Source organism: Panthera pardus, unplaced genomic scaffold (assembly GCF_024362965.1).
Source record: "Panthera pardus isolate Hobbes unplaced genomic scaffold, ASM2436296v1 HiC_scaffold_15, whole genome shotgun sequence".
NCBI classification, from domain to species: domain Eukaryota; kingdom Metazoa; phylum Chordata; class Mammalia; order Carnivora; family Felidae; genus Panthera; species Panthera pardus.
This window is the reverse complement of record NW_026526710.1, coordinates 36,238,215-36,310,303: the sequence shown is the minus strand read 5'-3', so window position 1 is coordinate 36,310,303 and position 72,089 is coordinate 36,238,215.

The window sequence follows — 72,089 nt, the reverse complement described above, 5'->3', positions numbered from 1 at the left end:
TTTTCCTCTATAGTCAAGAACAAAACAGGGATGTCCACCCTCATCACTGTTATTTAACATAGTACTGGATGTCCCAGCCTCAGCAGACAACCAAAAGAAATATAAGGCATCCAAATCAGCAATAAAGAAGTCAAACTTTCACTATTTGCAGATGACATGATATTTACGTAGAAAACCCAAAAGACTCCACCCAAAAACTGCTAGAACTGATACACAAATTCAGTAAATTCACAGGCTGCAAATCAATGTACAGAAATCTGCTGCATTTCTATGCACTAATGATGAAGCAGCAGAAAAAGAAATCAAGGAATCCATTCCATTTACAATTAAATCAAAAACCATAAGATACCTAGGAATAAACCTAACCAAAGAGGTAAAAGACCTGTACTCTGAAAACTATAAAACACTTATGAAAGAAACTGAAGATGACAGAAAGAAATGGAAAAACATTCCACGCTTCTGGATTGGAAGAACAACTGTTAAAGTATCTATACTACCCAAAGCAATCTACACATTTAATGCAATCCCTATCAAAATACCACCAGCATTTTTCACAGAGTTAGAAAAAACAATCTAAAATTTTATGGAACCACGAAAGACCCAAATAGCCAAAGCAATCTTGAAAAAGAAAACAAAGCTGGAGGCATCACAATTCCAGACTTCAAGTGATAGTACAAAGCTGTAGTCATCAAGACAGTATGGTACTTGCAAAAAAACCCAGACATATAGATCAATGGAACAGAATAGAAAACCCAGAAATGGACCCACAACTATATGGTCAACTAATCTTCAAAAAAGCAGGAAAGAAAATCCAACGGAAAAAAAAATAGTCTTCAACTATTGGTGTTTAGAAAACTGGACAGCAACATGCAAAAGAATGAAACTTACACCATACACAAAAGTAAATTCAAAATTAATGAAAGACCTAAATATGGTATAGGAAACCATCAAAATACAGGAGAATACAGGCAGCAACCTCTTTAACATCAGCTGGAGCAACTTCTTACTGGATACATACATCTCCTGAGGTAAGGGAAACAAAAGCAAAAATAAACTGTTGGGACTTCAGCAAAATAAAAGTCTTCTACACAGTGAAGGAGACAATCAACAAAACTAAAAGGTGACCTTCAGAATGGGAGAAGATATTTGTAAATGACAGATATGATAAATGATTAGTCTCCAAAATCTATAAAAGACTATCAAACGCAACACCCCAAAAACAAAAACAAAACAAATAATCCAACAAAGAAATGGGCAGAAGACATGAATGGCTATTTTTTGAGAGAAGACATCCAGATGGTTAACAGATACATGAAAAGATGGTCAACATCACTCATCATCAGAGTAACACAAAGCAAAACTATAATGAGATACTACCTCACACCTGTCAGAATAGCTAATAACACAGGAAACAATAGATGTTGGTGAGAATGCAGAGAAGGGAGAACCCTCTTACACTATCAATGGAAATGCAAACTGATGCAGCCACTCTGGAAAATAGTATGGACATTACTCAAAAAGTTAAAAATAGAATTACCCTATGACCCAGCAATTATACTACTACGCGTTTACCCAAAGGAGACAAAACTACTGATTCAATGGGATACATGTACCCTGATGTTTACACCAGCATTATTAACAACAGCCAAAATATGGAAGTATGTTTGGACATCCATTGACTGACAAATTGATGAAAAAGATGGGATATATAATATGTCATATAATATATATACATCTCAAATTGAATATTAGCCACACAAAAGAATGAAATCTTGCCATTTGCAATATTTGGATAGAGTATAGAGTATTGTGCTAAGCAAAGTAAGTCTGTCAGAGAAAGACAAATAAAATGATTTCACTCATATGCGGAATTTGAGAAACAAAACAGAAAACATATGGGAAGGGAAGGAAAAATAAAATGAGATAAAAACAGAGAGGGAGACAAACCATAAGAGACTATTAACTATAGAGAACAAGCTGAGGGTTTGTAAATGGGAGGTGAGCAGGGGGATGGCTTAAATGTGATGATGGTTATTAAGGAAGACACTTGTGATGAGCACTGGGCATTGTATGTAAGTGATGAATCACTAAATTCTATACCTGAAACTAATATTGTACTGTATGTTAACAAATTGGAATTTAAACAAAAACTTGGAATTAAAAAAGAAGAAGACAGCAGATTTTTCATCAGAAGTAACACAAGTAGGGCACCGGGGTGGCTCAGTCAGTTAAGTGTCTGACTTCAGCAGAGGTAATAATCTTGCGGTTTGTGAGTTTGACCCCTGCGTCAGGCTCTGTGCAAGCTCTAGCTCAAAACCTGCAGCCTGCTTCGGATTCTGTATCTCCCTCTCTCTCTGCCCCTCCCCCACACTCTCTCTCTCTCTCTCTCTCTCTCTCTCTCTCTCTCTCAAAAATAAGCACAAATTTAAAAAAACACACAAGCAAAAAGACAGTGAAATAACATCTTTAAAATACTGAAAAGAAAACCTGTCACTCTAGAAATCTATATCCAATGAATGTACCTCTTAAAAACAAAGGCAAATAACTGAAATAATTCATAACTAGTAGACTCACTGCAAAAAAAAATGGTGATGAAAATTCTTCAATAGAAGAAAAATTACACCAGATGCAAATATGGATGTACACAATGGAATGAAGATACTGAAAATCTTTACTCTTTGGGTTAATATATGTTTTTCCTTACAGTTTAAATCTCTTTAACAAACAAATAGCAGTGTAGTATTTGGTTTACAGTATATGTAAAAGTAAAATGTATGATAACAATATCATAAAGGCTAGGAGAGCAGAAATGGGAATATAGTATTGTATTGTTCATATATTATATGTGAAGAGGCACAACATCACTTGAAGATAGACCATTACAAATTAAACATGTTTAGTAAAAATTCTAAAGAAACCACTCAAATAATGAAACATAGCTAATAAGTCAGTAAAGGGAGAGTTATAGCTAATAAGTCAGTAAAGGGAAAAAAAATGAATTATAAAAAGAAACCAAGTAACCCAAAAGAAGGCAGAAAAAGATGAAAAGGAGAACAAAAATAACAGCCAGGACAAATAGAAAGAAATACAAAGTCTTAAACCTAAAAATATAAATAAATCCATCACATATACATGGTATCACAACCCCAATTAAAAGGCAGAATTGGTTAGATTAGATAAAAAAGCAAGACCCAACTACTTTCTGCTAATAAGAATCTTATGTATGTATGTATGTATGTATGTATGTATGTATGTATAGCTAGCACACCAACAGGGAGGGGAAGAGGGAGAGAGAGAATCCCAAGCAGGCTCTGCATTCAGCATGAAGTCTGACTTGGAGCTTAATCCCACAACCATGACATCACGAACTGAGCCAAAATCAAGAGTCAGATACTCAACCAACTGAGCCATCCAGGTGTCCTAGGATCACTTTTAAATAAACATAAATTGGAGGGGTGCCTGGGTGGCTCAGTCGGTTAAGCAGCCAACTTCGGTTCAGTTCACGATCTCGTGGTTCGTGGGTTCAAGACCCACATTGGGCTCTGTGCTGACAGCTCAGAGCCTGGAGCCAGCTTCAGATTCTGTGTCTCCTTCTATTTCTTCCCATCCCCCACTCTCTTTCTGTCTCTCAAAAATAAACATTAAAAAAATTAAAAACAGAAAAAGATAAAAAGAAATGAACATAAATAGGATACAATTAAAAAATGGAAAATGATATATTATGCCAACCTTAATGACAATAAAGCTAAATGGCCATATGAGTAGTATAGGTAAGCATTTCAATGAAAAGGTAAGAACAGATAAAATACAAGATGATACGAGGTTGCATAAATTAATTTTGATGGTTCATATCTCTTTTTTTAAAGTTTATTTAATTCATTTTGAAAGAGACTGAGAGAGAGCAGGGGAGGGGCAGAGAGAGAGAAGGAGAGGGAGAATCCCAAGCAGGCTCCACACTGTCCACACAGAGCCCGAGGCAGGGCTAGATCTCAGAAACTGCAAGATTATGACCTGAGCCTAGATTAGGTGTCAGATGCTTAACCAAATGAGCCACCCAGGTGCCACCCCTTCCTATCTCCTTTAATACAACAGATATACAATCAGAAATTTCTACAACCCTCAATACTCTAGATACTCAGTACATGTTTTAAGCTTGAATTTAATAAGACTATTTTCTATTCTTGGTTTTGAATATTTCCTAATTCAGCCCATCTCTTCTGCATAAACAAATTTTATCAAGTCCTGTTCATTGCTACTAATAAGAGAGATGTGGTAGAAATGGTAAACTGAAGCCTTCTTCATCACCTTAATGTGGAAAATTACAACTCTAAATCTTCACCTTGGATTCATTTTCTGAGGGAGTACAAGATCCCTAGCTACAAGCCTCCACCACCTTGTCATACTGACATTCCCTACTAAAAATAGAGCACTGGAAAGGAAGAACAGAAGGAAAACAAGACTGAAATCAGTTCATCAGTTAACTGCCTTATTTATCAGCTAGAGAGTGAAATAAGTATGTGCATCAATATGTGTTGTTTATTCAAAAGCAAAAGTAGTCAATTGTAGCTAAAATAAGTGAAAAGAACATTTTCATTGGAAAGACAAGGAATAGTTTACAGAATCAGAAAAATAAATAGGTTGCAAAAACCAGTCCTCAGAAAGGACAAGAACCAGGGCAGCAGATCTGGGAAGAAGGAGCTAGTAACAGAATCTCCAGGGCAACAGGGTGATGTCGTAGGCAGGAACAATGCTCCTGTGAAAGATGCCCATGTTCTATGCCTTTGAACCTCTGAACACGTCACTTTTAATAGCAGAGAAGAATTAAGGCTGCAAATGGAATGATGATTGTTAATCGGCTTAACTTGAGTGATGATACTAGATTATCCAGGTGAGTTTAAGGTAATCACAAGAGTCCTGAAAAGTGGAAGAGAGGCAGAAGAGCACAGTCAGAGAAAGAGATGTGATGGAAGCAGAGACAGAGAGATGCAATATGAGAAGGACTTGTCCTGCCCTTCACTTTCAAGATGGAGGAAGAAGGCCATGAGCCAAGGAATGCAGGCAGCTTCTAAAAGATGGAAAAATCAAAGAAGTAGGTTTTCCCTTAGAGTCACCAGAAAGAAGCACAGCACTACCAATATCTTAATTTTAGTTCAGTGAAACCTTTGTCAAACTTCTGACCTCCAGAACTTCGAAGATAATTTATTTGTGTTGTTTTAATCCACTAAGTTTGGGTAACTTGTTGTAGTTGCAATAGAAAACTAATACAGTCAAGATGAATCATCTTCAGTCAAATCTTTTGAGTTAATCAGTACAAAATCTAAATTCCACGGAGAGCAACTCATTGACCTAGCTTGAGTCACATGAACATTTTTTAGCCACCAAGAGTATTTACAATAAATAAGTGATTCCTCAAAGTAAAGCAAAATCAGAGTTTGTTACTAGGAAAGGGAATGGATACTATAGAGGCAAAAACAACAGACTTTTTACAGGGGGAGAGAATTCCATCTTCTCTAAAGCACACCAGAGTAGCCAACACAGAGACAACCAAAGTTTCTCCTAACTCATCTAATGATTTTTCTCATTAGGAACAAATAAAGCTACAGTTATCACTAAAATATCAAGTATGCATGGCTTATGAAGGACTTAATTTAATTACAAAATATTTATTGAGTGCCTAGTATGTCAGTCTATGCTAAGTAATGTAGGTAAAATGGAGAACAAGAAGGCTTAGTCTCTTCCCAAGAGAAGACAGTAAGTTTTGAGTGTGTAACTAAATTGTGTGTGTGAGTGACAAGTGCTATGGAGAGGGCTGAGTGTGTCAAGTACTGTGAAAGGAAAAGTTGAGACATAATGGGAGAATACTTCAAGGATATTTAACTATATCCTACAAGTTAATGATTAGACACTGTCCTTTCTGTTCACTTAAATAAACAATTGCTCCTCTATTTGATAGCATGCTACTTAAAATCAGAGAGCAGCCTCCTACTTTGTATCCACCATGAGGCACTTTGCACAGTAGGTACTAAGTGCATGTTTTAGAAATGGATTTAATTTCTAACTGGAGCCATTAGGGAGGAAAAGGGGGAAAAAAACCTATACAAAGTGAAAATCTTTTCATAGCACTTAACTCTAGATAGAACACTTCGTTTTCACTGAGTTTCCAACCTAGGTATGTACCAAATGCCTTTATATGCTTTACCCTCCAGCCTGTGACCGTTTATTTCATAAAAATATGTACATCTTCATTCCATTTGGCAGCCCACTGCCTAACTGTTCCTCAAGCATGGCTCATGAGCAGCAGAACTTTTCTGCCCCTGGCAAAATGTCCCTCTGGGTACTTGAGCAAACAGATCCCCAGTCAACTTTAAAAGGAACATGAAGAGACAATTAGATTCCAGAGAACCTGTCCCAGGGCTTACCAAGCAGTTAGGAAAACATATTAGACTGACAGAAAAATATATGAGACAAGTTTTTATGATGCTCCTCTCCAGAGTCCAGCTGGCTGGTTTGCAGTAATTTCCAAACAACTGTTTTAGTCTGGGTTTTCTGATTGGTTAGATTGAACTGGATGGAATAAACTAAATGAGTGGCAGAGATACATCATTTTCTCTAGGCACCCTGTCTTTATTACTGTTCAATAATTTAATTTGTAGATTGTTAAATGATTTAAATTCCAGGAAGTGTAGAAGGCTCTGAAACTTTTGCTTCCACTGGGCTTTTTAACCCAAAAAATCAAATCAGAGTTTTGTGAGACAAATGGTACTGACTTTGTGAGTTTTCCTGACGATTCAGCAAGGTACTAAGAGACCAGGCATTTCCACAGTTTGCAGTGATCAAATATTAATAATAACAAGAAAGCTCACACTTCCTGATGTAGAAATGGAAAGTCTATAAGTCTTCCTATCTGTATCCTTTCTTTTTCTTGACAAGCTGACTGGTTGGAGGGCAATCCCACTAGAACAGCTATACTGACAAAATGAAAAAAAAAAAAAAGTTGCTTTCATTTATTTATTCATTTTAACCATAGGAGTCCCCTAAAAGCATGTACAATAATAATTTGATAAGTAAGTTATTTTCTACATCTTATTTCAACTTCTTCAAAAGAAATTCCACAGAGGAGCTTTTCCTGTTATTCTACCTCCTAAAATTATAAAATAGTAAGACATCCATTTCTAGTGGACTCCTTGTTTCCTTTTATTTTTTATAAGACAAAGGCACTTTGTTCTGACATATGTGATTTTAACATTGTGGCACAATCACAAATCAGACCCAGACCAACTAGTTGTAAGGAAAATAGCCAGACGATAAACGTGTTATTAAGTATTTATGAAGTAATCTGGGAGAATATGCAGCTGGTCTCCTGTTCCTTAATAAATGCAAGAGTTCCCTGTATATTTCACTGATTGATTACATGAATCTCCTTATTATAGTAGTATATTAGAAAACAAGTCTTTCATCATCTGATGCCTTTTCTCTGTAAACCTATCTTTCTGGAATAAAAGGGGCATCTGTTTTTATAATAGCAGAAATAGCATTTGTTCCAGAGATATTATGGGCAGAAATATATTCAAATATAGATTGTATTCTAGAATTACTTAATTGGAATTGTCTAATTGAGCTCCTTGTTTGAAATCAGTCATGTGATCAGTAAGTCACTATATGTAAGGAAAATATCCAGCTATTTCTCAATATGTGGGGAAGATATGTTGGGGATTTTCCCCTAAAATATCAGCTTGTTTTCCCTGAATACTGAATAAGCCCAAATGAATAAATAGAATTACATAATGTTTTTCAAAAAAATTCACTTTGAAGTTGAGAATATGTCCAAAACATGTAGGTCCAAAACTGAAGAGTCTTGGAAAGTTCCAGTGACTATAAATAGAATTTCTAAATTGGAAATGTCATTTCAACCTCTTCCTTTACTTCACTGCTGTGACTCCAATAATTGCTCTTGTTGCCTCAATTTCCTTTAGTACAGTATGACCATATCCTAGGATAACTGAGTATTGTGTGATCTTTTTCAGTTACATTCAGTAACATCATATGAAGATTATCCGATAGGGAAAGAAGCATATTCATAATATAAGTAACTTTCCATAGCTGACCTCTAAAACCACTGGTTGCCTTTATAAGATACCAATATTCCCCATAGCAACGTATTCTTGAGGTCACCTCAGGGTTCACTTCAGTGATCATTTTCAATTACAACCCACTGACTTAATCTACACAGCAGTATCATGGTAGTCAAATAACACAATTACTAATTATTCTGATGTACTACTAGGCAAATTTAAATACAGAATATACATATGAAATTCAGGACCTTGAATGAGGCTAAAAAACAATCAAGTTAAATAATTTCACTTAGCAAAGCAGCAAGTGAACATAAATAACTTTCTCAAAACCACATGGCTATTTGGTGGCAGAATTGAGAACATAACTAGGGTCTCCTATTTCCAATATAAGTGGTCAATGGGCCATAGCTGATGGTTTTGGCTGACATTTAAAGAATAAATTGTACTGGAAACATTCTGCTGCCATGGTTATAGAATCAGTGTGATTATAAAACAAACACAAATTTTTAAATCACAGAGAAACAAGAGTGGAAAATACTCATTTCTTATCAGACCATTTTTTATTACATAAATGCAGAAATGTTTCATTATTAACTCCTATCCACCAGCCAAACTGAAAAAAATAAAAAGATTAAACAGCTGGTATTTAAATTGGCTGCTATGTAGCTCTGAGTAAGAAATTAAAACTTTTGAATAAAATAACATAATTTCTTTGAAAAGTCTGAGACTTATGACTCTACCTAGAGATAAGAGGGCAGAATATCACACATCTATAGAGAATATAAGAATTTAAAATTACACAAGAATAAAATACATTTACCTCTCTTTCCTCACAACCATGCCAGTCAATAAAGAATTTCTTCTTTAGGTAAATTTTTAGAGTATTTTAGGAATCTGCAGTGTGAGAAAAGAAGGACCAAGCCATTTCAAATAACGTATTTAAATAAAATCTGTGTGGCCACTAATACTCGGCAACATCTATGGAAACATTTTTATTTTCAAGTGCTCTAAGTTCATGTGAAATAATACAATATCATGATGACTTCATCTCCTTTTTAATTCTTTAGTCATCTACCAATGGGAACAATGCCGACTTTCAATTATCATTTGAAATTAACTTCACTTTTTCCTTCTGTTAAAAGATGACTTCACCCTCAGTATATTGCAGCCAGAAATCTCTTGAGCATCTCTCCAGCTATGCAACTGAAAGTTTATCTGTTTCCATATGAAACTATGCCTGCTGCCTTCCAAAGTTAAATCCCACTGTCATATAACCTAGCTCTTTCTGTCTTCTTTTCCCATCTCTACCTTTTCTATTCATTCATTCAATAGATGTTTTTCTTCAATCACCCTATGTGCTCTTTCTCCTCTGCCCATAAACATGACCCAGTTACTCCTAAATTGAACAAAATCTTTATTTGACCCTAATGCCTTTTTAGGTTCTTTTCCTATATTTTTCAGGAAATCTGTGAAAAAGCATTTTATAACAGGGGAAAAAAGCATATTATAATAGAATATTTAATGTCGTTGAAGAAATGTTCAAAACATATTTTAAGAGTAAACACAAAACATCTAGACAGCATAATTCCAACTTGGTGAAAAAATATGTACATCTGCATGGGAAAGTATAGAAGACTGTACACAGAGAGAGAGAGATGAAGACAGACACAGAGAAACAGATTTCCCTGGTTAATAAAATTATAATTCTTATTTTCTTCTTCATGCTTTTCTACATTTTCAAATTTTAAAAAATTTTTAACTAAGTAAACTTATTTTTGAGCTGTTTTACGTTCACAGCAAAATTGAACAGAAAGTACAGGGAATTTCCACAAACCTCTTTTTTCCCTCCCATACAACCTCCCCTACATTCAACATCCCACACCTGAGTGGTATATTTGTTACAATCAGTGAACATACACTGACACATCATTACCACCCAAAGCTTCCAGTGTATATTATGGTTCACTCTTGGTGTTGTACATTCTATGGGTTTGGACAAATGTACATTGACATATACCATAATTCAATATCATGTACAGTCTATTCGCTCTACCCTAAAATCCTGTGTTCTGCCTATTTATCACCCTTAGCTTCTAAACTCTTGGAAACACTGATCTTTTCACTTTCTCCAGAGTTTTGCCTTTTCCAGAATGTCATATACATAGAATCATACACTATGCAGCCTTTTCAGATTGGCTTGTTTCACTTAAATATGTACTTAATGTTCTTCTGTGTCATTCCATGTTTTGATATATCATTTTCTTTTTAGCACTGAATAATGTTCCATTGTCTAAATGTACCACAGTTTACCTAACCATGTACCCACTGAAAGACATCTTGGTTGCTTCCAAGTTTTTGGCAATTATGAATAACAATGCTGTGCAGATTTTTATGTGATCATAAGATTTTGACTCCCATGGGTCAATAAAAAGGAGTGTAATTGTTGAATTTTTTGTTAAGAGTATGTTTAGTTTCATACGAAACTGCCAAATTGCTTTTCTTTTTTTTTTTAATATGAAATTTATTGTCAAATTGGTTTCCATACAACACCCAGTGCTCCTCCCAACAGGTGCCCTCCTCAATGCCCATAACCCACCCTCCCTCCCTCCCACTCCCCATCAACCAGTTTATTCTGTTTTTTCTCAGTTTTTAAGAGTCTCTTATGGTTTGGCTCCCTCCCTCTCTAACTTTTTTTTCCTTCCCCTCCCCCATGGTCTTCTGTTAAGTTTCTCAGGATCCACATAAGAGTGAAAACATACGGTATCTGTCTTTCTCTGTATGACTTATTTCACTTAGCATAACATTCTCCAGTTCCATCCACGTTGCTACAAAAGGCCAGATTTGATTCTTTCTCATTGCCATGTAGTATTCCATTGTGTATATAAACCACAATTTCTTTATCCATTCATCAGTTGATGGACATTTAGGTTCTTTCCATAATTTGGCTATTGTTGAAAGTGCTGCTATAAACATTGGGGTACAAGTGCCCCTATGCATCAGCACTCCTGTATCCCTTGGGTAAATTCCTAGTAGTGCTATTGCTGGGTCATAAGGTAGATCTATTTTTAATTTTTTGAGGAACCTCCACACTGTTTTCCAGAGCAGCTGCACCAGTTTTCATTCCCACCAATAGTGCAAGAGGGTTCCCGTTTCTCCACATCCTCTCCAGCATCTATAAAGGACCTGAATGTGAGACAGGAAACCATCAAAACTCTAGAGGAGAAAGCAGGAAAAAACCTCTCTGACCTCAGCTGCAGCAATTTCTTACTTGACACATCTCCAAAGGCAAGGGAATTAAAAGGAAAAATGAACTATTGGAACCTCATGAAGATAAAAAGCTTCTGCACTGCAATGGAAACAATCAACAAAACTAAAAGGCAACCAGCAGAATGGAAAAGATATCTGTAAGTGACATATCAGACAAAGGGCTAGTATCCAAAATCTATAAAGAACTCACCAAACTCCACACCCGAAAAACAAATAATCTAGTGAAGAAATGGGCAGAAAACATGAATAGACACTTCTCTAAAGAAGACATCCAGATGGCCAACAGGCACATGAAAAGATGATCAACGTCACTCCTCATCAGGGAAACACAAATCAAAACCACATTGAGATACCACCTCACACCAGTCAGAGTGGCCAAATTGCTTTTCAAAGTCACTGTATTGCATTCCCACCAACAACAAATCAGTTTCTGTTGCTTCATATCTCACCAGCATTTGGTGTTGTCAGTGTTGTAGATTTTGAGCATTTTAATAGACATGTAGTAGTATTTCATTGTTGTTTTAATTTTTATTTCCCTGATGACATGTGACAAAGAGCTTCTTTTCAAATTATTACTTGCCATCTGCATGTCTTCTTTGGTGAGGGGTGTGTTCAGAACTTCAGCCCATTTTGCAATGAAGTTGTTTGTTTTCTTAGTGTTGAGTTTTAAAAGGTCTGTGTATATTTTTGGATAACAGTCTTTATCAATATGTCCTTTGTAAATATTGTCTCCCGGCCTGTGACTTGTCTTCTCATTCTCTTGACATTGTCTTTCTCAGAGCATTAGTTTTGAATTTTAATATAGTCCAACTCATCTATTATTTCTTTCATAGATCATGCCTTTGTTATTGCATCTAAAATGTCATCATCCTGCCCAGAGTCATCTAGGTTGTTTCCTATGTTATCTTCCAGAAACCTCAGTTTTACATTTAAGTCTATGATCTATTTTGAGTTAATTTTGTGAAGGGTGTAGGATTTATATCTAGATTCCTTCCTTCCTTTTTTTCCCCCTCCATTGTACCGCTCCTTTGTCAACGCTTAGTTGATTCTATTTATGTGGGTCTATTTATGAGATGTCTATTCTGTTCCATTGATCTCTTTGTCTCTTTCAAAGCCAATACCTCACTGCCTTGATTACTGTAGCTTTATAGTAAGTCTTGAAATTGAATAGTGTCAGTCCTCCAACTTTGTTCTTTAACACTGAATTGGCTATTCTGGGTCTTCTGCCTCTCCATATAACTAGAATTAGTTTTTTTATATCTACAAAATAACTTTATGGGATTTAGATTGGAATTTTTTTGAATCTACAGATCAAATTGGGAAGAACTGACATCTCAACAATATTAAGTATTCCTATCCATGAACATGGGACATTTCTCCCACTTATTTAGTCATTCTTTGCTTTAGTTTATCAGAATTTTATAGTCCTCTTCCTATAGACCTTATGTATTTTGTTATATTTATACCTAAGTATCTCATTTGGGGGCGCTAATGTAAAAAGAATAGTATACACTATACTTTTTAATTTAAAATTTTAATTTTAAGCTCCACTGGTTCATTGCTGCTATATAGCAAAGAGATTGGTTTTTGTATATTAAACTCGTATCCTGCCACCTTTCCATAATCACTTATTAGTTCCAAGAGGACTTGGTCTTTCTATATAGATAATCGTGCCCCCTGTGAACATGACAGTTATATTTTTCCTTCTGAATCTGTATACCTTTTATTTCCTTTGCTAGTCTTACTGAATTAGCTAGAACTTCCAGTATGTTGTTGAAAGGAGTGGTGAGAAGAGACATCCTTGTCTTGTACCTGTTAGGTGGAAAGCTGCACATATGCCACTATTAAGTGTGATATTAGCTGTAGGTTTTTCATAGATATTCTTTATCAAGTTGAGGAAGTTCTCCTCTATTCCTAGTTTACTGAGAGTTTTTAATCATGCATGGGTATTTGATGTTCAATGTTTTTACTGAATCTATTGATATGAACCTGCAATTTTTCTTTTTTAGTCTGTTAATGTGATAGAATACATTAATTGATTTTGGAATGTTTAATAAATCTTGTATACCTGGGATAATTAGTGGTGATATATAATTATTTGTGATATATAATTCTTTTATATGTTGTCGGATTCAATCTGTTAATACTGTGTTGAAGATATTTGTGTCTATGTTCATGAAATATTGGTAATTTTCTTTTCCTGTGATATTTTTGTTGTTTTGGTATTAGGGTAATGCTGAACTCACAGAATTACTTAGGAAGTTTCCCTTCACTCCTATCCTATGAAACAGATTGTACAGGATTGGTATAATTTCTTCCTTAAGTGTTTGGTAGAATTCACCAGTGTACCCACCTGGGCCTTGTATTTTCTATTTTGGGTTATTAAATATTCATTCAATTTCTTTAATAGATATAGGCCTATTTAGATTGCATATTTCTGAGTTTTGGCAGATTGTGTCTTTCTAGGAATTGGCCCATTTCATCCAGATTTTCAAAGTTGTAGGTATACAGTTCTCCATAGTATTCTTTTATTATCTTTTAATGGCCATGAGATCTGTAGTGGTGGCCCTTATTTCATTTTCCATATTAGTAAACTGTGTCTTCTATTTTCTTAGCCTGACTAGAGTATTATTGCTTTATTAATCTTTTCAAATAATTACCTTTTGGTTTTGTTGATTTTCTTTACTGATTTCCTATTTTCAATTTTATGGATTTCTGCTCCAATTGTTATTATTTATTTCCTTCCATTTGGACTTAACTTGCTCTTCCTAGTCCTAAGGTGGAAACTGGATTATTAATTTTAGATTTTTCCTCTTTTCTATTATATGCATTTAATGCTATTCATCTCCTTATAAGCACTGCTTTGGGTATATCACACAAATTTTAGTAAGTTGTATGCTCATTTTCAATTTTTTCAAAATATTTTTTCATTTGAGATCTCTTCTTTGACTCATATGTTATTTAGAATTGTGCTGTTTAATATTCATGTATAGAATTTTTCTGAGGTGTTAAATGTTAAATGTCCGAATTTCATTCAGGTCATGGCCTCGTGGTTCATGGGTTCGAGCCCCATGTCAGTCTCTGTGCTGACAGCTCAGAACCTGGAGACTGCTTCAGATTCTGTGTCTCCCTCTCTCTGCCCCTCCCTTGCTTGCTCATTCACTCTCTCAAAAATAAAAATAAACATTAAATAAAGAAAAGAATTCTCCTGTTATCTTTCTATTATTGAATTCTAGTTTAATCCCATTGTGGTCCAGGGGCAGACATTGTATGGTTTCTCTTCTTTTAAATTTGTTAAGGCATGTCATATGGTCCAGAATACGATCTATGTTAGTTAATGTTCTAAGTGAGCTTAAGAAGAATGTGTAATCTGATGTTGTTGGATGAAGTAGCCAGAGATGTGTATTGTATTCAGCTGATTGATGGTGCTGTTTAGTTCAACCATTTTCTTACTGATTTTCTGACTGTTGGACCTGTCCATTTATGATAGAAGATGGTACTAAAGTCTCCAACTTTATAATCAACTATAATAGTTGATTTTTTTTTCTTACAATTCTATGAGCTTCTGTTTCACATATTTTATACTCTGTTGTTAGGAGCATACACATTAAGGATTGTTATGTCTTAAAACATAATGCCTCTCTTTATCCCGATAACATTTTTTGCTCTTATGTCTGTTATGTCTAAAATTAATATAGCTACTCCTTTCTTTTGATTATTGTTAGCAAGGTATATCTTTGTTTATTCTTTTACTTTTAATTTATGTGTGTCTTTATATTTAAATATATTTAAAGTGTTTCTTGTAGATAATATACAGTTGAGTCTTGTTTTTTGATCCACTCTGACAACCTCCATCATTTAATTGGAGTTTAAACCATTAACATTTAAAGTAATAATTGATGTTTTTGGATTAATATCTACCATATTTGTTACTATTTTTCTATTTGTTGTCCTTACTCTTTATTCCTATGTCTTCCACACTTTTTCTGCCTTTTGTGGTGTTTGTTTTTCTATATTTTCAAATTTTTCTCCTATGAATATAAAATACTTTTTTACTTTAAAAATTCAAAAAGAATATTATTGATTTAATACAATAAAAATCTGTCTTCCAATTTCTTTCTCTTAGTTTCCCATCTTTGGACACAACATATGGTGATGGGAATCTTTTTTTTTTTTTTTAAGTTTATTTATTTATTTTGAGAAGGAGAGAGAGAGAATCCCAAGCCAGCTCCATGCCGGCAGCACAGAGTCCAATACAGGGCTCCACCTCGCAAACCCTGAGATCATGATCTGAGCAGAAGGTGATGGGAATCTTGACAGCACTTTTCCTATCTTCAGATACTCTGAAATCCCAAGTCCATTCCTACTCTTCTTTGTTCATCTCTCCCTCTTCCTTTCACTAAATGGGGACATCTCCAAAAAAGCAGTCTTCAATTCTTCTTCCCATATCATTATTCACTAAAATTCTCTCTTTAAAACACCAGCTATCACCTCTGCACAGATGAATTGCAGCCCTTCCTATTCTCCTTATAAATGCCACACCATCACTCAAAATTCAACATCTCAAAACCATGTGAATCACTTCCTCCCTGGAAGTGATTTCACTGGATGAAAGCCAGTTCTCTTCTTAGCTTCACTGTTCTGTGTCAATTCAGCTCCCAGAGTATGTCATTAAAACCTCTCCCTTTCCCCTATTTGTTTAGCCAATTACTTATTTTCCATTTTTCTTTTGTATGATCTTTTATGACAGTCTCTTTCTTCTTATTACCGTTGCCTCCATCTCAATTTAGTCCCTTATCATTTTGTGATTAGACTGTTGAAATAGTCTCCTCATTATTCTCACCACTGTAATCCCTTCTCACTCTACTTCAAATGTGTTATTTCCCTGCTGCTGCTCAACATCACATGAAATCTGGTTGAGAATGCAAAATTTGAGGGTCTATCCCGAACTGTGGCATCAGACTACATTTTAACAAGTCTACCATGTGATTCATATGTTCACAGATGTTTGTAAATCTCTTTTTGCTTATTTGCACCACCATGGCCCCTCATATACAGAATCTTTTCTTCTCTAGTCAAACTGCCCAAGTCATAACTGTCTTTCCCCATGAGGCTATCCCATGTTAACTCCAGCTCGCCATACTCTCTGTTTCACAGAATGCCTATTGCAAGTTTCCACTCATTTTCGCACTTAATATTCTACTTACCTTTTCTCAGAACATGTTGGCCATTTCCAACTAGATTGTAATTATCTGAGCAGAGGCTTGATTTGCTTTCCCCACACATTTAGATAGATGATAAATATTTACAGATCAAATATATTGGTTCAATACTTTCTAGGCTGAAAATCATTAAGTGTTTTCACATTTTAGAAATATTTTTATATTATGCCATATCCTACTGACTTTTTATTCTGTGCTCCAGAAGAATTCAAATATATATTTGTATTCCTAAGTAAATTTGAAATATTTCTACTTGTACCAAATTTTCCTAAAATATAATAGTTAAGATTCATTGATTTATCTCTATGTTACAAACTCTTTCACCTTAACACATTAAACTTTGAAACTCAGAAACGGAAAAAAAAAAACAAAAAACAAAGAAAGAAAGAAACTCAGAAATGAAATGTGTTCTATTATTTTCCAAACCCATTCTACAGATGGAGAAAAATGAAGCACAGAAAAGTTATGAACTTGTCAAAGGTTACACAGTGGTAAGTGGTGAAGCCAGGCTAGGAACTCATAATGATTCTTAACCATTGGTATACAGCCTACTTCATTTGCCTATGTAACTACCATGCACTGTTGATTCCAGTTAATCAGAATTACAGGGAAAAGCCAAGAGATGTGAATATTAATTACTAGATGGCTGTATGACATTTGATTCCTTGAGAGAGAAATTAAATAGGTATGGAAAAGACTCTACTTTTGCACTGTTAGGTAATTCTCCATTACTATTTATGCATACATGTGAATCTATAAAAGCATCTCCAGTTGCTTTTAATGTAAAGTTAGGAGAGTTAAATGGTAATCATTAAATCCTTCTAAAATTTGCTTTAATTTGAATAAGTTTATTTATAAGGTTATTACCTTCAGATAGCATTATGGCAAAATGGAAAGTCACAAACTTCATTCCTCCACAGTGACACCAACTTAACAAGAATATATGATCTGAACATTTAAGAGAATTTCAGAAATCAGTTAAGAAGTCACAGTATCACCTGGTGCCTGAGTGGCTCACTCCGTAAAGCATCCGACTTTGGCTCAGGTCATGATCTCACAGTTCGTGAGTTTGAGCCCTGCGATGGGCTCTGTGCTGACAGCTCAGAGCCTGGACCCTGCTTCAAATTCTCTCTCTCTCTCTCTCTCTCTCTCTCTCTCTCTCTCTCTCTCTCAATCTGTCCTGCCCCCACTCAAATTCTATCTCTCTCAAAAAAAAAAAAAAAAAAGTCACAGTACCCCAGGTAAGTGCCCTGGGAAGCAGCATACCTAAACCAACTTTATCCAGGAAGCCAGAAGGAACACATATTAAACACCCACGGAAAGGAAAGTAACAGATATATCCAGCAAGGTTTTGAGTCTTTTAATGTTCAAGATGGGGAACAGAGAAAAAATATCCATTTCTTCCAATATGCTTCCAACCATAAAAATACAGATTTAAAATGTTTGATCTCATCTATCATTGCCTCTTTCAGAGGATGCCAACCCTGTCCAATTTGTTCCTTGGAGTACAGCAGTGGGTGAATTTGTGAACAAAACATGCAACGAGTTGAAGCAAAGCTTGGTGATGTTTACTTTCACTTCCAGAACCCTGAAATAGACTCGCTTTCTTTTTAGTGTTACTTTACTTGTTAACCAGGGTTTGTGAAGACTCCCATTCACCAATGATATTGGGGTTTGGGAAATTGATGTTGAATTAAGGACATTGCAACCTTTTTATCCACCAAACAGAAAGTTGGTGTGGTATCAATCAGCCTCATCTAGTTCCTGACACTTAACCTGACATTTGGTAAGACTACATTTAAAAATGTTGAAGAAGCATTTAAAGCTTGGTCAGGTTTTTCTATTCACAGGAAAAAAGCAAATAAAAAGCATTGTGAGAGAAGATGGTAGAACAGCATGGAAGTTTTTGTGTGTCTCATATCCATGAAACAGAGCCAGACCAACACTAAACCATCCTACTCACCTAGAAAACTGATTGGAGGATTAACACAACAATTCTGCACACAGAATTAAGCAGGTACGCAGCGCAGAGAGGTGAACTTGGGGAGAGAGAAGCCAGCAGCAGGCAGGGAGCTACCTTTGCAGGTGGAGAGAGGACAAAGACTGGGGCGGGATAGAATACGGGAAAAGCACCCCTCCCCAAAAGCAGCTGGAGAAAAAGTGGAAAATTAGAAACAGCTGTAGGGACTAAACTAAAAAGGGAGAATGGAGAAAGGAGAGGGCTTAAATTCCATTAAGACTGTAAACAAGGGGAACGCAAAGGCTGCAACTCTGCAGCTTGATACCTGGCAGTGCTCTGGTGGGAAGGCCGAATCCCCAGGAACAGAGTGAGGTCCGGGAAGTTCTTGGGCCACACGGGGAAAAGCGGTTCCACTGCTGGAAGAACATTTGGTGGAGACTGTTGAAGCCACCTGGTCCCAGCAGACCCCAGAAAACGGCCACATCGCTGGTGCTGGAACAAGGTCATTAAGGGTGAAGCCTGGTGCCAGACATGTGTTGTGATTTTCCATAATCCCTGAAAAGCTGCTGCTACACTATCTCATGAAACTTTTCTGGGGCGGGCTGGCACCTGGCCGCAGTCTCAGGGTACCGGCAGCTGCAGGATCCAGCAGGCGTTCCTGGGTGCAGCCAGCATTCGGCCATTGCTCAGTGAGACCCTCCCACAGAGGGGCGGAACGGGTCAAAGCTGCAGTTCTTCAGAAGTAAGGGGTCGGGAAAAACAGCCACATCTGAGACAGAACTCAGGAGGGAGGTGCTGCCTGGGGCTTGGTCACGAACAGTGAAGAAGCAGGGAGTGGATGAAAGCTGAAGACAGAGGACGGGTGACCGATTGCTGATCAGAGAAAGCAGTTCCCATGGTAGATAGCTGGGTGGATAGCTGGATAATGGATAGCTGGGTGATGCCATTTTGACCGATTCCGTGCATGCGCATATGAACCTAGGAGCTCTGCAACAATCCACCCCAGTAGGCTAGCAGCGCCATCTAGTGGAAAACGGAGCTGTTACACTGAGCCCCACCCAACTGGGCCAACCTCGCTATTCAAGAACACAAGTCTCACCACTGGCTTAGTTTATGGACTATAAAGCACTACATAGTCTGACTTCTAGAGGAAAAGGAAGTAATTTCAGTCCTATTTCAATCTGTTAGCAGGTCCATCTATTCAATTTTCTTTCTTTTTTTTCTTTTTTTTATTTTTCTCTTACACTATTCTTTTTCTTGAATACAGAAAAAAAAATTCATTTTTATTTTCAATTTTTATTAAAAATATTTTTATTTAATTTTTTTACTATATTTTTTATTTTTGTGTAAATTTTTTCAAATTCTTATTTCCATCATTCTATTTTAGTCTACTTCAGTGTATTCACCTTTTCAAACTTTCAAACAATTTCCTTGTTTCTTTTTTTCTTTTTTCTTTTTCATTTCTTTTCTTTTTCTTGAATGCATAAAGTGAAAAAATTCATTTTTACTTTCAATTTCTATTAAAAATATTTTTCTTTAATATTTTTTCTATATTTTTGGCTTTTATGTAGATTTTTTCAAATTCTATTTTACTTCAATCATTTTATTTTAGTCTACTACAGTGTATTCACTTTTTCAAATTTTCAAATGATTTTTTTTAATCTTTTTTCTCCTTTTCGTTTCTTTTCTATTTCTTGAATTCAGAAAGAGAACAAGATTGGTTTTTATTTTTAGTTTTTATTAAAAATATTTTCTTTAAATTTTTTCCTACCATATTCTTTATATTTTGTGTAAATTTTTTCAAATTCTATTTTACTCACATCATCTCATTTTAGTCTACTTCAGTGTATTCATTTTTTCAAATTCTCAAACGATTTCCTCCCTCCCCTTTTTTTTCCTCTAATCTACCAAACCACTTTCAACACCCAGACCAAAACACACCTAGGATCTAGCATCATTTATTAGATTTGAGTGTTTGTGTGTGTGTTTAATTTTTAAATTTTAATATTTTTTTAATTTTAATTGTTTTTAATTTTAATATTTCTACCTCATTAATTCCTTTTCTCCCTTCAAAATGACAAAATGAAGGAATTCACCCCAAAATAAAGAGCACGAAGAAACGATAGCCAGGGATTTAACCAACACAGATACAAGCAAGATGTCTGAACCAGAATTTAGAATCACGATAACAATACTAGCTGGAGTTGAAAATAGATTAGAATCCCTTTCTGCAGAGATAAAAGAAGTAAAAAACACCCAGAATGAAATTAAAAATGCTGTAACTGAGCTGCAATCATGGATGGATGCAGTGGCAGCAAGGTTGGATGAGGCAGAACAGAGAATCAGCAATATAGAGGACAAACTTATGGAGAAAAATGAAGCAGAAAAAAAGAGGGAGATGAAGGCAAGAGAGCATGATTTAAGAATTAGAAAAATCAGTGACTCATTAAAAAAGAACATCAGAATCATAGGGGTCCCACAAGATGAAGAGAGAGAAATAGGGGTAGAAAGGTTATATGAGCAAATCATAGTGGAAAATATTCCTAATCTGAGGAAAGACACAGACATCAAAATCCAGGTAACACAGAGAACACCTATAAGATTCAACAAAAACCGATCATCAACAAGGCATATCATAGTCAAATTCACAAAATACTCAGGCAAGAAAAGAATCATGAAAACAGCAAGGGAAAAAAATCCTTAACCTACAAGGGAAGACAGATCAGGTTTGCAGCAGACCTATCCACAGAAACTTGGCAGGCCAGAAAGGAATGGCAGGATATATTGAATGTGCTGAATTGGAAAAATATGCAGCCTAGAATTCTTTATCCATCACGGCTGTCATTCAAAGTAGAAGGAGAGATTAAAAGTTTCTCAGACAAACAAAAATTAAAGGAGTTCATGACCACTAAACCAGTTGTGAAATATTTTAAATTTTTTTTTTAACGTTTATTTATTTTTGAGACAGAGACAGAGCATGAACGGGGGAGGGGCAGAGAGAGAGGGAGACACAGAATCAGAAGCAGGCCCCAGGCTCTGAGCCATCAGCCCAGAGCCCGACGCGGGGCTCGAACTCATGGACCGCGAGATCATGACCTGAGCTGAAGTCGGACGCTTAACCGACTGCGCCACCCAGGCACCCCAGTTGTGAAATATTTTAAGGCACTCTCTGAGGGGAAGATGGAAAAAAAAAAAAAATATATATATATATATATATATATATATATATATATATATATATATAAAACAAAAGCAACAAAGACTATAAAGGACCAGAGAACACCACCAGAAACTCCAACTCGACAAGAAACATAATGGCAATGAATTCATATCTTTCAGTACTCTAAATATCAACGGACTAAATGCTCTAATCAAAAGACAGAGGGTAACAGAATGGATAACAAGATCCATCTACATACTGTTTACAAGAGACCCACTTTAGACCTAAAGACACCTTCAGATTGAAAGTAGGAGGATGGAAAACCATCAGTCATGCTAATGATCAACAAAAGAAAGCCAGAGTAGCCATACTTACATCAGACAGTCTAGACTTTAAAATAAAGACTGTATCAAGAGATGCAGGGAGAGGGAGGGAAGATGGCGGCGTAGGAGGATGCTGGGCTCACCGCGCGTCCTACCGATCACTTAGATTCCACCTACACCTGCCTAAATAACCCAGCAAACCGCCAGAGGATTAACAGAACGGAGTCTCCGGAGCCAAGCGCAGACAAGAGGCCCACGGAAGAGGGTAGGAAGTGTGGTGAGGCGGTGCGCACTCCACGAACTGGCGGGAGGGAGCCGGGGTGGAGGGGCAGCTCGCCGACCAAGCAGAGTCCCCGAGTCTGGAAGGCAAAAGCGGAGGGGCCGGACGGACTGTGTTCCGACAGCAAGCGCGACTTAGCGTCTGGGAGGTCATAAGTTAACAGCTCTGCTCAGAAAGTGGGAAGGCTGGAGGACAAAGGGAGGGAGAGCTGCTGAGCCCCCGGACGACAGAGCTCAGTTTGGCGGGGAACAAAGGCGCTCGCCAGCGCCATCTCCCCCGCCCATCCCCCAGCCAAAATCCCAAAGATAACCAGTTCCTGCCAGGGAACTTGCTCACTCTGCACAAACACCCAACTCTGTGCTTCTGCGGAGCCAAACCTCCAGCAGCAGATCTGACTCCCTCCCGCTGCCACAGGGCCCCTCCTGAAGTGGATCACCTAAGGAGAAGCGAGCTAAGCCTGCCCCTCCTGCCCCTGTGCACCTTGCCTACCCACCCCAGCTAATACACCAGATCCCCATCACCACAAGCCTGGCAGTGTGCAGGTAGCCCAGACAGGCCACGCCACCCCACAGTGAATCCCGCCCCTAGGAGAGGGGAAGAGAAGGCACACACCAGTCTGACTGTGGCCCCAGCGGTGGGCTGGGGGCAGACATCAGGTCGGACTGCAGTCCCGCCCACCAACTCCAGTTATACATCACAGCACAGGGGAAGTGCCCTGCAGGTCCTCACCACTCCAGGGACTATCCAAAATGACCAAACGGAAGAATTCCCCTCAGAAGAATCTCCAGGAAATAACAACAGCTAATGAACTGATCAAAAAGGATTTAAATAATATAACAGAAAGTGAATTTAGAATAATAGTCATAAAAGTAATCGCTGGGCTTGAAAACAGTATAGAGGACAGCAGAGAATCTCTTGCTACAGAGATCAAGGGACTAAGGAACAGTCATGAGGAGCTGAAAAGCGCTTTAAACTAAATGCAAAACAAAATGGAAACGACGACAGCTCGGATTGAAGAGGCAGAGGAGAGAATAGGTGAACTAGAAGATAAAGTTATGGAAAAAGAGGAAGCTGAGAGAAAGAGAGATAAAAAAATCCAGGAGTATGAGGGAAAAATTAGAGAACTAAGTGATACACTGAAAAGAAATAATATACGCATAATTGGTATCCCAGAGGAGGAAGAGAGAGGGAAAGGTGCTGAAGGGGTACTTGAAGAAATTATAGCTGAGAACTTCCCGAACTGGGGAAGGAAAAAGGCATTGAAATCCAAGAGGCACAGAGAACTCCCTTCAGACGTAACTTGAATCGATCTTCTGCACGACATATCGTAGTGAAACTGGCAAAATACAAGGATAAAGAGAAAATTCTGAAAGCAGCAAGGGATAAACGTGCCCTCACATATAAAGGGAGATCTATAAGACTCGTGACTGATCTCTCCTTTGAAACTTGGCAGGCCAGGGGCGCCTGGGTGGCGCAGTCGGTTAAGCGTCCGACTTCAGCCAGGTCACGATCTCGCGGTCCGTGAGTTCGAGCCCTGCATCGGGCTCCGGGCTGATGGCTCGGAGCCTGGAGCCTGTTTCCAATTCTGTGTCTCCCTCTCTCTCTGCCCCTCCCCCATTCATGCTCTGTCTCTCTCTGTCCCAAAAATAAATAAAAAAACATTGAAAAAAAAAATTTAAAAAAAAAAAAAAAAAAAGAAACTTGGCAGGCCAGAAAGGCTTGGCAGGATATCTTCAGTGTGCTAAACAGAAAAAATATGCAGCCGAGAATCCTTTATCCAGCAAGTCTGTCATTTAGAATAGAAGGAGAGATAAAGGTCTTCCCAAACAAACAAAAACTGAAGGAATTTGTCACCACTAAACCAGCCCTACAAGAGACCCTAAGGGGGATCCTGTGAGACAAAGTACCAGAGATATCACTACAAGCATAAAACATACAGACATCACAATGACTCTAAACCCGTATCTTTCTATAATAACACTGAATGTAAATGGATTAAATGCGCCAACCAAAAGACATAGGGTATCAGAATGGATAAAAAAACAAGACCCATCTATTTGCTGTCTACAAGAGACTCATTTTAGATCTGAGGACACCTTTAGATTGAGAGTGAGGGGATGGAGAACTATTTATCATGCTACTGGAAACCAAAAGAAAGCTGGAGTACCCATACTTATATCAGACAAACTAGACTTTAAATTAAAGGCTGTAACAAGAGATGAAGAAGGGCATTATATAATTACAGGGTCTATCCATCAGGAAGAGCTAACAATTATAAGTGTCTATGCGCCGAATACCGGAGCCCCCATATATATAAAACAATTACTCATAAACATAAGCAACCTTATTGATAAGAATGTGGTCATTGCAGGGGACTTTAACACCCCCACTTACAGAAATGGATAGATCATCTAGACACACGGTCAATAAAGAAACAAGGGTCCTGAATGATACACTGGATCAGATGGACTTGACAGTTATATTTAGAACTCTGCATCCCAAAGCAACAGAATATACTTTCTTCTCGAGTGCACATGGAACATTCTCCAAGATAGATCACATACTGGGTCACAAAACAGCCCTTCATAAGTATACAAGAATTGAAATCATACCATGCATCCTTTCAGACCACAATGCTATGAAGCTTGAAATCAACCACAGGAAAAAGTCTGGAAAACCTCCAAAAGCATGGAGGTTAAAGAACACCCTACTAACGAATGAGTGGGTCAACCAGGCAATTATAGAAGAAATTAAAACATATATGGAAACAAACGAAAATGAAAATACAACAAACCAAACGCTTTGGGATGCAGCGAAGGCAGTCCTGAGAGGAAAATACATTGCAATCCAGGCCTATCTCAAGAAACAAGAAAAATCCCAAATACAAAATCTAACAGCACACCTAAAGGAAATAGAAGCAGAACAGCAAAGACAGCCTAAACCCAGCAGAAGAAGAGAAATAATAAAGATCAGAGCAGAAATAAACAATATAGAATCTAAAAAAACGGTAGAGCAGATTAACGAAACCAAGAGTTGGTTTTTTGAAAAAATAAACAAAATTGACAAACCTCTACCTATCCTTCTCAAGCTATTCCAAAAAATAGAAAGGGAAGGAAACCTTCCAGACTCATTCTATGAAGCCAGTATTACTTTGATTCCTAAACCAGACAGAAACCCAGTAAAAAAAGAGAACTACAGGCCAATATCCCTGATGAATATGGATGCAAAAATTCTCAGTAAGATACTAGCAAATCGAATTCAACAGCATATAAAAAGAATTATTCACCATGATCAAGTGGGATTCATTCCTGGATGCAGGGCTGGTTCAACATTCGCAAATCAATCAACGTGATACATCACATTAACAAAAAAAAAGAGAAGAACCATATGATCCTGTCAATCGATGCAGAAAAGGCCTTTGACAAAATCCAGCACCCTTTCTTAATAAAAACCCTTGAGAAAGTCGGGATAGAAGGAACATACTTAAACATCATAAAAGCCATTTATGAAAAGCCCACAGCTAACATCATCCTCAATGGGGAAAAACTGAGAGCTTTTTCCCTGAGATCAGGAACACGACAGGGATGCCCACTCTCACCGCTGTTGTTTAACATAGTGCTGGAAGTTCTAGCTTCAGCAATCAGACAACAAAAGGAAATCAAAGGCATCAAAATTGGCAAAGATGAAGTCAAGCTTTCGCTTTTTGCAGATGACATGATATTATACATGGAAAATCCGATAGACTCCACCAGAAGTCTGCTAGAACTGATACATGAATTCAGCAAAGTTGCAGGATACAAAATCAATGTACAGAAATCAGTTGCATTCTTATACACTAACAATGAAGCAACAGAAAGACAAATAAAGAAACTGATCCCATTCACAATTGCACCAAGAAGCATAAAATACCTAGGAATAAATCTAACCAAAGATGTAAAAGATCTGTATGCTGAAAACTATAGAAAGCTTATGAAGGTAATTGAAGAAGATATAAAGAAATGGAAAGACATTCCCTGCTCATGGATTGGAAGAATAAATATTGTCAAAATGTCAATACTACCCAAAGCTATCTACACATTCAATGCAATCCCAATCAAAATTGCACCAGCATTCTTCTCGAAACTAGAACAAGCAATCCTAAAATTCATATGGAACCACAAAAGGCCCCGAATAGCCAAAGTAATTTTGAAGAAGAAGACCAAAGCAGGAGGCATCACAATCCCAGACTTTAGCCTCTACTACAAAGCTGTCATCATCAAGACAGCATGGTATTGGCATAAAAACAGACACATAGACCAATGGAATAGAATAGAAACCCCAGAACTAGACCCACAAACGTATGGCCAACTCATCTTTGACAAAGCAGGAAAGAACATCCAATGGAAAAAAGACAGTCTCTTTAACAAATGGTGCTGGGAGAACTGGACAGCAACATGCAGAAGGTTGAAACTAGACCACTTTCTCACACCATTCACAAAAATAAACTCAAAATGGATAAAGGACCTGAATGTGAGACAGGAAACCATCAAAACCTTAGAGGAGAAAGCAGGAAAAGACCTCTCTGACCTCAGCCGTAGCAATCTCTTACTCGACACATCCCCAAAGGCAAGGGAATTAAAAGCAAAAGTGAATTACTGGGATTATGAAGATAAAAAGCTTCTGCACAGCAAAGGAAACAGCCAACAAAACTAAAAGGCAACCAACGGAATGGGAAAAGATATTTGCAAATGACACATCGGACAAAGGGCTAGTATCCAAAATCTATAAAGAACTCACCAAACTCCACACCCGAAAAACAAATAACCCAGTGAAGAAATGGGCAGAAAACATGAATAGGCACTTCTCTAAAGAAGACATCCGGATGGCCAACAGGCACATGAAAAGATGTTCAACGTCGCTCTTTATCAGGGAAATACAAATCAAAACCACACTCAGATATCATCTCATGCCAGTCAGAGTGGCCAAAATGAACAAATCAGGAGACTATAGATGCTGGAGAGGATGTGGAGAAACGGGAACCCTCTTGCACTGTTGGTGGGAATGCAAATTGGTGCAGCCGCTCTGGAAAGCAGTGTGGGGGTTCCTCAGAAAATTAAAAATAGACCTACCCTATGACCCAGCAATAGCACTGCTAGGAATTTACCCAAGGGATACAGGAGTACTGATGCATAGGGGCACTTGACCCCAATGTTTATAGCAGCACTCTCAACAATAGCCAAATTATGGAAAGAGCGTAAATGTCCATCAACTGATGAATGGATAAAGAAATTGTGGTTTATATACACAATGGAATACTATGTGGCAATGAGAAAAAATGAAATATGGCCTTTTGTAGCAACGTGGATGGAACTGGAGAGTGTGATGCTAAGTGAAATAAGCCATACAGAGAAAGACAGATACCATATGGTTTCACTCTTATGTGGATCCTGAGAAATGTAACAGAAACCCATGGAGGAGGGGAAGAAAAAAAAAAAAAAAAAAGAGGTTAGAGTGGGAGAGAGCCAAAGCATAAGAGACTCTTAAAAACTGAGAACAAACTGAGGGTTGATGGGGGGTGGGAGGGAGGGCAGGGTGGGTGATGGGTATTGAGGAGGGCACCTTTTGGGATGAGCACTGGGTGTTGTATGGAAACCAATTTGACAGTAAATTTCATATATTAAATAAATAAATAAATAAATAAATAAATAAATAAACATTAAAAAAAAAAAAGAACCAGAAGAAAAAGAAGAGAAAAAAAAAAAAAGAGAGATGCAGAAGGGCATTATATCATAATCAAAGGATCTATCCACCAAGAAGACCTAACAATTGTAAATATTTATGCGCCAAATGTGAAAGCACCCAAATATATAAATCAATGAATCACAAACATAAACTCATTGATAGTCATACCATAATAGTAGGAGACTTCAACACCCCACTCACAGCAATGAACAGATCATCTAATCAAAAAATCAACAAGGAAACAATGGCTTTGAATGACACACTGGACCAGATGGACTTAAAAGATATATTCAGAACATTTCATCCTAAAGCAGCAGAATATACATTCTTCTCCAGTGCACATGGAACATTCTCCAGAATAGACCATATACTGGGACTCAAATCAGCCCTAAGTAAGTACAAAAAGATCAAGATCATACCGTGCATGTTTTCAGACCACAATGTTATGAAACTCAAAATCAACCACAAGAAAAAAATTCTAAAGGTAACAAATACTTGGAGACTGAAGAACACCCTACTAAAGAACTTCTTTAACCAAGAAGTTAAAGAGGAAATTAAAAAGTATATGGAAGTCAATGAAAATAACACCACAACCCAAAACCTCTGGGACGCAGCAATGGCGGTCATAAGAGGAAAGTATATAGCAATCCAGGCCTTCCTAAAGAAGGAAGAAAGATCTCAGATAGACAACCTAACCTTACTCCTTAAGGAGCTGGAAAAAGAACAGCAAATAAAACCCTAACCCAGCAGAAGATAGGAAATAATAAAGCTTAGAGCAGAAATTAATGCTATTGAAACCAAAAAGAAAAAAGAAAAAAAAAACAACAACAGTAGAATAGATCAATGAAACCAGAAGCTGGTTCCTTGAAAGAATTAACAAAATAGATAAACCCCTAGCCAGTTTTATCAAAAGGAAAAAGCAAAGGACACAAATAAATAAAATCAAGAATGAAAGAGGAGAGATCACAACCAACACAGCAGAAATAAAAACAATAGTAAGAGAATATTATGAGCAATTATATGCCAATAAAATGGGCAGTCTGGAAGAAATGAACAAATTCCTAGAAACATATACACTACCAAAACTGAAATAGGAAGAAATAGAAAATTTGAACAGACCTATATCCAGTAAGGAAATCAAATTTGTAATCAAAAATCTCCCCAAAACAAGAGCCCAGGACCAGATGGCTTTACAGGGGAAGTCTACCAAACATTTAAAACAGAGTTAACACTTATTCTTTTGAAGCTGTTCCAAAAAATAGAAATGGAAGGAAAACTTCCAAACTCTTTCTATGAAGCCAGAATTACCTTGATTCTAAAACCAGAAAGGATCCCACTAAAAAGAAGAACTATAGACAATTTTCCCTCATGAACATGGATGCAAAAATCCTCAACAAGATATTAGCCAACTGGATCCAACAATACATTAAAAAAAATTATTCACCATGACCAAGTGGGATTTATACCTGGGATGCAGGGCTGGTTCAATATCTGCAAAACAATTAACGTGATTCATCACATCAATAAAAGAAAGGACAAGAAACATATTGTCCTCTCAATAGATGCAGAGAAAGCATTTGACAAAATACAGCATCCTTTCTTGATAAAAACCCTCAAGTAACTAGGGATAGAAGGAGCATACCTTGAGATCATAAAAGCCATATATGAATACCCAAGGTTAATATCATCCTCAATGCGGAAAAACTGAGAGCTTTCTCACTAAGCCCAGGAACAAGACAGGGGTGTCCACTTTCACCATGGTTATCCAACATAATATTGGAAGTCTTATCCTCAGCAAACAACACAAAGAAATAAAAGGCATCCAAATCAGCCAGTAGGAGGTCAAACGTTCACTCTTTGCAGATGACATGACACTCTATATGGAAAACCCAAAAGATTCCACAAAAAGACTGCTAAAACTGATCCATGAATTCAGCAAAGTGGCAGGATATAAAATCAATGCACAGAAATCTGTTGCATTCCTATACAACAACAATGAAGCAACAGAAAGAGAAATCAAGGAATCGATACCATTTAAAATTGCACCAAAAACCATAAAATACCTAGGAATAAATCCAACCAAAGAGGTGAAAAATCTATACACTGAAAACTATAGAAAGCTTATGGAAGAAATTGAAGAAGACACAAAAAAATGGAAAAAGATTCCATGTTCCTGGATAGGAAGAACAAATATTGTTAAAATGTTGATACTACCCAAAGCAATGTACATATTCAAAGCAATCCCTATCAAAGTAACACCAGCCTTCTTCTCAGAGCCAGAACAAATAATCCTAAAATTTGTATGGAACCAGAAAAGACCCTGAATAGCCAAAGCAATCTTGAAAAAGAAAACCAAAGCAGGAGGCATCACAATCCCAGACTTCAAGCTATACTACAAAGCTGTAATCATCAAGACAGTATGGTACTGGCACAAGAACAGACACTCAGATCAATGGAACAGAATAGAGAGCCCAGAAATGGACCCACAAACGTAGGGCCAACTAATCTTTGACAAAGCAGGAAAGAATATCCAACGGAAAAAAGACAGTCTCTTCAGCAAGTGGTGCTGGGAAAACTGGACAGCGACATGCAGAAAAGTGAACCTGGACCACTTTCTTACACAATACACAAAAATAAACTCAAAATGGATGAAAGACCCCAATGTAAGACAGGAAGCCATCAAAATCCTCGAGGAGAAAGCAGGCAAAAACCTTTTTGACCTTGGCCACAGCAACTTCTTACTCAAAACATCTCTGGAGGCAAGGGAAACAAAAGCAAAAATGAACTATTGGGACCTCATCAAGATAAAAAGTTTCTGCACAGCAAAGGAAACAATCAGCAAAACTAAAAGACAACTGACAGAATGGGAGAAGATATTTGCAAATGACATATCAGATAAAGGTTATTTTCCAAAATCTATAAAGAATTTATCAAACTCAACACCCAAAAAACAAATAATCTAATGAAGAAATGGGCAAAAGACATGAATAGACACTTCTCCAAAGAAGACATCCAGATGGCCAACTGACACATGAAAAAAATGCTCAACATCACTCATCATCAGGGAAATACAAATCAAACCATAATGAGATACCACCTCACACCTGTCAGAATGGCTAACATTAACAACTCAGGCAACAACAGATGTTGGCGAGGATGTGGAGAAAGAGGGTCTCTTTTACATTGTTGGTGGTGATGCAAGCTGGTGCAGCCACTCTGGAAAACAGTAAAAGGTTCCTCAAAAAACTGAAAATAGAACTAGCCTATGACTCGGCAATTGCACTACTAGGCATTATCCACGGGATACAGGTGTGCTGTTTCAAAGGGACACATGCACCCCCATGTTTATAGCAGCACTATCAACAATAGCCAAAGTATGAAAAGAGCCCAATGTCCATCGATGGATGAGTGGATAAAGAAGATGTGGTATATATATACAATGGAGTATTACTCAGCGACCAAAAAGAATGAAATCTTGCCATTTGCAACTACGTGGATGGAACTGGAGGGTATTATGCTAACTGAAATTAGTCAGAGAAAGACAAAAATCATTATGACTTCACTCATATGAGGACAGTAAGAGACAAAACAGATGAACATAATGGAAGGAAAACAAAAATAATATAAAAACAGGGAGGGGACAAAACAGAAGAGACTCATAAATATGGAGAACAAACTGAGGGTTACGGGAGGGGTTGTGGGAGGGGGGATGGGCTAAATGGGTAAGGGGCACTAAGGAATCTACTCCTGAAATCATTGTTGCACTATATGCTAACTAATTTGGATGTAAATTTTAAAAAATAAAAAATAAAAATAGTTAAAAAAAATTTTTTTAAAGCATTGTTAGAAAATGAGCCAGTATAAAAGCATATAAAAAGTATTGTGAGAAAATGAGCTGACTAGTCAGCTTAATTGTTATTAATGATAACCTTTAAACCTGAACTTAATTCCTACTGTTTATAGCGTGATCAAAGCTCTAAGGAATCTTCATTTCTACAAGCTTATTTTTAAATATCTATGTTTGGAACTGGGAAACTACTACTGGCACCACCAAATTTAGCCTGTCAACCTGATTTTGTCAACAAATTTTATTAGAATATAGCCACTCCCATTTATTGTTGATGGTGGCTTTTGTACTACAACAGAATTGTAAGAGACTATAAGATCCACAGAGCCTAAAATATTTATTTTCTTTCTTGTCCAGAAAAAGTTTGCCAACCCCTAATTCTAAGTGATGCTACATGGCACAATTTTCTTGGCTTATATACTGTTTTTATTTATCATTTGTTCTTGGATAATGATGTAACAAGTTATGTTACACATTAAACCTTTACAACATACATTAAAGAGACAAAAATGCAAGTAAAAATTTTAACTGTGCATTGAATAAAAAAGGTTAAATTTTTTTAAAGAAATAGATAACCTGAGCAAATCTATAATTTGTAAAGTGATTGAATCAGCAATCTAAAATCTCCCCTCAAAGAAAAGCTTAACTGGAGAATTCTATCAAATATTTAAAGAACAATTAACACCAATCTTCATTAAACTCTCTCAAATCTTATTAGGATGGAATACCTCTAAACTCATTTTATGAGGTCAGCATTACCCCCAATACAAAAATACTACAAGAAAAGATAACTACACAAAGATATTCCTGATGAGCGTTAATGCAAAAAATCCTCAACAAAATTGTAGCAAATTGAATTCAACAGCACAATCAAAGGATTATGCACCATGATCAAGTGGGAATTTATTCTCCTAATGCAAGTCTGGTTCAACATATGAATATCACTCAATCTGATATACTATATTAACAAATGAAGGACAAAAATGACATGATCATCCCAAATGACACAAAAAAATCATTTAACAAAATTCAACACACTTTCATGATAAAAAAAAAAACGCTGGGGCACCTGAGTGGCTCAGTCAGTTAAGCGTCCAACTTTGGCTCAGGTCATGACCTCATGGTTTGTGAGTTTGAGCCCCATGACAAGCTCTGTGATGACAGCTCAGAACTCGGATCCTGCTTTGAATTCTGTGTGTGTGTCTCTCTCTGCCCCTCCCCCACTCATGCTCTGTCTGTCTCTTTCTCTCTCAAAAAATAAACATTAAAAAAATTTTTTTAATGTAACATTCTAGAAACAGAAGGAAACTAACTCAACATAATAAAGACTATATATGAAAAACCCATAGCCGACATCATAGTCAATGATGGAAAACGGAAAGCTCTTCCTCTAAGATCAAGAACAAGGCTAGCATGCCCACTCTCACTATTTCTATTCAATGTAGTACTGGAAGCCCCAGCTATAACAGTTAGGCAAGATAAATAAATAAAATGCATCCAATTTGAAAAAGAAGAAGTAAAATTACCACTGTTGGTAGATGACATGATATTAAATGTAGAAAACCCTAAAGATTACACACACACAAACACACACACACACACACACACACACACACACTATAACTAATAAGCAAATTCAGCAAAGTTGCAGAATACAAAATCAACACAGGAAAATGTTGTAATTCTATACACTAATAAGCAATACAAAAAGGAAATTAAGAAAATAATCTCATTTACAGCATCAAAAAGATAGAATACTCAGGATTAACTTAACCAAGGAGGTAAAAACTTGTACATTGAAAACCACAAAAACTGCTGAAAGAAATTAAAGAAGACACAAAAAAATGGAAAGACATCTTGTGTTCATGGATCAGAAGATTTAATATTGTTAAGATATCTATACTGCCCAATCTACAGTCAGTTCAATTCCTATCAAAATCCCAATGTTTTTGCAGAAATTAAAAAAAAAAATCTATCTTAAAGTCTCAAGTAACCAAAACAATCTTAAAAAAGAAAAAGTTGGGAAACTCCTAATTCCTGGTTGAAACACATATTACAAATCTATAATGGAGCACCTGGGTGCCTCAGTCAGTTAAGCATCCGACTTTGGCTCAGGTCATGATCTCACGGTTCACAGGTTCAGGCCCCATGTCAGGCTTTGTGCTGACAGCTCAGAGCCTGGAGCCTGCTTCATATTCTTTGTCTCCCTCTCTCTCTACCCCTCCCACCTCTCCCCTCAAAAATAAATAAACATAAAAAAATCTATATATGGTTCTGGTGTAAAAAGATATATAGATTTGTGGAAAAGAATATGGAGCCCCAAAATAAACCCTTTTGTATATGGTCAGATGATCTTCACTAAGGGTGCCAAGGCCTACACAATGAGAAAAGGATGGTTTGGTAGTCGGAAAACTGGATAGCCACATGCAAAAGTATGAAGTTGGACCCTTAGTTTATATCATATACAAAAATTAACTCAAAATGGGTTAAAGACCTAAATGTAATACCTGAAACTATAAAAGTCCTAGGATAAAACACAAGGGCATTCTTCATAACATTGGGTTTGGCAATGATTTCCAAAGTATGACATCTAAAGTACAGGCAAAAAAGCAGAAATAGACAAATAGCTCTATATCAAAACATTAAAACTTCTGCATGGAAAATGATACAATCAATAATGTGAAAAGGAAACCTACACGATGGGAGAAAATATTGCAAACTACATATCTTATAAAAGGTTAACATCCAAAATACATAAAGAACACCTACAAGTCAACAACCAAAAAATCCCCCAAATAACCTGATTAAAAAATGGGCAGAGAACTTGAATAGACATTTCTCCAAAGATGATATACAAATGGCCGACAAGCATATTGAAAGAGGCTTAACATCACTAATCACCAGGGAAATGTAAATCAAAGACATAATGAGATATCACCTCACATCCATTAGGATAACCACTATCAAAGAGAAAAGGAAAAGAAAATAACAAGCATTGGCCAAAAAGAAGGAGAAATTAAATCCCTTATGCACTGTTGACAGGAATATAAAATAATTCAGCCACAATAGTATGGAGGTTCCTCAAAAAAATAAAAATAAAAATATCACATGATCAGCAATCCTACTTCCAAATATATACCCAAAATATTTGAAAGCAGGAACTCAAAGGGATATTTGCACATCCATGTTCATTTCAGCATTATTCGCAATAGCCGAGATATGAAGTAACTTAAATGTCCATCAATAGATGAATGGATAAAGAAAAGGTAGTATATTCATATAATGTAATATTACTCAGTGTTAAAAAGAACTTTTGTCATATGCTTCAACATGGATGAACCTTGAATACATCATGCTAAGTGAAACAAGCCATTCACAAAAAGACAAATACTGCATGATTCCATTTTTATGAGGAATCTAAAGTAGTCAAACTCCTAGAAACAGAAAGTAGAAAGGTGGTAGCCAGGTACTGGGGATATGGGACAAGGAAGAGCTGTTATTCAATAGGTAGAGTTTCAGTTTAGCAAGATGAAAAAGTTCTAGAAATCTGTCACACAATAATGTGCATATAGTTACCACTGAACTGTACACTTAAAAATGGTTAAGATGGTAAATTTTATGTTATGAGGGTTTTACCACAATAAAAAGGAGTTATCTACAGCAAATTTTAATAAACCAAGTCTTTGTTTATCTCAAAAACAAAGATAATTAACAACAGGTTAAGAAATTCTTAAATAGAGACTGGTTATAATGAGGAACTCTCAATAACTATAGTTAAAATGGACAAGTCTTAACAGTTTATCACAGCAAAGCAGAGGAGGGACTTCCTGCTTTATTTCACAAATTCTTCTCACTTCCTACATGTTTTTCTAGAAAAGCTACAATCATGGTACCAAGATAAAGTTTTTCAAATCTCTTTTAAGCTCCCAGTATCTTCTTTAAGAACTAAAGATAATTTAAATTGATTCCTTTTTTCATTTCCATCCAGTCTTGTGTCCCCAGGATAATCAGAGTGAACTAAGATGACTGTTACATCAAAAATGTATTAAATAGTTGTTTAAATGGTGATTGCTCAAATTTCCCCTGAAGCACAGATGATTATACATGTTCTGAAGTGTGTTTTTATCCTGAGTAAAACAGAATATAAAACACAACGTTGTGATAAAGATGGTTAGGATATCAACTCTACAATGTCCTGGTCATCGTGGGGATTGTTGCATTAACACTTGCATTAACTAAATTGTTGCATTAACACTTGTCTACAGTTTTATCTTTTTTTTTTTTCTTTAGTATTTAGCATGTTGGTGTGTATAGGGGACATTTAGGTGCTTCTTTTTTTTTAATGTTTTTATTTATTTTTGACAGAGAGAGGCAGAGCATGAGCAGGGGAGGGGCAGAGAGAGAGGGAGACACAGAATCCGAAGCAGGATCCAGGCTCTGAGCTGTCAGCCCAGGGCCCCATGCGGGGCTCGAACTCACAGACCACGAGATCATGACCTGAGCCAAAGTCTGATGCTCAACCGACTGAGCCATCCAGGTGCCCCTAGGTGCTTCTTAATTAGGAAGAACATCAGGAAAAGCCAGGGAGAAGAGTGGAGACTGGTAACAACATTACAGGAATTGCCTGTGGCATTCATCTTGTTTCCCTTGTTGGTGGGAGTGTAAGGAGGGTCTGTTTGTTTATTTGTTTGTTTTGGTCACAAATTAAAAATCTAATGTCCAAAGAACCTTGTAGCCACAGTTCTGGTAGGTGGGAGTGTTTCCTATTTTGCTAGCCTCATTTCTCAAATGTGTGGCTTATAGTCAGAACCTAAACTTTTATATATTACGAAAAAAGTTCAAGGGTAATGTGAAATTAATAGTCAGGCCACTATGTAAATCTTCATCCCAGAAGTCTGACACAGGTTCTGTGGTGTCAGCTGGAGCTAAAGGTTATTATTTCTACTAACTCCTTCACTGAGGCAAATGCTACTGAATTTCTAAGTTACAGTTATTTTCACAGCGTCACTGCTGAGAGCCCTCCAACAGAGAATCATGTCATAAATAGTAATTTTGTGCCGATGTTGATTGCCTAGCCAATTTAAAGCAGGTAGAGTAGTTTGACAGGTAAATTGAAGGATTCGGTGAAACTCATTCCTTCCCTCCGAAATAATCTTGAACATGAATCCTACACTAAAGCAAAACTACTAGAAACAAACAGTGTGCAATATATAATTGCCAGGGGCACCTGGGTGGCTCAGTCGGTTAAGTCCAACTTTGGCTCAGGTCATGATCTCGCAGTTCATGCGTTTGGACCGTGCATCAGGCTCTGTGCTAACAGCTCAGAGCCTGGAGCCTGTTTCAGATTCTGTGTCTCCATCTCTCTCTGCCCCTCCCCACTCACACTTTGTCTTTCAAAAATAAATAAACATTAAAAAAAAATTTTAAGGGGCGCCTGGGTGGGTCAGTCGGTTAAGCATCCGACTTCAGTTTGAGCCCCACATCAGGCTCTGTGCTGTCAGTTCAGAGCCTGCAACTTGCTTTGGATTCTGTGTCTCCCTCTTTCTCTGCCCCTCCCCGACTCTTGCTCTTTCTCTCTCTGTCTCTCAAAAAATGAATAAATGCTAAAAAATTAAATGAAACATTTTAAAACATTTTTAATATAATTGCCAAATAACAGACTTTATTCATGAATGGGACACATATTTCCTGAGTGTCCACTTACGTGTCTGACACCATGATGATACTAGAACTATAAACGTGAAAGACACAATTCTTATCCTCAGGCAGTATAGTGCCCAGAGGTGTTACAAAAGAAACTGTCTGTTATTAAAAGGTGGGAAACATCAGAGTGCCATGTGAAGAAAACTTTTCTCTTTCTGGTGGGATTTGGAAAGGCTTCCAAACAGAGAATATTTTAAGCTGAATTTTGGGGGCCCATAGTTTCAATAGGTTCTCTTTTTCTTTTCTATCCAGTGGAAATGTTGATCAACTGCACTACCAGCCCAGTTACAAAGATTATCTCATTTAACCCCATGAAGTAAGTACTATTCTGTTCCTCTTTGACAAATAGAGACACTGAGACTCACAGGAGTAACGTAACTTGCCCAAAGCCACAAAGTTAATAAGGGATAGACCTCAGATGGAAGTCAACAGGCTAATCATGTGAGCTTCTTTTCTCACTATCTGCTTGGCAAGCATGGAAGGGCAAGACAGGCAGATGCAGTGGCTAGTCAGAGCTCTGGTTGTCTGAAACTTTGGCTGCATCTAGCAGAGGGCTGGCTTTGAAGCCAGCCAAAACAAGGCCTGATGATGAGGGGCATATATGCCAGGCCTTGAGACACTGCAGATTCTACAGGAAGGCTGGACCTTCATTTTCCTAATTTCTATGTGTCGCCTCCCAGAACTACAGGATGGAGCCAATGACTCCTCTCTGCAGTCTGGTACCATCCGTTAAAGGCAGAAGGACTAATCTCGACGTTTGCTAGAAGGAATGGGCACAGGCAGATCCAGAGGCCCCAGTTCTGAAGCACATCACATTCTCCCTGCTCATCCCTGACCCTAATATGGGCTCTTATCCTATTCCCACAATTTAGACCTCACCATGTGACCCCATTTCTGGAAAAAAATCCTAACGTACCCTCTGTTCCACTGACCTGGACTCAGAAAAATATCCACGACTCCATGACTCTATGCCCCGCAATCCCAGCACAGGGAGCCACTCTGCCCATGTGCTAGCCTAGTTTGTACCCCACATCTGCCAGGGTGCTCTAGTCCATCAAAATGAACTCTTTCAAACCCATCTCATCTGAATTCAGAATCATTTAACTTTAGCAAAAGTAATCCACTTTTAATTATGATATAGATAGGAAATACAATGTTGGAAAGAGAATATGATGAGTTTGAAGCATTATGTCTGGTATACAGTGACACCTAAATAATTAGTAGTGATGACACAAACATGATTTTTTAATGTAATAATCAAAGAACCAAACAATCCATTTATATGAAGTTCAAGAACAAATAACACTAACTGATCATGACAGAAGTCAGAAAAACAGTTATCTCTTGGGAGAAAGTCTCATTAATTATAAAGGGGCAAGAAGGAGCTTTGGGGTAATTAAAACATTTTTTATCTCATCGTGATCTTGTTGGTGGTTATACTTAAAATGCGACCATTTTGCTACATGCAAGCTATACCTTAATTCAAAATGCAAAAATAAGAAGACAGCAAAGTTTGAGGAATGATTCCTCTCATCTGTCCGTACTTTTCAAATATGTTTATCCTTAACCCCTCAAGAGAGATGAATGTACTGAAATGGTTTTTTCTTCTATAAAAGCAGATATTCCCACCTCCAGCCATCAAATCCTACTAATTTTATTTAGTAAATGACAGAGTATTTAGTTAGAGTCACAGAAACACAAAGTTTTCAAAATATTTTCTTCTGTTACCTAAAAAAATGGAAGCATGCCAAGTAAGAGTTGGCAAACTGGCAAGCACAAATTAAATTCACCTACATTTTTTGTAATGGAAACTTTGATTACATTAACTTGGCTATATTAAAGCATTTCATTTTTTGCTTGGCTGTCTGTAGCTAAGCACTAGTTAGTAAGAGAATGTTTTTGAAACGGAACATTGCTACGTCTTCTTTGTGTTCTTTTAATTTTTCTCTTCATTATGCTTTTGTCCTCTACCTCAGACTTTAAACATTGTTCATCCTTTACATTGAAAAATAAATGTTGCAATTTAAACTCCAGAATACAAACTATTTTGAGACTTTCTGCAACTCGGTAACAATCACACAACTACCATATGGAATTGCTCTTTGAGGCATAAGATCAATGAATTAAATTTCTTTGTGGGTATCATTCAGAAATGACTTTGGGGTGAAACCATGTTAAGCTAAAGTGAGTAGAGACAATGCGTTATTTAATAGTGTCTGAACTGGATTCTGATTGCTTGCATAAACAACTCATCAATCTTACTGTCTTCTTAGGGACACAAAGGATATAATTCTCTATCACCCGACACAAAATAAATATTTAAAAAGCCTTCCATAAATTTTTGGTTTTCAAGTATACAAAACAATTGAAAATTGAATTGGATTTTCACTTATTCTCAAAATTGAATTTTGTCACAAGATGACAAGTTATATTTAGAATATAACAAGCTGTTGGCTGGGCTTGGTGAAGGTTGTTCCAGCAATCACTAGATTTAATTTTTAAAGGCTTTATTTTTTCTCTTCCCATATTTCTCAGAAAACTAAAATAAGATTTGGTCCTAAATTGGAAGTTTGGTATTACATGTTAAATTAGTAAATAAATCTAATCATAGAAATTCTATTTTAGCATCTTTCATGAATTTGGGGTGTGAATAACTTGTCACAGACATTAAGGAATAAATCTAGTTATAGAGTTAGAATAGAGTGTCATCTTTGATATACATGCCTTCACAAATCTGCCCCTTTATAAGATCATTTTGACTTTGTAAATATACAACATTTATGATCTTCTATTCCAGTGAAGCATTTATTAGACTATGGTAATTATTTGTTAATGTGTTTCCACAATCAGATTATTGGCTCCTCCAAGAAAGGGATAATAAAGTCACATATATATTCATATCCCTAAGGCCTACTGGTCTGGTATATAAAGGATTCCCAACACAAATCTGATGGAATAAATGAATTAATTATTCTCACCTCCTCTATTTTTCTACAGCAATACCAGATTCTCTCCAAATAAATTATCACTTCATTCTTCATTTTTCCCACAACGTCTCTAACTTTGGCTTCCTCTTTCAAGTGTATTCCATAATATTCTTGGGCCCTGGAATCTACTTTCAATTGATTCTCATTTTAATTCCATACTAGTTAAACTCTTTCATCTTACTAACCCATAATGTATCCCTCCAAAGTGGCCTTGAAATCAAAATCATTCAGTTGCAATTGTTTCCACAAAAATATTAGAATCTGAGAGCCCCAAGTCATACCTTACTTTGTCTCAGTTCTGCTTCCTTTAGTTGATATATAATTAATACTTCTGTCAAAGAATTTGTCTCATTGGGGAGATATGAAATAGAAACATGACTATTTGTATATTTATCTATAGCCTGTATTCACTCATTCTAGAATATTTCAAAGAAACTGAGAAGTAAATTAAGCTACTCTCCTTTATAGCTTCATGGTATTCCATTATATATCATAATTTGTGCAACTAACTCATTTGTGAACAAATGGAGTGGAAACCACAGGAACATGATGTCATCCTAGAAGAGCAAAGAGAATGAAAGTGGAATTCTTGATGGCACCACATTTAAAGCTGGAGAAAGGAAGGAGAGCAGAGATAAATAATTGACATGGCTCCATGCTGAGCCATAAATAGTCTAAAAATTAGAACAAGAAGGTAAAAAAGTGAGACTAATTCAGAAATCTAGAAATGTCCATATATTTCACCGATTATAAAAAGAACGTGGGAAAGATGGGAGAATTAGAAGGTGTGATTGTAAAATGAGTTCTTGGAGTCAGATTTGTCAGGTAAAGCAGTGATACGTTGATGATAAAATCCAGAGCATGGGCTAAGGAGTAAATTGCTGAAATTGATTTGAGGTGAAAAACATTAAAATAGCTGAGGTCAAAGCTGCGAGGTTAGGTGTGGAAGCTTCACCCAACATGAATGTTGAAATCACCCAGGCAGACATAGGCATAGAAAGGAACAGGTGACAAAGCCAATCTGACTGAGATAGGGAATACAAGAGATTCTTCTCCAGCTCCACATCCAGGGAGTGCTGACCATTAAACCCCTTCCTATTTGACATATGGCTTCACTGCCCAGTGCTCATCAATGGACTCTGTGTGTTCTTGAATCTCAGACCCATAGGCATGCTCTCATCTGCTGCCCTAGAACAGAAACCCCAGCTTCTCTCCCTCCATCAGAACTTTTTCAGTTGCATTTCAGTATCTCAAGCCTGTAGAGGGTATACTGGACCAGATAAATGATATGGCTTGCTTTTTCAATAGCTCACTTGGCAGACACAGTGAAGCCCCTCTCAGATCACCCTTTGAGAAAGAACTGGGTGCCCAGCTGTGAGGAGTATCTCTAGTTAACCTTCAGCTGTCCAATCCCGCATGGTTTACCTCAGCTTCCAAGCCATGACCATGTTCTTCCCCTGGCAACCCCCAACCAATGACTTAGTGAGGGAGAAGTCCTACTCTTCACAGGTCTGCCCACAGTCTGTGACTGAGCAAAATGTTGGTACAAGGATTTAGGCATTTCTGTGCAATGGGACACTCCTCTAGTGAACAGTTTTTTCTCTAGAGCTTCCCATGGGTTGGCAGGGGCTTGCTGAGGTCTGCATTGTGGTCCAATAGCTCTCCTGGACCAATCTTGCTTCTTCCCTTTTCCTTTCACCAGTGACACTCTTCAACAAACTCTTTTTACTCCTAACTGTCTCAGCAAAGCTTGATGCTGGAGCTCCAACAATATGACCAGGTTCTGATTCCTCTCTTTCCATCTCATGGCTCCAAAGTCCTCCAAAGTATTAATGTCTTGCACAGAATCTATGTGGGAACAAGATGACTGCAGCTTTTCTTTACTTATTCTCTTCTTTGAGTCTAGCAGAAAAGAGCACCTCTTCCTGGAACCTCATAAAAAGCCTCATTGTTTGGATCCATTTTCATCCCTAAACCATGACGGGGGGGATGGCATTATGCCAGTAAGGGCCCATCCTGGGAACTAATCATGGGATCAGTCCTACCCAAATCACATGGGCTGAGAACAAGACTTCTCCAAACAAAAATCAGGGTTATTCAAACTTGCTGTTCTTGCAATCTGTGTGACGTGGGACCCTGACAACCATTAACATTAACATTTCCCCCAGACTGTGCAATTCTGCCTCTAGAGCCTCATACACAAGACTAAGAACTTTGCTTCCACAAGGAAAGATCTCTTTTGCCAATTGCCTACCTGCCTCAGGAACCCATTCCACATTCCTCTGCAAGGAGTTTTGCCACATGTCTGAGAAACTTTTCTTCTATGTCACAATCAACCTCCTGTGGCCAACCATTTGTCTTGACCCCTTCGAATTCTTTTAGGAACAAATCGGCATAAATTTTGTGCTTCTATCAGGTCTGCTCTGAGGCAGAAAATCACTGTGTTCCTCACACAACTGCATTGAGTCTCCACTAGTGTCTACCTCAGTGGTTTTTTTTACCTCAGTTTTGATGAATGTAAGTAGTAGCAAAGTTGCAACAGTCCTGTCTCCAAAACCTCTCCCCTGCTGCTCTCAGTAATGTGGGAATAAGTTACATTATTTATCAATATATTTATCCAGTATACTTCCCTGATAGTAAAAGCAATCAATTAAAATATATAAACTTATTAATTTCAACTAGTTTGAATTGAGCTTTAGGGCTTCTACGTTTTAAAAGAAAAGTTGAATCTAGGGGTGCCTAGGTGGCTCAGTCGGTTAAGTGTCCGACTTTCTTTGCCTCAGGTCATGATCTCATGGTCCTTGAGTTCCAGGTTTGCGAGTTCAAGCCCTGCGTCAGGCTCTGGGCTGACAGCTCAGAGCCTGGAACCTGCTTCGGATTCTGTGTCTCCCTCTCTCTCTGCCCCTCCCCTGCTCATGCTCTCTCTCTCTTTCTCTCAAAAATGAATAAAACATAAAACATTTTTAATAAAAGAAACGCTGAATCTTGACCAAAAATGCAGATATATTTTAGGCTTTGAAGCCATTTTCCTCATGTGTGTAGAAACACCTGATTTTATTGTTTCAGTGATAATCCAAGTTCTACAAGTGAATTTAGGTCCAAGAGAAAAATTTACACCTTCAGAAACTAATCAAACTACAAAATGTAATTGTATGACTTAATATGGCCTAAGTTATCAGTCTTATTGTCAGAATATATTGATAGTGAATTAGTAATTCCTATCCATTTCATAATTAACAAATATTTTTATCAATGATGAAAAAGAAACCAAGCTCAACGTGAAATGTATACACCTCTCGATGTTGCCTTCTGCTGGGGGCCTGGTGTGGGAAGGGAAAAGGAGAGTGAGAAACAAAACATGAAATAGAGCAGTGGTTTCTATTTACCACCATATTTTTTAATGAAATTTGCTGAAAGACAAAAGATACAATACCCTCACAATGTTTTTTATATTAAGGTGATGGCCTTCTCTCTATTGCCCTTCTACAGTTTTTTTGCCTTAAGCAGTTAGTTAAGCTTTAAGCAGGTAACGGTTGTATTTGCATTATACAGCATTCACCTGAAGAAAGGTAGTACATCATGAGATGTGAAAAATATATACTTTCAATGTGGAAAAACATCATTTCTTACTGTGACTTTACTTTTTTGACTTTTGATTTTGAAATCAATTTATAGGCTATTACTTTAAGACAGATTTTCCAAACACCAAGGCAGATTATTTCCATTCAAATATAGGCAGCCCAAGGAAGTATTAAAAGGTAATGTTTTATGATTGTGACTAAATGAAGTTTTAAACAAGACTCACATAATTCTTAAACTCTCCTTAGCTCCCCTATGTAGCCTCCTTATTTGTATCTTATTCTCTCATACAACATGTCTCCCAATAGGGTATATTTATCACTAAATAGCTGTTCTGCAGTTTCAAACTCCTTAGCCATTTCTGCTATTGTTTTGTGAAATCACCCTTTGCTCCAAGGGAACCATACATTTGTTACAGGGACTGAAATAGCCTGAAATTGGCAAATGATGGCAGATCCCATCTGCTGCTGACGTTTCCAAACTCTGTCATCAGCATTACTTCAGCCTCTCCGGACTACACACATTTCTAATCCCCTCTCTTTGCAGCTCATCCTACCTCCCCATTTTCCCAAAGGATTGCTTTCTTCTAACAATGGCCTAAGAATTATTATCTGCTATTCTGTCATGACCTATGTAGCAATATACAACATTTATCATTTATGAATTGCAACATCTCCAAAGATTGAAATGGACCCAGGGCATAATCCAGGCTTCACATCTGTACAGTGGGTTAGAAAGTCCCATCCCCTCCTGTTCCTCCTGTTGGTGCATATGGCAGCCAGCCCTGCCACTCTGCCAAGACACACTGACTTTGCTGAACATTTGACAGTTTACTGTGAAGGCAGGAAAATCTAGTAAAGGTTTCAGAATGTCTGAGCATCCACGTGGGATTTTGGAGAAGGAAAGTTATTTGTTATATGACCTCACCTGTCTTAATTGACAGTCCAGAAAATTGAGCTGTGTCTCCACAAACTGATTCATAATCCACCCCACAACTTTTGGTACAGTCAGATAAAGTCGTCAGGGCATAGTAATTCATAAGTGGCTGTCTCAAATACTTAGTAGGAGGCTATATAAAGCAGCTTACGTCCAAAGATCTCAAGGAACTGCTCAGAGGATCTGAAATATATCCTAACATTAGCATTCAAGTCAAAAGTTACCTCTTCACTTACAGGAGAACATAAAATACATTGGGGGAAATTTTTGGTTCATTTTACAGCCATGAATCATAGGCTTAATGATGGGGAATTGATCATACCAAAAACCACAAATGTAAAATCCCCTCTTCCATGCTATTCTTAGACAATTTCTAAGCACAAATAAAAAACTAAATTGTGACAAGAAAGATTTTTTTTGTCAGTTCCAGTTCTTAAAATTCAATGAAGTTAAAAAGAAAATTGTAAAAGGTTGGGAGTTTGGGAATTCTTAATAATGTACCCACCTGTCAAAAGTCAAATAGTTTTATAATCCATTCGGAGATTCTTCCATCAATATTTTATCTATTTTATTGTTAGTGGTATATGAAGGCAACAATGAGCAGAGTGTTCTACCAGATTCCCAAGAACTTAAAAGTAACAGAAATTAGGTTGCAATAAAGCTAGTAAAATATACACACAAAAGGAAATGAGTTTCAAGACTCTCAGCTCCTGTGAGAGTAATCCAATCATTGTGTAAATGAATACAAACACCTAACACCCAATCCAAATGGACTGGATAAAATCTCAGAGTGAAAAAACTAGAACGTGATTATAAGTTGGTAAACAGTAACACCCATGTGACTGTAATTTATCTAGAGGAAGACGCTAAGAACAAAATCACACTGGAGAGCTTGGAACATTTAAATGGGAACTGGAAGAAATGAGAACTTGGCAGTGTTTATCCAGTACTACCCTGAGAGAAGAAACACTGAATCCACGAAAAACAAAGTACCCCTGGAGAGATAAAATAGCATAACTCTTAAGAACGTTGGATTTAGACTCTGATAACCTGGGTTTTAATCCAACCTCTAAAACTCGCCTGCCCTACCTGAGGAGAGTTCGTTCCTTAAACTCTGGTTCCTCCATTTTTTGCATCTTCTTAGTGGGGAGGACACTTCCTAGGAGGTTACTTCCGGAGCTGCTGAGAGGATTTATGAATTAATATAAACAAAGCATTTATGCTACTATGCCTGACAACATGATTAATAAATATTACCATATATTGTTATAACTCCATTGTGGCTCAGGGATGACTCAATAGGCCCTACCATCAGCTGTTTGACATCTTCAAGATTACCCATCTCCCTTTACTTTAATTCCAGGCTTACCAAACAACCTTTAAATTATTAATTTGGTCTCCCAGGCATCCTGATACAACAAAGTGGGTGCCCTGGATGAGGTTATGAATATTCCTCCTCATATTCCCTTACTCCATTGTGATTTGACAAATTGTCAGTCTGTTTTGTGTATTTTAGTCTCTTATGGAATGATTAGCATGAGAGGTCAGCCTCTCTCAGTCTGCTCTACTCCAGGACTCTGACAAAATTCATCAACATAATGCCACCATGCAGGGTCTCTTAGTTAGAACTTTACACCTTCACACTTTCACACCTTCTCCTGAAGACATCCCCTTTACACCATGTTCTGCTAAACAACCCCTTTCCTTCCCACAATGCCAATTAAAATATCCGTGTTCTGCAATGAATATAACATTGTTTATCCATTATTATGAGTTTATTTAATTATAATTTAAATCTGATGAGCTTGAGCCCTAAGGGTCAGCTTAATTTAAATCAAATAGATGCTTTACATCTTTTGCTAAAAACAAGATACAATTGATCCACCATGTTAAAAACAGACACTTAGAGTTGATAGTTTACCAATTAATGTAAAACTTTAAAAATTAACCCTGATTAGGCAAATTGGAGTAGGCAAATGCAGATGCTGTGGTAAAATCTTTAATTTTAAAGACATGTATTCTTAAAGAAGCTATCTTCAACAATTCCCTTTGCTTTTCTATATTTAAGTATTTTCACAATGGTATTCCTTAGATGGCCCAGCAAATATAAGTAAAATGGCATTTCCTTTATCAAAAGAATCAATCTTTCTAAAATGTATTACACATTCTTCCCCAGCTGAGGTAAAGAAAAGAAAATCTGCTGAACATAATTTAATTTTTCTTGATGGATCAAGGGTTGTCATCATGAACATTAATTATTGTGCTATGCTGTACACTCAGGGATCATGATATATGGAATTGATTATTCTTCCTTTGAATTTTTCACAAGAGTGGAGCAGTTTCATTTTTTTCTCTTTTTCCAACTTTATGCCTGCTATTTACTGTCTTTTTTTACCCTTCTCTTCATTTTATGTTTAATTGTATTTTTTTACCTTATATACAGAAAAGAACATAAGCCCTTTTTTCCCCCTCAGCTTACTTCTGAATCAAACTAATCAGGAAAAGTATAGATAAATGAATAAGCAAATACAGTCTTAATGTTGATATCACAGAGATCCATGAATGTGACCCAGGTTCTGCAAACCATGGGACTTTTGAAATTAAAGCCCATAATATGACCAACTTGTATTCAAGGTACTGGCCCTGTAAAAGATATAGTACAGAGGAGCAGCATGTTGTAAGCAGCTAGTTCCCAAAAGAAATAGAAAGGAAGAAGCTGAAATCTTGCTCCTAAGTTAACCAATTACTGCTAGAGGAAGTGAGGGATGTAGAGAGGCCAAAAACATAACACCACTGGATAGCTACATATATAAATCAACTAACAATGAGAAAGAAAATTCTACCCCAAAGAAACCAAACATAAAAACTGGAATCTCAACTCCACCACAACCATGTGAACATGATCCTGGGCAAATTACCAAACCTCACTAATGCTCAATTTCTTTGTCTTTAAATGAAAACAAGTAAATGAATAAAATAAATACCGTGCCTACTTCAGTGAGTTACTGCAAAGATTAAATTAAATAATATATGGCAAAATAAAGGCTCTCTGTAATTACAACTATATTCACTACCACTTCTCTTCCTCCCTCACCTCTTACCTGTTCCTTGGCTTCAGCACCAAGAAGATAAGGCATACGTAACACTTGCAAATTAATGAAAGCTTATCTTTCTGTAAGTTACTGATCAGTTACTTCAGTAATCTTAGTTTTGGCTTTTCTTAGCTGTATTCATCACGTCTTGCGCTTAGAGGCTTTTTGCCTTTACATTATTTGGAGGCTTTTCAGGGGTTTACTGTTACTGGGCAGCTGGTAGCAAAATTACTTTTTTCATATAACAGCAAACATTAAGTGCCTGAGTTCACAAAGTATAAAACATGATCCCTACTTTCATAGGAACTTGAAACCTAATTTAAAAATAACTATCATAATAGTTTCAACCCAAAAATGTCTGCAACAGGCAGTGCACTCAGGAGAGCCAAACTAACTGAATGAAAGCAACAGAAGGCTGTTAGCCTGCATCTAGAATGGGGGATGCAAAAGAGTCAAGTCTAATATTGAAGTTCAAAGAGTATGTCTTTGTTGGGGGGGGAGGGGTAATATCAAGTACCAAAAAAATAATAGTAATAACTGAAGTCCACATTCACAGGGTAAAAATGAATAGGGAAACAATACCAATATTTCAGGATGACTGAGTTTCTTAACATGAGGTGGATTATTAGATCTGAAATCTGGTAACTTAAAGAAAGTTCATAGAATCTAGAAACTATAGAAGAGGCCAGCATGATCTGGGCGAAAGTCAAGTTCTCCAGTCCAGGGACCAAGATTCAGAGCCAAGTTCTAGGCTTCAGGTAGCTATTAACAAGTGCAATTTGGGCAAAAATGGTCACTTGAATACATCAGCCACTAGCAGCGAGTTACATTTGGGACTATCATCCAATTGCAGTATGATGCCTGGAACCACCAGTCACCTAAAGGTTGGTTAGCTGACTATTTCTTAGGCAAACTTGAGCTGATAAAAAATATACTGCTCATATATACATAATTCATTCAGGAATGCATGCATTCAATTCATTCACTTTAAAACTTTCTGTTCAGCACCCACTTATAGAAAAGAATTCTTTCTCTCTCTTACTCTTGGATTTTCCAAAATCCATACCTGGGAAGTAGAGTGACTTACCTGGTTAATTAATTTGGGAAGAATAAATGGCCATACTTGGCTCACTTCTGTCCCCTTTTCTTTTGGAAGTAAGATTAATAGGACCATATGCTTCTCACAATGCACTATGGCCTATAAATGTAGACACTACTAGTAACTTTAGTAATCAAGTTTTATTATTTTATTTACTCTTTGAATTATTTCTCAAATAGGTCAGAATTCTTGAAGGGAACAGTATACTAAATGTGTAATAAGTGTTCCAAACACTATGCTATGGTGTATCAACCCCATGTTTCTGCAAGTAATTATAATCCTGAGTCTGAGCTGCATTCTGAAAGGTCTGAAATTTGAAGTAGTAAAGAGATAAGCATTCCATAAAGAAGAAGGATATGAGCCAAAAGCATTATCTCTTTTAATTTCAGAGTTCATTATGCAAGTGGGAATTCATCTATAAGATTAACTGGGGAAACAAGAGAACACTTACCCCTACATTCACCTCTCCTTCTTGAAAACAGTGGATTAGAAGATTAGAAGAACTCCTGTCTTCATCCATGTAAATCTGTATCCATTATTTTTATTTTGGATATTCTTAGTAATGGCTACTATATTAAATGTGAACCTCAAGAGTAAATGAAATACCCTAATTCTCTAGGATCTCAGCCCCTCCCTTGTTCTTTATGGAGCAACCCAAATTGCCCATAATCTCTTGAGACTCTTCTATAACTAGAATTCTCTTTTTCTATAGAGAATGTTATTAAATGGCTTGCCAACAGCCCTAGATATTAACAAATTCTCTATGCTCAGGAAATGTTTTCCCTTGAGACTAATCAGAGAACATTACAGCTTCTCTTGTTATGCTTTCTCCAATTCAACCAGACCATGATCATAGCTTCTCTCAGTCTATTCCAATTCAGAAGCCCACAGGCTTCCAACTCCAAGACAGGCTGTATAACTTTCTCTAGGTCTGATTTAAACCCTTCCTTATCAAAAGGTTCCCCCCCTTATTAACAAGAAATTAAGAGAAATAATCCCCATGGTCACCCAAGTGAATTTGATATTGATTCCAAATTGGCTTGTGTGGAATAGTGCAAAGAACCCAGGGCTTTAAACTTGGACAAGTTTGAGTCCAAATAACAGCTCCCCATTTGTAATAGGCACATTTGTTCTACATTCCTTTCCATTTGACTTCTTGATCTAAAAACCACTTCTCCCAGGTGCCCTTGCAACTAAGGTTCAGGCATGCTCTAGGTTCCACCAATAGGAAGCACTCATGGGAGATTTACAATACAGCCACTTCTATAGCTCCTACTATTTCTTCTAGCATGCAGATATATAGGGATTATAGGAATTTGATTTTCCTAAAACAGCATTAGCAAAGGTGTGAGTGTCTAGTAGCCAGCTTAATGAATGCTGAAAGACAGGAAGCAGGTTATAAATTCAGATTGGCTCTGGAGTCACTAGTTCTGATGTCAGTATCTAAACCCCAGACCACAGCTAAGACATTGTGGTCTTGAAGCAGCAATGGGCATGAACCTTCATGATTCCCGGTTGGGAGTTGTTCCAGGAGGCCCAGGTTAAGGACTCATGCTTCAGCACTTTCCATAACTTTGTAAACACCTAAATTTCTTAAATTAAATCCCTTTTCATTTAAAATAGCTAGAATAATGGTGCCTGGGTGGCTCAGTCAGTTAAGTGTCCCACTCTTGATTTTGGCTCAGGTCATGATCTCACTGCTCCCACTGTTGGGCTCTGCACTCCCAGCACAGAGACTGCTTGGAATTCTCTCACTCCTCTCTCTCTTCCCCTCCTCTTCCCACTTTCTCTGTCCCTCAAAATAAATAGATAGACATTAAAAAAATAGCTAGAGCGATATCTATACTCTGCAACTGAATCTTCATAAGTTTTTTTCTCTCTCTCTCTTAAAGCCAGTTTCCTTATGTGAAAATAAATAAAATGCCTCTTATCTTGCAGGCCACTTGTAATAATTAGTGGTGATTCATTTCATGATGTGAGTAGAGACAGTCACAGTTACTGAGGAAGCTAAATGGGAGCCTTCTTATGGGTTTCTTCCACCATGGACAATTCTGTCTTTCAGCAAAGGGAGTGCACCACACCCCAAAGTACAGCTCACCAGCTCTCGACCCTCCTAGATATCTTACTACTTTCTTCAAAATTAAGGACCTCCTCTTCAGGGCACATCAGATCAACCAAACTGTGAAACCATTTCTTCCTCAGGTAGCTGACGCCATGAAATATTTCACACCTCTGATGAGAACAGCTCTCTCTACAGTACCAGTCACCAAAATACCGTAACGTAGTACAATACACACAATACTATAACAAGAGTTATAAGCATACAGTATCAGAAGGGGCATTCCCAATAAAGCATCACTCAAAGATTGAGCCGAGCCTGACACATACTAGGTATTGGATAAATATATTTGAATAAATAAATGCCTTAATACATGCATGAATGAGCCAACTATGTCAGAAATTATTTTGAATCTTTACATTATCATTTCCTATCACTATTTTAGCGGGAATCTCAGTAAAAATTTCCCAGTTGAGAGGAAAATATTATTAGTTCTATGTCATGCATTAGAATTAAAACTATATTCTTTCTTTCTTTTCTTTCTTTCTTCCTTTCAGCTTTCAGATATTTTGTTCTTTCAATAAAAATGTGATGCTTTATCTCAGTCATAGTATCCTGAATATAGGAAGGTTTTAATGTTTGTAGTGCTGGTTCAGCTCATTCATGGTTCCACAAAACCATAAAAAGACATTTTAAAGGAGTTCCTGAGTCAGGTCCCCTAATCAATTGCCCTATATCATAATCCAGAGAACTCTATTAACCTGCCTTATATAATGCATTGTTCAGAAGTTCTAAAATCCCCTATCTCCCCATCTTATAAAGAAAAGACAATAAAGGGAATTCTTCTGGGAAAAGAATTTGTTACTTCTAGGTTATGAGTGTAGCTATGCCTGAGAACAGGTGCTATGAAATTAAAATCACTAGCCCTGAGAACTCACCAGGTACATGGAGCAGAGAGGTGAACTGGGGGAGAGAGAAGCAATGGAGGGCAGGGAGCTGTTTTTGCTTACAGAGAGAGGACAGAGATGGATGAGGGTAGGGGAAAAGCACCCCACTCCAAAAGCAACTGGATAGAAAGTGGAAAAGTGGAAACAGCTACAGGGACTGAACTAACAAGGGAGAAAGGAGAAAAGAGAGGGTTTAAACTCCATTAAGACTCTATAAACAAGGGAACCACAGAGTCTGAAACTCTGCAGCTCAATACCTGGTGGCGCTCTGGTGGGAAGGGTGAATCCCTAGAAGCAGAGTGGGGTCCAGGAGGTCCTCGGGCCATATGGGGAGAAGCAGTTCCACTGCTGGAAGGACATTTGTTAAATGCTATACAGCCACCTGGTCCCAGCAGACCCCAGAAAACAACCACATTCGCTGGTGCTGGAACAAGGTTGTTAAGGGTGAAGTCTGGTACCAGATGTGTGTTGTGATTTTCCATAATCCCTAAAATGATGGTGCTACACAATCACGTGAACTTTTTCTGGGGCAGGCTGGCACACAGCTCCAGTCTCTGGGCATTGCAGAAACACGGTCCCACAAACATTCCTGGGTGCAGCCAGTACCTGGCCATTGTTCAGTGAGACCCCCACGCAGAGGGTCAGAATGGGTCAAACCTACAGTCCCTCAGAAGTGAAGGGTCAGGAAACACAAACACATTTGAGATAAAACTCAGAAGGGAGGTGCCTCCTGGCAACCAGATAGCTTGGTCACAGACAGTTAAAAGCAGGGGGTGGGGAGTGGACAGAAGCCAGAAACAAAGAAGGGGTGCTCAATTGCTAGTCAGGGAGAGTACAGAGTTCAGATACTAGACACCGGGTAGCTGGGTGATGCCAGTTTCACCCCTCCCATGCATACGCACCTACATCACAACGACAATCCACCCCAGTAAGCTAGTCAACACCATAGTGGAGAATAAGCCCCGTCCAACTAGGCCAACCTGGCTCTTCAGGAACACGGCAAATCTCTCCACTTGCTTAGTTTACAGACTATAAAGTACTTCATAGTTTGACTTCTAAGGAAAAACAATGTAATTTCAATCATATTTCAGACTGTTTGCTGGTCCATTTATATAATTTTCTTTTTTTTTTCTTTTTTCATTTCTTTCTTTTTTCTTGAATACAGAAAGGGAAAATATTTACTTTTATTAAAAATATTTTTCTTTATTTTTTCTACTATATTTTTTACTTTTTTGTAAATCTTTCAAATTCTATTTTACTTCATTCATTTCATTTTATTCTATTTCATTGTATACATTTTCTAAATTTTCAATTTTTTTTCTTTTTTGTCTAATCTATCAAGTTCCTTTCAATAACCAGACCAAAACACACCTAGGATCTACATCATTTATTTCATTTGTGTGTCTATGTGTGTGTTTTTTAATTTTTTAATTTAATTTTTTTACCTTATTAATTCCTTTTCTTCCATCAAAATGATGAAATAAAGGAATTCAACACAAAAGAAAGAGCAGGAATAAATGACAGCGAAGGACTTAATCAATACATATACAAGCAAGATGTCTGAACCAGAATTTAGAATCACAATACTAAGAATAACACTTGGTGTCAAAAATAGATTAGAATCCCTTTCTGTGGGGATAAAAGATGTAAAAGCTAGTCAGGATGAAATAAAAAATGTTATAACTGAGCTGCAATCTCAAATGGAGGCCATAGCAGCAAGGATGCATTGGGTAGAGCAGCAAAGAAGCGATATAGAGGACAAACTATGGAGAGTAAAGAAGCAGAAAAAAAGAGGAAGACTAAGACAAAAGAGCACAATCTAAGAATTAGAGAAATCAGTGACTCATTAAAAAGGAACATCAGAGGGGCGCCTGGGTGGCTCAGTCGGTTAAGCAGCCGACTTCAGCTCAGGTCGCGATCTCGCGGTCCGTGAGTTCGAGCCCCGCGTCGGGCTCTGGGCTGATGGCTCAGAGCCTGGAGCCTGCTTCCGGTTCTGTGTCTCCCCCTCTCTCTGCCCCTCCCCCGTTCATGCTCTGTCTCTCTCTGTCTCAAAAATAAACAAACGTTAAAAAAATTAAAAAAAAAAAAAAAAAAAAAAAGGAACATCAGAATCATAGGGGTCCCACAAGATGAAGAGAGAAAAAGGACTAGAAGGGTTATGTGTGCAAATCATAGTGGAAAATATTCCTAACCTGAGGAAAGACACAGACATCAAAATCCAGGTAGCACAGAGAACACCTATAAGATTCAACAAAAACCGATCATTAACAAGGCATATCATAGTTAAATTGACAAAATACTCAGGCAAGGAAAGAATCATGAAAGCAGCAAGGGAAAAAAATCCTTAACCTACAAGGGAAGACAGATCAGGTTTGCAGCAGACCTATCCACAGAAACTTGGCAGGCCAGAAAGGAATGCCAGGATATATTCAATGTGCTGAATTGGAAAAATATGCAGCCAAGAATTCTTCATCCATCAGGGCTGTCATTCAAAGTAGAAGGAGATTAAAAATTTCTCAGACAAACAAAAATTAAAGGAGTTTGTGACCACTAAACCAGTTGTGCAAGACATTTTAAGGTGTGCAAGACATTTATCCCTCTGAGGGATAAAAGATGGAGGGAAAAAAAAGACCAAAAGCAACAAAGACTAGAAAGGACCAGAGGACACCACCAGAAACTCCAACTCTACAAGCAACATAATGGCAATAAATTCATATCTTTCAGTACTCACTCTAAACATCAACTGACTAAATACTCCAATCAAAAGACAGGGGGTAACAGAATGGATAAGAAAGATCCATCTACATGCTGTTTACAAGAGACCCACTTTAGACCTAAAGACACCTTCAGATTGAAAGTAAGAGGATGAAGAACCATCTATCATGCTGATGGTTGACAAAAGAAAGATGGAGTAGCCATATTTATATCAGACAAACAAGACTTTAAAATAAAGACTGTAACAAGAGATGAAGAAGGGCATTATATCATAATTAAGGGGTCTATCCACCAATCTAACAATTATAAACATTTATGCGCCAAATGTGAAAGCACCTAAATATATAAATCAATGAGTCACAAACATAAAGAAAGTCATTGATAATAATACCATAATACTAGGGGACTTCAACACCCCACTTGCAGAAATGGACAGATATTCTAAACAGAAAATCAACAAGAAAACAATGGTTTTGAATGACACACTGGACCAGATGGACTTAACAGATGTATTCAGAACACTGCACCCTAAAGCAGCAGAATTTACATTCTTCTCCAGTTCACATGGAACATTCTCCAGAATAGATCACATACTGGGACACAAATCAGCCCTCACCAAGTACAAAAAGATCGAGATCATACCGTGCATATTTTCAGACCACCATGCTATGAAACTCAAAATCAAATACAAGAAAAAAATTGGAAAGATAACAAACACTTGTAGACTCAAGATCCTACTAAAGAATGAATGGGCTAACCAAGAAGTTAAAGAGGAAATTAAAAAGTACATGAGAGCTAATGAAAATGATAACACCATAGCCCAAAACCTCTGAGATGCAGCAAAGGCAGTCATAAGAGGAAAGTATATAGCAATCCAGGCCTTCCTAAAAAAGGAAGAAAGATCTCAGATACACAACCTAACCTTACGCCTTAAAGAGCTGGAAAAAGAACAGCAAATAAAACCCCAAACCAGCAGAAGACAGGAAATAATAAAGCTTAGAGCGGAAATTAGTGCTATCGAAACAACAACAAAAACAGTAGAACAGATCAATGAAACCAGAAGCTGGTTCCTTGAAAGAATTAACAAAGTAGATAAACCCCTAGCCAGTTTGTTTTAAAGAAAAAAAGGAAAGGACCCAAATAAATAAAATCAAGAATGAAAGAGGGGAGATCACAACAAACACAGCAGAAATAAAAACAATAGTAAGAGAATAGTATGAGCAATTATATGCCAATAAAATGGGCAATCTGAAAGAAATGGACAAATTGCTAGACACATATACACTACCAAAACTGAAACAGGAAGAAATAGAAAATTTGAACAGACCCATAACCAGTAAAGAAATCGAAATGTCCCCAAAAACAAGAGTCCAGGCCCAGATGGCTTTCCAGAGGAATTCTACCAAACATTTAAAGAAGAATTAATAACACCTATTCTCTTGAAGCTGTTCCAAAAAATAGAAATGGAAGGAAAACTTCCAAACTCTTTCTATGAAGCCAGCCTTACCTTGATTCCAAAACCAGACAGAGAACCCACTAAAAACGAGAATTATAGACAAATTTCCCTCATGAACATGGATGCAAAAATCCTCAACAAGATATTAGCCAACCGTATCCAACAATACATTAAAAAAAATTATTCACCACAACCAAGTGGGATTTATACCTGGAATGCAGGGCTAGTTCAATATCTGCAAAACAATCAATGTGATTCATCACATCAATAAAAGAAAGGACAAGAACAATATGATGCTCTCAATAGATGCAGAGAACGCATTTGACAAAATACAGCATCCTTTCTTGATAAACTCCTCAAGAAAGTAGAGATAGAAGGATCATACCTCAAGATCATAAAACCCTTATATGAAAGACCCAACGCTAGTATCTTCCTCAATGGGGAAGAACTGAGAGCTTTCTCACTAAGGTCAGGAACAAGACAGGGATGTCCACTTTCACCACAGTTATTTAACATAGTATTAGAATTCTTAGCTTCAGCAGACAACACAAAGAAATAAAAGGCATCCAAATCAGCCAGGAGGAGGTCAAACGTTCACTCTTTGCAGATGACATAATACTCTACATGGAAAACCCAAAAGATTCCACAAAAAGACTGCTAGAACTGATCCATGAATTCACCAAAGTGGCAGGATATAAAATCAATGCACAGAAATCTGTTGCATTCCTATACAACAACAATGAAGCAACAGAAAGAGAAATCAAGGAATCGATACCATTTAAAATTGCACCAATAACCATAAAATACCTAGGAATAAATCCAACCAAAGAGGTGAAAAATCTATACACTGAAAACTATAGAAAGCTTATGAAATAAATTGAAGAAGACACAAAAAAAATGGAAAAAGTTTCCATGCTCCAGGATAGGAAGAACAAATATTGTTAAAATGTCAATACTACCCAAAGAAATCTACATATTCAGTGCAATCCTTATCAAAATAACACCATCATTCTTCAGAGAGCTAGAACAAACAATCCTTACATTTGTATGGAACCACAAAAGACCCCAACTAGCCAAAGTGATCTTGAAAAAGAAAACCAAAGCAGGAGGCATCACAATCCCAGACTTCAAGCCATACTATAAACTGTAATCATCAAGACAGTATGGTACTGGCACAAAAACAGACACTCGGATAAATGGAACAGAGAACCCAGAGGTGGACCCACAAACGTAGGGCCAACTAATCTTTGACAAAGCAGGAAAAAATATGCAACGGAAAAAAGACAGTCTCTTCAGCAAGTGGTGCTGGGAAAATTGGACAGCGACATGCAGAAGAATGAACCTGGACCAGTTTCTTATACCATACACAAAAATAAACTCAAAATGGATGAAAGACCTCAATGTAAGACAGGAAGCCATCAAAATCCTCGAGGAGAAAGCAGGCAAAAACCTTTTGACCTTGGCCACAGCAACTTCTTACTCAAAACATCTCTGGAGGCAAGGGAAACAAAAGCAAAAATGAACTATTGGGACCTCATCAAAATAAAAACTTCTGTATAGTGAAGGAAACAATCAGCAAACTGAAAGGCAGCCAACGGATAGGAGAAGATATTTGCAAATAGCATATCATATAAAGGTTATTTTCCAAAATCTATAAAGAAGTTATCAAACTCAACATCCAAAAAACAAATAATCCAGTGAAGAAATGGGCAAAAGACATGAATAGATACTTCTCCAAAGAAGACGGCCAGCCTACAGAAGAAAAAACCGACAAATGGCCAGATGGCCAACCGACAAATGAAAAAATGCTCAACATCACTCATCATGAAGGAAATACAAATCAAAACCACAATGAGATGCCACCTCAACCTCACACCTGTCAGAATGACTAACATTAACAACCCAGGCAACAACAGATAATGGAGAGGAGGCCAAGAAACAGGTTCTCTTTTGCATTGCTGGTGGGAATGGAAGCTGCTGCAGCCACTCTGGAAAACAGTATGGGGGTTCCTCAAAAATTAAAAATAGAACTACCCTACAACCCAGCAATTGCACTACTAGGTATTTATCCAAGTGATACAGGTATGCTGTTTCGAAGGGACACATGCACCCCCATGTTTATAGCAGCACTATCTACAATAGCCGAAGTATGGAAAGAGCCCAAATGTCCATCAATGGATGAATGGATAAAGAAGATGTGGTGTATATATACAATGGAGTATTACTCAGCAATCCAAAAGAATGAAATCTTGCCGTTTGTAACTATGTGGATGGAACTAGAGGGTATTATGCTAAGCAAAATTAGTCAGAGAAAGACAAATATCATATGAACTCACTCACATGAGGTTTTAAGATATAAAACAGATGAACATAAAGAAAGGTAAGCAAATATAATATAAAAACAGGGAGGGAGACAAAAACACAAAAGACTCTTAAATATGAAGAACAAACAGAGGGTTGCTGGAGGGGTTGTGGGAGGGGGGATGGGCTAAATGGGTAAGGGGCATTAAGGAATTTACTCCTGAAATCACTGTCACATTATATGCTAACTAACTTAGACGTAAATTTTAAGAATAAATTAAATAAAAATTTAAAAAATTGTAATTAGTAAACATTAAAAAATAAAAAATTAATATGATATAATATAATATAATATAATATAATATAATATAATATAATATAATATAATATCACTAGTCCTAAGTAAAAATCCAAACCACCATCCTGAAAAAACATCTCATAGGAGCACCTGGCTGGGTTGGTCAGTTAGTTAAAGTGCCTGGCTCTTAGTTTCGGCTCAGGTCATGATCCCAACGTTGTGGGATCAAGCCCAGCATGAGTGAGCTCTGACAGTGCAGAGCCTGCTTAGGATTCTCTCTCTCCCTCTCTCTCTGCCCCTCCCCCACTCGCTCACGCGTGTGCCTTCTTTCTTTCTCTCTCTCTCTCTCTCCCCTCCTTACAAAAAAAAAAAAACAGAAAAAGAAAAATATATATCTCATAGTACCACATTATAATGAAATCAGCACACAAGCCTATTATGTGCACAGTGCAAGGCAGGACCTTGATAGAAATTAGTCATTTTACAAGTCAAGTCTTTATGTGATATTTGGTTTCAATAATCGTAAAGCATCTCTGTTTAGTATGTGATTTAAAGAATATACTGTTATTTAATTTCTTGAAAGTAGATTCGTGGTATTGTTGGTGAAAAAGCTTGATTATAAAACAGGAATGCTTAATGCTTGTTTATATATATTAAGTATATAGAAAACAACCAGGAGGTGGTTACACGCTAAAGTGGTAGTAGTTGTTATCTTTGGATAATAGTTTTGAAGGAATTTTTTTTCCTTTTTTCTGTGTGATTAGTGGTATCTTCTAAACATTCTAAAATGAGCATGCTTTCTTATAAGAGTAGGCCAGAATTTTAAAAAATATATGTGAAGAGTGTGCTTAGTTCTTCCTTTTTCCCTTTACCTTTCCCACTCACACCGTCCACTCTACAGTCCTTGCACCAACACTAATTACCTGTGGGTAAATGTTGAAACTTCAGGTCACCCTAAAGACATATCCACATATACAACATGAGCACTTTTTCTGGCATGTTCCTGAGCTTATTAGATTCTCTTCTGGGCCCCATAAGCTAAAACATTTTCAACTTAAAAGCTGCACCTATAACAAGTAAATATGTTTCAACTTAGTGATTGAGGCAAAAATATATACTGATATATGGGGCAAATTGAGGATCTGGTTCATTACTTACAAAACCAAGGGATCTTCTGCATATATGAAAACTAAGTAAGGGTAAATATAAGCAAGTTTGCCAGTTTCCCATGAAAAGGCAAAAGTCAGCAACTAAGTAATAAGAGTAAAACTATTCCCATATTTAGACTCATATTTCTGACTTTTTTGGAGACACCTGATTTACAGTAGTGTCTTTATGTAAAATGACTATTATTTATTTAATTGAACTCTTTAAGGGCAAATATAAATAGGGTGTTATATTGGTGTAGTAACCTCTTTTCCTTTATGTTGTTTTATTCTCTTTTATAAATTTTCATACTAACTAATCAAAAACTTCAGGTTCATGAATTCAGATCATGACTCTCTGTTTTCTGTCACTTACCAGTCATCCACAAGTTGGTGAGTAGTCACGGTACCTCTATAGCCTGTGTCCTCCATTTTACACGAATTAGGTTGCTCTAGGTATCATATTTTCTTCCAGTTCCAAATCAGAAATATCTTCACTTTATCCTTAGGTCCCTTCGTTTTACAACTTCTCCTTATGTTAAAACAAACAGGGGCACCTGGGTAGCTCAGTCGGTTAAGCACCAACTTCAGCTCGGGTCACGATCTCATGATTTGTGGGTTTGAGCCCTGCATCAGGCTCTGTGCTGACAACTCAGAGCCTGGAGCTTGCTTCAGATACTGTGTCTCCCTCTCTCTCTCTGCCCCTCCCTCACTCGTACTCTGTCTCTCTGTCTCTCAAAAGTAAATAAACTTTAAAAAATAAAATAAAACAAACTTTGCAGCTCTCTGTGCACTTCAAAATACATTACCTTACTTGCCCCTCACAACAACCCTGGGAGATAAGACACCTCTGCTACAGAATATTTCAGCAGGTATAATGGATAGAGCCTAGAAGACTGGCCAGGCATTGAGTTAATACTGAGGATCCAAGGACTAGTGAATTGAACTTCCTGGATTCAGCTACAAGATGCTTGCAGTCTGGTAGTGAGCTTGGGATTTCTACCTAAACAGCACAGACATGATATAGCATAGCACTATAGAGCTCACCCTGTTAGATCTGGAAAGTTCCTTTAAAATGATCTAGTCCAACTGCCTCACTTTATAGGTGAAAATCCAGAGGTCTAGACACTTTTTCACAACCACAGTTCAAAGCATTGTCTCTTTTCAATTTGAGTCTTCCTTCCTCAATCAGCTTTGCCCTTCTAGAATGAATAATTTTCTCTAGAGGCCAGGGAAATAAATGGAGTAAATTCCACTGAATCCCTCTGCAAATGGTGCATAGTTTATCTGGTTGTCAGGTCTTTTTTTTTAAAGGTCATTCTTCTGTGGTAAAAAAGCTTTCTGATGTTCTTGTTAGAAAAAAACTAAATTGTTTGGGGAATGAGGAAGATGTGATTGTGCATGGATGCTTTTTCTCTGGAGTTTTTCTGTTTTTGATATCTTATATATTTATATACAGATTGATTGTAAAGCTTAAAAATATGAAAAGTATGACAAAGTAAATACAACATACAACAAATTACAAATAATATTTTATTTATCAATACTTTCATGTATAGGATATGCTTGTCCAATGGATAACTTTGTGCTTTCTTATCTAACAAAGGTCATTTCCAATGTTGTTTTTAACCCAAATATCTAGACTCTCATCCTTACTATGACCTTTCTTGTACGCATTACAAATGGCAAAGGGTCTGCTTACTCTGAAAAAAACTTGACCAGAAGGGGCCAATCCAGTAGAACAAGCCCCAGCCATGGAGAATGGGCAGATAACAGTAATAACTAAAATCTATTAAGCACTTACTTAATCCCAAGCCACTGTTTTAGGAGCTTTAACGTATTCATTTACCCTCACAACAGCCTCTGAGCTAGGTATTACTTCAGAGGTCATGGAGTGAACCCTAGTAAGAAAAAAGCATAGGACATTGGAGAACATACCACTGGACATAGAGATAAGAGACAAACTACAGATGAGATAGTCATAAAGTGACAGCACACAGTGGGAGCAAGAAAGCAAGGCAGAAAAGAGGCAAATGCATCCCCCACATGCTAACATTCCCTATGTATACCATCCAAGGACATAGTGGAGTATCATAGTAAATGTCAATAAAATTGAGTTAAATGAAAAACAGTGCACAACAAAGGTCCATTTACAAACCATTGGTCAGAAATTCTAAGGTTAGATGTTGACTTTCAAGGTCACTTAAAAGTCATCCCCTACACCCCTGCTCTGTGTTGTCCTATCTATGCTTAAACATTTCTAGAAACAGGGCGTCTGGGTGGCTCAGTCAGTTAAGCTTCTGACTTTGGCTCAGGTCATGATCTCATGGTCCATGAGTTTGAGCCCTGCTTCTGATGAGCATGAGCCCCACTTCTGGTGAACTCGAGCCCCGCTTGGGGGAAGCCCCAATTCTCTCTCTCTCTCTTTCTCTGACCCTCATGGGATTCTCTCTCTCTCTCTCCCTCTCTCTCTGCCCTTCACTCACTTGCACTCTGTATCTCTCAAAAATTTTTTTTTCTAGAAACAAAAAAGAAAGAAATGTACACAAAGCACCTACCATGAGTTACTTTCAAATTCCATCCCCATAATAACCTAGTAAGGTAACTTATTGTTCTTGTTTTATAGGACACTGAGATATGAGAAGATTAAATAACTTACCCCATGTAAATTCTCACAGTTAATAGATAGAGCCATTTGGATTCAAACCCAAATATTCCAACCTTAATATCAGCACCGTTTCCATTAAACCAAACTATGATCTTACCATAGAGAGAGCATTCATTACCTAATCGGATTACATGACTAAGTACAGGGTTCAGTGAAAATAGTCAGAATTTCATTATGTTTCTCTTAAATGTAAACAATTTCAAGTACAAAATATAGATGTATGAACAAATTTAACAGTAATAATTTGAGATGTAAAAATGTAAAGTGCTACATCTGAACGCTTTTCATAACTCAATTCTAATTATTTTAAATATTTGGATTTAATCTACTTAACAATAAATGCATTCTTATAAGATACAGACTATAATCATATTCTCTCTTCTGCCCCTCATCTTAAAGACTTTACTAATAAAATAAAATAGAATACCAAAATCTGTACAAATACAAAGCCAACTTAGCCCAAATGGTACTTCCTAGATTCAAGTACCTCCCAGTGAATAGCATACTTCCCTTTAATATATCCTCATGACTATCATTTTAGGGAAAAAGTATAAATATCAGCCCAAAAAAAATTAAACATAGTTCACACTTTTTCCATTGCCATATCTTTAGCATTTCCAGACTGCTGTTGTAAGGAACTATAATCTACCAAAAGGTAATTATACAGAAGGGGGGAAAAAACCCCTCAACATCAACAGAAAGGGAAATTGATGATAGAAAACAATGCAGAAAAAGCAGATATTTAAAATTAATATTCCATTATTTGCAATTAATAAACTAATCTTTTCTTTTCATATTTAAAAGATGACACAACTAATACAGTATGCTTTTCCTACTGTATGCCCTTATCATCATTAGTATAACTTTCTCAGCCTCTGCTACTAGGTGTATTGAAATCTTAAAAGCAAACAAAAGGGGACATGAGAATATATCACAATAGGTAGGACTAAGGCTAAGAGGAAATAAAGTAAAAGTCTTCATGGCCTCCCAGCAGATACAAACCAACATGGTGCCCTGGGCCCAATATAGGTGAATATCAATACTGAAAGGGTCTAATATGGGGAGAACATAGATCGGAGTGGCAGGAGACCATATAATGCCTACAGGCAGGTTATAAAGGGCAAATTCTGGATAAAAGGTAATGTTCCCAGAATAAAGCAAGATGTCAGCCAATGGCTAAGCTCTGGACCAAGAAGTATCTGTCAGGGGGAGGTTGCTAGGGCCACAAACAGAATTTAAGTTCCATTCCAATTATACAGCATAGATAAAACTTAGGGGTTTTGAGGATATTGGAGGAGCTAAGGCTGTATCTTCTCAAGGAGTTCAACCTGCAGACATTTGACTAATCACTCATCTCACCTGCTAGAGAAGGTAAGGTGCTAAACACCCTTACAGATTTGGTTAGTATTGACAAAGACTGAATGTAGTCATTTTTTCCAGCTGAAATTCTTTAGGGCTTGAGGCTGTGATGAGCTGAGGGAAGCTGAGATTGACATACTCTCTGTGTAAGTGTGACAGAAATGACAGATATATGGCGTCAGCTTGCCTTTGGGTTTGCAGATACAACTGATATTTACAGAGCCTCTTGCTGTCTGCCATTTAGGTTATGTCTAGACAGAAAAATATGCCTGAAGAACAGTCAATCCAAAACAACATTTTGAGAATATAATTGAATCAACTGCAATAAGATGGATATACGACGTCTAAACCAATCCTAAAATGATCTTCCCCTACCAAAATAAAATAAAATAAAATAAAATAAAATAAAATAATCATTCTGAAAAAGGTCAATTCTATTGCACTGGGTGGTCAAAGTCTGCAATATTTGTTTCTTAAAATCTCTACTCCCAAGAATAATTTATAGTAATAGTCACTAGGAAAACATGCCTCTCCTGTTTCTTCCACATGAGTCAAAACCATTATACTATGGTAACATGTAGCCTGTAACAGGTTGTCCTGTAATTTCTGGAAAACTTACCAAACTGTCCCTTTTAGCTCTCCAGTCCATCACAAAAGCTACATCTATGTAGTTGCTTTATTACTAGGAAAACACATCCTTTCTTTAGTCTTAAATCCACTCCCTTAATTTCAAGTAGACATTTTAAAATCCTCCCCTTACAACCATAACCCTGATTAATTCCCATGTGCTGTATTAACAATGTCCTTCTCTGGGCACATGATATCCTATTCTGATCTTTACAACTGTCTCTGCTTCAAAAAAGTTTCCATTGTTCCTGTTAATTCTTCATTGTTTCTAAAATCCATTTCTTTAAAAGTTTCAAGTTTATTCAAAACTTTTCTGCCTTCAAATTGCCCCAACTCCACACATCAATATCACTAGTAGGAATCAATTCTAAGAAAGCAATCATAGAGAAGCACAGAAACTTAGCTACAAATATATTTGGCACAGGCTTATTTTAAGAATGAAAATTATCTACATGTCCAGGTATAGAGTTTGGCTAAATAAACTATGGTATATCCATATTCCAGAATCTATAAAACCTATAAGAATAATGTGGGAGAATATGCAATAACATGAATCTTATTCAGAGTATACTGCTAAGAAAAATAAATCTAGTAACAAAACAGTATGTATATCTTTATTTTATTTTTAAAAATCATATATATATATATATTTATATATATATATATAATCACTTTTTGTACAACCTATTTTATATACATATTTTATATACATATATGTATATATATATATACATATATATATGTATACATATATATACATATTTTATATACATATATGTATATATGTAATATACATACATACATAGTAAAACCTTGGATTATAAACAACTTGTTCTGCAAGTGTTCCACAAGATGAGCCAACATTTATAATAAATTTTAACTTGATAAATCAACAATGTCTTGCAATACGAGTAGTACATGATGCCGAACATCACATGACCACAACTGAGTCAATGCTTCTTCTCTCTCTGTCTCTGTCTCTCTCTCCCTGTGGGATTGTGGTTAATTGTCTCCCATGCTCAGATGTTCGGTCTCAGGCTGCAGTGTTTGGCAGAAATCAGTGATTTTTCAGAACATTGGAAGGTGCCCACAACTGGCACTAATGTATTTTTTCGTCACTTCAAAGCACCTATGGACAGTCCTTTGCTTTTCCATACAAGAGTAATTTTAGGAATGCTTTGCTTCATTCTAGGTCAGGCTCCCTGCAGATATAGACCCTTTCCTTTGTTGCCTTATTGCCAGTTACATTAAATACGGTATATGACAAGAGTTGAGTACTGTTGACTGATACTGTAGTCAACATCCATGTGAGCACATACAATAGTCCTCATGCAGAAAAAGGCTGAAAAGAAAGGCAGTAAGAAGAAGGAGATGATTACAGTGGAATTTAAGAAGAAAATCAATGAGAAATATGAATGAGGTATGCGAGTGGCCAAAATTGCAAGAGTTTATAAGAAGTCTATGCCTGCATCTCATCTGCAGAGGAGGAGGACCAAAAGACAGAGAAATTCCTCACTTCAAATGAGATTAGGGAGATGTGTAAAATGTGGTAAATAGTTTAAAATTTTGTAGAAAGCACCTCCCGAATACAGCTATAGCAGTGCGAGCAATGAATCTGTTTAACGACAATGCAGTGTCACATTTCCACGAAATCCTCAAAAGGAGGCAAAAGCAAGTGTCATTGGATAGGTCCCTTGTTAAAGTTGCACAAAAAGAAAAAGATTCCATTGAGCCAATACATACCAGTGATTCCATTAATGATAGTGAAAGTCATCCTACACAATAACCCTCCTCTCTCTTGTCTCCCTCACACCAGCCGTGAAGGTTTTCAACGGTAAGCACAGGTTAATTTGTTTATTTTTATTTATATGTTGTATTTTCTTTATTATATTGTATTATATTACAGTATTGTAATCATTTTTATATGAATATTTTTGGGTTGTGAAATGTATCATCTGAGTTTGCATTATTTTTTATGGGGAAATTTGCTTTGATACACAAGTGCTTTGGATTATAAGCATGCTTCTGGAATGAATTATGCTCACAAACCAAGGTTTTACTGTATCAGTCACTTCTTGTATAAAATATGTAATAACACTTCCATACCGGCTTCACAATGTTTTCATGACAGAATTTATAAGTGCTTTTAACTTAAAAATGTAAAGTAGTATGAGTATTGTATAATGAATTACAACTTATTAGAAAATATGATTTGATATCTGTGCCAGTCAAAATGACAAGGCTAATCTGTGTATTTTTTATCAACCATTAAAACGATCAAGGACTCCCCAGCTCTAACAGTGTCCTATTGATGCAAATAAAATTTGCACCAGTAAGCCATCCTCTAACACAATCTACATGGAAAGAGTGTTTATTACATTTCTCATAGCAAAAATAACATTGTGGATCACTCATCCACCTTTTTTGAAACTCTTTCTAAAAACTTTTTCCTTCATTTTTCTCTTCCATGCCTTTTGCTGTTCAGTGGCAGGCCAGCACATTCAATGCCTTCTTATTCAGCAGGGAATGGTAGAGATGGGAACTGACTCAAGCCTCTGACACCTACTGCCAGGTTCTTGCTAGCCCTTCTAACTCCCAAGACAATGGGTATTTAAACTGAGTAGGGTGTGACAAAGGGATAGATTTCTACATAACATATTCATTACAATAAGTATCTGTACATTCAGTATGTAAACATGATATACAGTTCCCAGTGCTGAGGCACGTCGTGATATATATGCATATTCACCTACAGCCTCAGCTTTGTGAACTGTATTCCTTGGAGATACCACCAGCTTCAATAAGTAAGTACACAGTCAATAATTACTTTCATCTTTCTCCTTTTATTTACTCTTTAAGAGATTCATTAAGATGAAGAATGACAGCATTGCTTTGCTAAGCCATTTTGATTACTTTCCTAATTCATTCATCATGACCTTTGGAACTATTCGTTTTGTTTTCGCCTTCCAGTCATCCAGAATCGTGTTTTATTAAAACTAGTTTCTGCATCCTCAGTGATTCTTTTCAAATGGGCCTTTTGGTCTACATGATATTTAATAGAAGTGACATATGGTAGAATTTTTCCTTTATAAAGACACACAAGTGTATAATATACATTGTCGCTGAGAGTCACTACATATGTTTACAATTGGTATTGGATCACTCATAAACTTCTTTAATGGCTATACATTTTATAGCCTTGAATCTCTCTACAGTGAGGAGTGTTAAGGGAAGAAGGAAAGGTGAGCAGTGGCTAACATGGGGAACACATGTCACACACTAGGCACTGTACTAGATGCCATTACATATGCTATGTCATTTATTCCTAACAGAAACCCTGAAAAATAGGTAATATCACATATTGTAGAGTTGAAGAAGTTGTGACAAGGTCACACAATAAGGTCACACTGGGTTGAACCACTACACCAAGTGGCTAGCACCTTGTTCTGTTGATCTTTTTCTTCTCCTTTCTCAACCCTAAATACTTGAAGGTTAGCTATATGCTGGATATATAAGTCACTCATATGAAATAAAGGTAAAAGTCCACATCACTTATTCTCTTTTCCTCTAGGTCTTCCTCAGATACCTGCCAGAGATCTCTTAATCCTTTACACAAATAACAATCTTTACTTATACCCATCTTTGGAGGCTAAATGTGCAGAAGACTTATTCTATGTTTTGGCTGCCTTTATAGTAGAACTCCAATTATCAATAGCCTGTTGATACTCTGCAAAAGACACTATCAAGAGAATGAGAAGACAAGACACAGACTGGAAGAAAATATTTGCAAAAGATACATTTGATAAAGGACCATTACCAAATATACAAACAACTCTTAAAAGTCAACAATAAAGGGGCATCTCAGTGGCTCAGTCAGTTAAGCATCTGACTTCGGCTCAGGTCATGAGCTCACAGTTTGTGAGTTCAAGCCCTGTGTCGGGCTCTGTGCTGACAGCTCAGAGCCTGAAGACTGCTTAGGATTCTGTGTCTCCCTCTGTCTCTGCCCCTTCCTCTCTGTCTCTTTCTCTCTCAGAAATAAACAAACATTAAAAAAGAAATTTTCTTAAAGTCAACAAAAAAAAAATCCCTCAATTTTAAAGTAAGCAAACGATCTGAAGACACCTCACCAAAGAAGAAATACATATGGCAAATAAGCATATTAAAAGATGTTCTTCATCGTGTCATTAAGGAATTTCAAAATAAAATAACAATGAGATACTACTACACACCTATTAGAATAGCTAGCCCTCATTTGTTGCTGGTGGGGATACAAAATGGTACAGCCATTTTAGAAGACATTTTGGCATTTCTTTTACAAAACTAAACATACTCTCACCACATGTTCCAGCAATTGTGCTCCTTGATATTTACCCATAAAAGCTGAAATCTTAAGTCCACACAAAAATAGGTTGTTTATAGTAGCTTTATTCATAATTGCAAAAACATGGAAGCAACCAAGATGTCTTTCAGTAGGTGAATGAATAAATAAACAGTGGTACATCCGGACACTAGAATATTTTTAAACGATAAAAAGAAATGAGATGTCAAGCCATGAGAAAACACAGAGGAAACTCAAATGCATATTAGGTGAAAGAAGCCAATATGAAAAGGCTATCTACTGTATGACTCCAACTATATGACATTCTTGAAAAGGCAAAACTATAAAGATAGGAAACAGAAGTGGTTGCTGGAGATGATGTCAGCAAGACAGCAGAATAGAAAATCCCAACACTCATTACCCACCACAAAAACAACAAAAACAATAAACATAAACCAGGGGTGGCATCTAGAAAAGGCATGAGAAGCATTTTACTTGAATCACCGCACACCCCAGCCCAGAGCAGCTCAGTGCTCTGATTCTCAGGAAATCAGAAGGATTCCCTCTGAGAGATTTTGCCCCACAGGAAAAAGGAGAGCCGGGGAATCCCAGTAAGCCTCACTGCCATGGATGTTTTCAACCTTTACTACTGAGGACCCCCAAAATCTCCATTAAAACTGATCCCAGCTGACAGAGCAGGCCAGAGTCTCTGTTGCCATATCTCCTTCTCAAAGCTGGAGCTGTCACTGCTGTGAGAGAGTGACCTGCTCCAGGGGCCCCAAGTTGCTACTGTGGCAGGCTTTATTGGATCAAGATCCCACAGCACCTCACCATCTATGGCATTGGAGCTACCATTGCTCAAAGCCTTGACTTAAGACCCGGGGCAGAGTGCAGGGCCAGCACTCTCCTGCTGCTCTGTGCCCTGCCCTTAGGTCCCAAGTCAGCTTTGACCCACCAATAATGATGCCCAGCTGCCACTTCTGTGTCCCAAGTTGGGGTTTTGACCTACTATAACCGGGCTGCAATGATGCTGCTCTGTGCCCTGTCCTTGGATCTCAGTCATGGCTTTGAACCATCATCACCAGGGAGGGCCTCACTCAAAGCCAGGGCTTTGACCTCCACCACAGGGGCCATGCTGCTGCTACTGCTTTTCTATCCTCTACCCATTGGGTCCCAAGTCAGGGACATGGCTCAACATAATAAAGGCAAAGCTGCTGCTGCTCTGCACACCGCACGGCGGGGACAAAGTCAAGACTTGGACCCACCGTTCCCAGAGTATGCTGCTACTCCCCCTGCTACTCCCCCTAGGCCCAAGCCACCACTGCACCCTGCCATCCCAGAGCTCATGCCTCCCTCTCGGCTCAAATCACTGCAGAGGTCCCCACAGCCCCAGACCCCAGGTCCACAGAAGATCTGCATACACCCACACCTCAGACACTGGCACTGTGCCACAACAAGTACACCTGTGCCCAAGATCCTAGGCACTGTGGTATGGTAGTTCCTTGTGCACTTGGTCCCAGGACCCTGGCTTTGTGGTCACTCAGTAGCATGCCAGACCTGGAACCAAAAGGGATACCCTTGGCAAGAATTTTTTCCCACAGGCAAAAAAGGAAGCAGAAGGATCCCAGAACCTTTGCCTCTGAGGACCCAAATAGCCCTAGCAACCACAGCCACTCATACAATCCCCACAGTCTTGGCTACTGAAGACCTCCTCAGTCTTTGCCAACATTGGCTTTGGCTGGTAGAGTTGCACAGAGACTATGCCTTAGTGCCACCCAGGAAACAGAAATGCTGCACCTCACCCAGATGGTGCCCTCACAGACAACTTCAGGTGAAAGTCTTTCCCCACCAAAACCTGTCTAAAAAGGATGAAAGTGATTAACTGTTCTCTTAAATACACAGACATAAATAAAAGCCATTAGAAACAGAAAAGGGTAAGGAAACATGACACCACTAAAGAACAAAATAATTTTCTAGTAACTGACCCCAAAGAAATGGAGACCTCCAATTCACCAGAAAAAAGAATTCAAAATAATTATTTTAAGAAGCTCAGCAAGATTCAAGAGAACAAAGATAGACAACGAACTCAGGAAAACAATGCATGAGCAAAATGAGAAGTCCAATAAAGAGATAGAAATCATAAGAAGAACCAAACAGAAATTCTGGAGCTGAAGAATACAACGTATGAAATGAAAAATGCAATTGAGTGCTTCAACAGAGGCTGAATCAAGCAGAAGAAAGAACTGCAGACTTGCAGACACGTCCCTTGATACTATCCAGTCAGAGGAGAAACAAGAAATAATAAAAAGAAAGCCTATATGAACTATGAAACACCATCAAGTGAAACAATTTTCACATTCTGGCTGTCCCAGAAGGAAAAAAAAAAAGGAACAAAAAACTTTTTTTTTAATTTTTACATATTTTTGATGCATTTATTTAAATTTTAGTTAATGTACAGTGCAATATTGGTTTCAGGAGTAGAATTCAGTGATTCATCACTGACATACCACACCCAGTGTTCATCACAACAAGTGCCCTCCTTAATGCCTATCATCCATCTAGTCCATCCCCCAACCACATCCTTCCATCAACCCTCAGTTTGTTCTCTACTGTTAAATAATGACTGAAAATATCCCAGATCTAAAGAGATATGGTCATTCAAGTACATGGGGCTCAAAAACCCCAAACAGATTCAATCCAAAGTGATCTTCACTAAGATATATTACAAACTTTCAAAAATCAGAGACAAAAAGAGACCTTTGAAAACAGCAAGAAAAAAAAAAGATTCATCATATACAAGTAGACCCCAATAAAGCTATCATCAGATTTCTTAGCAGAAACCATATTCCCTGCAAATGAACACCAAAAAGAGCATAAATATCTATAATAAAAACCAATAACAAGAAGCAAAGAAGGTCATTACATAATGATAAAGGAGTCAGTTC